Genomic DNA, 69,776 nt, shown 5'->3' with positions numbered 1-69,776 from the left:
GGCAGAGAGCCCAACGGCATTTCACAGCCTGCACCGGGAAGAATGGTTAAGGACCAGCACCCCAGCCCTCTGCCTACGGGGCGCAGAGGCCTCACGCCCCATGAAGAGGCAGTGGGCCCCTCGTGACCTCTGTGTCCCCATCCTGCCCTGAGCTCTTCCTTCCTTTCTGGTCCAGTCCTAGCACTCACCAGTTTTCCAGTGTCTCTCATTCTTTTTCATTTTATCTCATGTTGTTTTTGTTTGGTTTGGGGAGGAGTGTGTGTATTGCTGGAGCTGGAACTGCAGGGCATTTGCATAGACTACCCTTAAACTCTTGATCCTCCTACCTTCTCCTCCCATATAACTGGGATTGTAGGCATGTGCCACCATGCCAGCTTGGGGAAAATAACGGTTAGAAGTCAACATCTGGGTACTGAGCGTATCCTTTGGGATACGCTGTCTGCTCTCTGGCCTTCTGGGTGGACAGACCCAAGTAGACAAAAACAGATAACAGACATGCATACGTGCACGTGACCAGAATTCCCTTCCGTGTGGATGGACAGGTGCATGCAATGGAAAGCTGACAGATGCTGGCTCCCCATCTTCATTGGTCCCTTGCTGGACTTGCCTGGTGTTCTCCGCTTGTAATTTCACATCGAGTGTGGGGAATTGTCCACCAGAGGCCAGCATAAATAAGATGACATTTTCAAGAAGGTCTTTTCCAGCCACGTGCCGGTAGCTCATGCCTGTAATCAATCCTAGCTATTCAGGAGGCTGTGATCTGAGGATCGCAGTTCGAAGCCATCCCAGGCAGGAAAATTCATGACACTCAGAGAAACTACTCAGAGAAAGCCAGAAGTGGTGCTGGGGCTCAAGTGGTAGAACACTAGCCTTGAGAAAAATGAAGCTCGAGGGAGAGTCAGCACCCAGGCCCTGAGTTCAAGCCTCAGGACTAGCAAAAAAAAAAACAAACAAACACAAAAAAACCAATGTTTTTTCCAGGTCTGTGCATCAAACTGTAAACATTGGGTCAGGAAGACCCCCTGACACCTGGCCAGGAAGCAGAAGCACACCTGGCCACTTCCGACATGCACTGTGGGGATGAGGAAGTCCTGCTCCTGTCCTCAGAATCTGTGTTTCCTTGCCCACACCACTCATCCCACAGAGCACCTGGGCCAGGGGCTGCCAGCCTATAGGGTACCTGTCTTGTCTCAGGTGGGCACCCGGAGGAAGGTTGGACTGTGGAAGCTGCTCTAGGACTCCTCTGAAGGAGGGAACGCTTGCAGAGAATATCTTGGAAACAAATAACAAATTGTCTCACCCACCAGAACAGTTAGCGGAGCTATCATAATTAAAATGGAAGCGCGTAGGTGCAGAATGGAAGACACAAAGCAGACCAAGGGAATAGAATGAGGAATAGGAACGAACACATATTTAGGCAACTTGATTTTGCCCAATGGGAAATACCTGGATTCATCAATGCTGTTTAATAACCTGCTCTCCGTGAGAAAGGCACATTTCCCCCTGACTCCAGGTATAAAATAAATTCCATGTGGAATAAAAAGTACACATTAGAAGAAAGAGAGCATAAAGATATTAGGAAAACAAGTACCAGTGGCTCATGCCTGTAATCCTAGCAACTCAGGAGTCAGAGATCTGAGGATCATGGTTCTGAAGTACCAGGCTGAAGACCCCCCAAAGACCACCAGGGAGCCGTCACCGATGTAAATACACAAGAGTCGTTTATTACAGCTCGAGCCCGACTCACAAACCTTTCCTGACGCAGCAGGTCCGAAATGTGAGCCCCGACCCTTCCTCTAGCAGGGTTTTTATAGGGTTTTTAGGGACTTCTATGCGTCATTGAAACACTTAACAAATCATATTACACCGCGGGAAAATCATAAAATAATTCTAAAAGATGATTAGTGTAACCAGTGGCGGGAACCGACCAGGTACTGGGAATCGGCTGGCTCATGGGGTTGATGCTTTTCAAAATGATTAGCTAAAGCAGAGGATCTGAGCTGCGACCAAGTGGTCTTTATCTTGCAGGAACATTTGGAACTTAGCTGTAGTTAGTGGAATTTACCATAGAGGGTTGTTCCTGGAATTTGGGCCCAAGGGGATCAAGGGGAGTTGCTGACACATTTCCCGGACAAAATGGAATCCAAACCTAAAATTGCTATGTTTTGTTCAGGCTTCACAGTTCAAAACCATCCTGGGCAGAAAAGTCTGTGAGACTTTTATCTCCAATAAAGAAAACCGGAAGTGGCTCTGTGGCTCTCAAGTGGTAGAGTGCTAGCCTTGAGTGAAACCACTAAGGGGCAGCACCCTGGCCCTGAGTTTAAGCCCTAGTATTGGGAGGGGGGGGGGGGATGGGGGATGGATGGATAATGGACAGACAGGTAATTTACATATGTTCATATGCTCATATAAAAGATAGATAGATGATAGATGAATGGATAGATGATGGATTGATAGGTAATTTATATATGTTCATATAAATTAAGTGGTCAAGTTTTAGCATTTACTTTTCTATCTTAGAAAACTAGTCATATGCAGGCCTAAAGAACTAACTGTATGTGAGACCCTCATCACAGCAAGTTTGAGCATTCTGACTCTGAAAATCCAAAATCCAGAGCTGGGAATATGGCTTAGTGGTAGAGTGTTTGCCCAGCATGCACAAAGCCCTGGGTTCGATTCCTCAGTACCACATAAACAGATAAAAGCCAGAAGTGGTGCTGTGGCTCAAGTGGTCGAATGCTAGCTTTGAGTAAAAGAAACTCAGGGACAGTGCCCAGGCCCTGAGTTCAAGCCTCAGGGCTGGCAAAAAAAAAAATAATCCAAAATAAGGCAAAATCAGAAATGTGCTGGATAGCAGCGTGGGAAGTTCTGCATCATGCCATCTTGTTCAGTTCCACAGTGATGAACCTACTATATAAAGTGTCCTTTGTCCTGGGTAGAGGTATATACAGAATGTAAGAAACTTCGCATCCACAGGCCGCACCCCCATGAGCTCTCACTAAGTGTGTGAGAGTTAAATCCAAATCACAAACACTCTGCTTCCCCGTCAGAAATGAGCAGTGACAATCCAGTTCATATTATGGCATGTGATTGTGTGTGCATGTGTAAGTGTGTGTACTCTGTTCGTGGTATGAATGCCTGTGCACATATCTGCATGCACCATGCACGTGAACACCCCCCATGTGTGCACACATGTATACCTGTGCACACATGAGCACACCTGTGTTATACGTCTGCGCACATGGATGCAGTGCATCGGTGTTCTTACATGTGTAAAAGTGTGCACACACGTGTGTCTGTATGTCTGCATAGGGGTTGGTTACAGGAGTGGCATCTTTCTATCTTTGCTATAAACCTGGTCTGAAGGGTGGTAGTTCATCACCTTTTCCAAATTCTATTGGCCAAGGCAATTCACAGGTGCTACCAGGCCAATGGGATGGATGTACACAGGGTGTTGACACAGGAATGGTGTCTCTCCACAGCTCTGCTCAGCACAACACTCTCTAAGTTGCACTAATTAAAAGCCAAGCCTGGCTGTGGGTGGGGTGTGGCTCAAGTGGGAGATACAAGGCTCTGGGTTCAAAACTTGTCAGGCCACACCTTTGTGTGTTTCTCCTGATGAAAATGATACTGGCCAGGAGGTGTCAGGAAAAGAGGACTTCTCCAGGAAGCTGGAATTGCACTTCCAAAGTAGAGTTTTACAGCAAAGGCATGACAGACTTAACCATCAGAGTTTCTGTTTTATGATTTATTCAGAACTTACTATATACATTAATTTAAAATCATCCCTTGAAGCCACAGTGCATTGAAAAAATACATATTTAAAGAGTACGTGAAATTGAATCACCTCTAGACAGTTATTGGGGGAAATTAATTCCTACCTGATGATTATTTTTTAAAAGCCCATTGTTTAGATTCCATTTTTCCCCATAAATTTTGTGCAATTATATTAAATTAAAAGTCAAGAAGGCTCTGAGTGACTCTGGCATGGTTGGAGGGCAAAGTTAAGATTGCAGGATCAATTTTTTTTTTAAAGGTCCCCTTTGAAATGTGTGTGTAGGCAGCCCTCATTTGCATGAAATCACACGTAGCAAAGACAGAAATTAACCTGATATTATCTCAGAATCCTGTTAACCTCAACTACGCAGCTGGCATGGGTTCCAGGGATGGAGGCAAAAAAGAAGATGGATGGGAAGAAAACCGGCAGTTGTGAGTTAGAAAGGAGTGGCCTTCCAATCCACAGATCAAGGACTCCCCACAAAGACTGGCAGTGTAGATGTTAAACCTGGACCCCAACTGCAGGGACCAACAGTGCCCCAACATCCACTCATTACAGGGAGAAACCAGAAAATGTGCAGGGCTACAGCAAAGATTTCTGAGACACTTATGGGCCCATGCATACCTCAGCAGGTGTGGACCCAAGGTGTGGGGAACATGCAAAGGAATCCCTTCACCACAGTCCAGTCCTGCACTTGATGTGGGATTGCCTCAGTTTCCCCCTTGTGGGATCAGAGGGTTTGCCAGCCCACCTCTTCTTACCAGTGAGGCTGAGCCATGCCAACAGGTACAGGTAGATGACCACAAAGCTGCTGCAAAATGGATTTTGTTTGTCCAGACCAATGTTTCAAAAATATTTCGAAGCTAGAGATTGGTGGCTCACTCCTGTAATCTTAGCTACTTAGGAAGATGGATCTGAAGATGGCAGTTCAAAGTCAACCCGGACAGAAGTCTGTAAGATTCTTTTTTTTTTTTTTCCTGTCGGTCGTGAGGCTTGAGCTCTGGGCCTGGGCATCCCTGAGCTCTTCAGCTCAAAGTGAGCGTCTACCTCTTGAGCCACAGCCCACTTCCAGTTTTCTGGTGGTTAATTGGATACGAGTCTCATGGACTTTCCTTCCCCGGGCTGGCTTTGAACCCTGATCCTTAGATTTCAGCCTCCTGAGTAGGTAGATGACAGATGTGAGCCACCAGTGCCTGGCTTGTGAGATTCTTATTTCTAATAAACTACAAAAAAAAAAATCAGAAATGGATCTGTGGCTTAAGTTGTAGAGTACTAGCCTTGAGCAAGAAGGCTTAGAGACAGCAACCCCGCACTGAGTTCAAGCCCTATGGCAGGAAGGAAGGAAGGAAGGAAGGAAGGAAGGAAGGAAGGAAGGAAGGGAAGGGAGGAAGGAAGGAAGGGAAGGGAAGGAAGGAAGGAAGGGAAGGGAGGATGCCCAAGAACTATTCAGGTGTCTGTTCAGGTGTCCAGACTCTTCCCAGTACCAGAGAACTGGGGGCTTCAACCACCTGCTGCCCCCTGCTGCCCACGTTCCACCCACACTGCTGGCAGCCTCCACACCACCTTCTTAACTCCTTTGACTTGACACTTCTTAGTATTTCAGGGAGCTAGGCATGTCTATAATCCTAGCCTTGGGGAGCTGCCAAAGGAGGATAGTGAATCAAGACCTGCTTGAGCTACAAAGTAACACCCTGTTTGAGAGAGCGGGAGGGAGATAGAGAGATAGAGGAGGGAGAGAGAGAGAGAGAGAGAGAGAGAGAGAGAGAGAGAGAGAGAGAGAGAGAGAGAGAGAGACTCTGTAAATGCCCAAGGACAGGGTGCTGTGACACAGTCTTCCTAAACCCTTCAAGTGTCCCCAGACCAAAACTACTTTTGTTCTGAGACCCTGCCTGTCCCCTCCTCCCATCACTCCAGGGGCTGGTGGGCACGATGACATCACTGATGACATCACCCAACCCTAACACAGCACGGACGGGGCTGTGCATGTCATTTTCACATCACTGGATAAATAATAGTTTTTCAATTTCTCACTTCAGCTTCCTTATAGGGCCAAAAGATGGCCAAATGGAAAGCCTTGGATGGAGGTTGCTATGAATTTTGGGTGTTGTGGGTAACAAAGCCGGAGCGCTGCTGAGCATGCTCACCACGCAGGTGCTGACCTCCTGAATGAAGAACTTGGAGACCAGCAGCAGGCTCTCATGGTGAGAGGTGGGCTCCACCTGCATCCTGACAGTGCAGGTGGGTTGGCTCAGCCCTGGGAGGGAGGGCGGTCCAAGGTCAAGGTAGCTCAGCTGGTGTGGAGGCCCCGTGGTGGGAAGGGCCCTGGGTGGGTGGAGTGGATGGAGGAGGAGAGCAGTCTGCTTTGGTTGGGAACGGACAGGGGACACCCTGGGATCAGCGCTGATTGCCCTCCCACCTTTTGGTGGTCTCCAAGAGGCCAACTCCAAGGCCTCTGTGGCCTGAGAGTGCACAGTGGGGTCTGTGCTCTCCCACTGTCTCCCCCTCCCCGCCAGGAGCAAGACCTCACCCAGGGCTCCCCCCGTGGGGCTCGGGTCTAGCGTCGACCACAGAGCTGAGCAAACCCCAAACGGTTTCTTTTCTTTGGAAAGCCTCTGGAAACAGGAAGAGGGGCTGTTTGCTCGGCTTTGCCAAGAGTTAAGTCATTCCTCCCTGATACAAACAATTTCTCGGGTTACTCTTTGGGGCTCAGGAACATTTGTGAACTGAGCAAGGTTTGAACTCTTCACCCCTGAACTTCAGTCCCTGGGGTTGTCTGCTGGGGCTGGGGCTCAGCTCCCTAGCCCTGCCTGGCCTTCCAGAGATAGGGCCCAGCTACCTCCGGGTGAGAAAAATGCTCTGCAGAGCCATGAAAGGCCAGGCTGGCCTCAATCTTCCTCCCTGGCTACGTGAGAGGTGCGGGGTCTCCAGACCCAAGAAGCAGGGGCTGCATGGTGAAGCAAGGCGCCTGGGTAGAGCATTCTGAGCCCCGAGCACCATGCCTGCTGCACTTCTGCGAGGAGCCATGCTCATCCTGAGGACCTCGTGAGGTCACCTTAGAGAGCCACAGCCCCAGAGCCATCGACCCGCCTGTGTGTGCATCCTGGCCCTGCCTCCTCAGAGCCTGCATCTCCACCCTGGCTGCAGCAGTAGGCTTTGCCCATGGGGTGCTGCACAGAGTACCTCTTCTCACACTGTTTCCTAGAGCAGAGCCCCAGAGACATCTGTCATTTGTAAAGAAGAGAAGGTCATTCCTCAACTTCTGCAAGCTAGGGAGTAGAAAGTCAAAGGGCAGCTGGGCTGGATGGTGACCCATGCATGCTGTGACAGAGCCCACGGGGTGGGACAGGACAAGGAGGCCGTGGTGAGCTCCACAGGCCCTCTCCACAATGACCACCTTAATCCATTCCAGAAGATAGTCCTCAGGACCAGGCCTCCTGCGAGCCCCCCACGCCGTCACTGCAGCCGTGGGACTCAGCTCCCAGTACCAACACTTTAGGGATCATGTAGAACTGGGGCAGTTCTCTGCGTTGGAATGTGAGGGATTAGAACTTCTCTGTGAGGAAACCCCACACTGTGAGGAGACCTTCATGCTGTGAGGAGACCTCCACGCTGTGAGGAGACCTCCACGCTGTGAGGAGACCTCCACCCCGTGAGGAGACTTCCATGCTGTGAGGAGACCTCCACGCTGTGAGGAGACCTCCACGCTGTGAGGAGACCTCCACCCTGTGAGGAGACCTCCACCCTGTGAGGAGACCTCCACCCTGTGAGGAGACCTCCACCCCGTGAGGAGACCTCCACGCTGTGAGGAGACCTCCACCCTGTGAGGAGACCTCCACACTGCGAGGAGACCTCCACCCTGTGAGGAGACCTCCACCCCGTGAGGAGACCTCCACGCCGTGAGGAGACCTCCACCCCGTGAGGAGACCTCCACGCCGTCAGGAGACCTCCACCCTGTGAGGAGACCTCCATGCTGTGAGGAGACCTCCACGCTGTGAGGAGACCTCCACGCCGTGAGGAGACCTCCACGCCGTGAGGAGACCTCCACGCCGTGAGGAGACCTCCACCCTGTGAGGAGACCTCCATGCTGTGAGGAGACCTCTACGCTGTGAGGAGACCTCCACCCTGTGAGGAGACCTCCACGCCGTGAGGAGACCTCCACCCTGTGAGGAGACCTCCACCCTGTGAGGAGACCTCCACCCTGTGAGGAGACCTCCACGCCGTGAGGAGACCTCCACGCCGTGAGGAGACCTCCACCCTGTGAGGAGACCTCCATGCTGTGAGGAGACCTCTACGCTGTGAGGAGACCTCCACCCTGTGAGGAGACCTCCACCCAGTGAGGAGACCTCCACGCTGTGAGGAGACCTCCACGCTGTGAGGAGACCTCCACGCTGTGAGGAGACCTCCACGCCGTGAGGAGACCTCCACCCTGTGAGGAGACCTCCACGCTGTGAGGAAACCTCCACGCCGTGAGGAGACCTCCATGCTGTGAGGAGACCTCCACCCTGTGAGGAGACCTCCACGCCGTGAGGAGACCTCCACCCCGTGAGGAGACCTCCACGCTGTGAGGAGACCTCCACGCTGTGAGGAGACCTCCACGCCGTCAGGAGACCTCCATGCTGTGAGGAGACCTCCACCCTGTGAGGAGACCTCCACGCTGTGAGGAGACCTCCACGCCGTGAGGAGACCTCCACGCTGTGAGGAGACCTCCACCCTGTGAGGAGACCTCCACCCTGTGAGGAGACCTCCACGCCGTCAGGAGACCTCCATGCTGTGAGGAGACCTCCACGCTGTGAGGAGACCTCCACGCTGTGAGGAGACCTCCACCCCGTGAGGAGACCTCCACGCCGTGAGGAGACCTCCACCCTGTGAGGAGACCTCCACGCTGTGAGGAGACCTCCACGCCGTGAGGAGACCTCCACGCTGTGAGGAGACCTCCACCCTGTGAGGAGACCTCCACCCTGTGAGGAGACCTCCACCCCGTGAGGAGACCTCCACGCTGTGAGGAGACCTCCACGCTGTGAGGAGACCTCCACCCTGTGAGGAGACCTCCACACTGCGAGGAGACCTCCACCCTGTGAGGAGACCTCCACGCCGTGAGGAGACCTCCACGCTGTGAGGAGACCTCCACCCTGTGAGGAGACCTCCACGCCGTGAGGAGACCTCCACCCAGTGAGGAGACCTCCACGCTGTGAGGAGACCTCCACGCCGTGAGGAGACCTCCACGCTGTGAGGAGACCTCCACCCAGTGAGGAGACCTCCACGCTGTGAGGAGACCTCCACGCTGTGAGGAGACCTCCACCCCGTGAGGAGACCTCCACCCCGTGAGGAGACCTCCACGCTGTGAGGAGACCTCCACCCTGTGAGGAGACCTCCACGCCGTGAGGAGACCTCCACGCCGTGAGGAGACCTCCACCCTGTGAGGAGACCTCCACGCTGTGAGGAGACCTCCACCCTGTGAGGAGACCTCCACGCTGTGAGGAGACTTCCATGCTGTGAGGAGACCTCCACCCTGTGAGGAGACCTCCACGCCGTGAGGAGACCTCCACGCCGTGAGGAGACCTCCATGCTGTGAGGAGACCTCCACGCTGTGAGGAGACCTCCACGCTGTGAGGAGACCTCCATGCTGTGAGGAGACCTCCACGCCGTGAGGAGACCTCCACGCCGTCAGGAGACCTCCACGCTGTGAGGAGACCTCCATGCTGTGAGGAGACCTCCACGCCGTGAGGAGACCTCCACGCCGTGAGGAGACCTCCATGCTGTGAGGAGACCTCCACGCCGTGAGGAGACCTCCACGCCGTGAGGAGACCTCCACGCTGTGAGGAGACCTCCACGCTGTGAGGAGACCTCCACGCTGTGAGGAGACCTCCACGCTGTGAGGAGACCTCCACGCCGTGAGGAGACCTCCATGCTGTGAGGAGACCTCCACCCTGCGAGGAGACCTCCACGCCGTGAGGAGACCTCCGTGCTGTGAGGAGACCTCCACCCTGTGAGGAGACCTCCACGCCGTGAGGAGACCTCCGTGCTGTGAAGAGACCTCCACCCCGTGAGGAGACCTCCACGCTGTGAGGAGACCTCCACCCCGTGAGGAGACCTCCACGCTGTGAGACCTCCACGCTGTGAGGAGACCTCCGTGCTGTGACTCTCTGAAGAGACCCCACGTTGTGAGGTGGGCTCCTTGCTGTGAAGAGACCCTCACATGCTGTGAGGAGGGTTTCACACTGTGAAGAAGCCTCCACGCTGTGTGGAGACCTCCATGCTGTGAAGAGGCCTCCTCGCTAATGCACTCTGAAGAGACACCCCCCCCCCCCCATGCTATGCAGAGGCTTCCACACTGTGAGGAGACCGCCATAAGAAGAGGAACTCCTGAAGTTTGATGGAGGCCTTCCCCTCCCTTAGCTTTGCTTTGGCTCTACCCAACCACCACAAATCCCAAGTTTCCAGTTAAATACTTTGAGGTGATCTTTGTGTGAGTGTGTGCGTACATGCATGCGTGAATGTGTGTGTGTGTGTGTGTGTGTGTGTGTGTGTGTGTGTGTGTGTGTGTGTGTGTGTGTGTGTGTGTGTGACAGTACTGGGGCTTGAACTCAGGGCCTTGTGCTCTTACATGGTTTTTTTTGCTCAAGGTTGGTGCTCTACCACTCAAGCCACAACTGCACTTCTGGCTTTTTGTAAATAGTTTATTATAGATAAGAGTCTTCTGGGCATCACTGCCTAGGCTGGTTTAGACGGTGATCCTCAGATCTCAACCTCCTGAGTACCTAGGATTACAGGTATTAGTCACCAATTCCCAGCTTTGTTTCGAAGCAGTATTTTATACTGAAAAGATCATTGAGATCCAAGTTCTCAACCCAGGCCTTCAATTAATTAGCTTGGGCAAGTCACTTAATTCTGCTTCAATAGCTCCATCCACAAACCCACAGGGTTAACCAGATGGCCCAGCATCCCTCAGCGCTGGTGAGCGTGGCTGTCCATATCTGCAATGACCTAGTGACTGGCTCCAAGATGCTTCACAGCAACTGCAAACAGTTCCTTCATTTTCTTTCCTTCCCTCCTTCCTTCCTTTATATTTTTGAAAAAATGAGGGAATTATTCCTACTAAAATTTAAAAAACAGAAACAATGAAAACAGCTATGAGATTGATCCTCTTTAAAAATACATTAGAAATCAAGCCAAGCACTGGTTGGTAGCACCTGTAATTCTAGCTTATTCAGGAAGGTGGGATCTGAGGATCACAGTTCAAAGCCAGTTTGGGCAGGAGAGTCTGTGAGATTCTTAGCTTCAATAACCTACCAAAAAGTTGGAAGTGGAATTATGGCTCAAGTCGCAGAGGGCTAGCCTGTGTGAAAAAGCTAAGGAACAACAACTCAGGCCCTGCATTCAAGCTCCAGGACTGGCACACAATCATATTATATATTATTATTATATGTATAATATATAATATATTAGCAATCACAAATTTAAAAGAACTACAGAGTTGGGAATGTGGCTCCCTGGTAGAGTGCTTGGCTTGCACGCATGAGCCCTGGGTTTGATTCCTCAGCACCACATAAACAGAAAAAGCCAGAAGTGGCGCTGTGGCTCAAGTAATAGAGCGTTAGCCTTGAGCTGAAGAGCTGAGGGACAGCGCCCAGGCCCTGAGTTCAAGCCCCACAATTGACAAAAATAACAAAATAAAACAACAACAAAAAAAGAAAACCCCAAAACTACATACAGATTTTTTTTTAATGTGGCGGAACCTAGCTTTTTTGTTCACTGGTGGGAATGGAAAATGGTTTACTGTTTCTGGAGGGTGATTTTCAGCCTGGTCAAGGAGCGAAGCCACTCATCTAGAAACTTCACTCAGAGGAATTTATCCTAAGGAAATAACCAAGAAAATGTGCTTAGGGCATGAGAAAATATAAAGTTAAGGGGAAGGAGAAAAGAAAATACTGTATAAAATATATACATTATCTCATCCTAAATTATTTATAGGTTTAAAATAGTAACTTCAAAGAAGATAACTGCCAAGAACACCCCCAAAATGCTACACAGAGGTGTCTGCGGTTGGTAGGGCAGGGGCCCAAACCACCTCCCTCACGCATGTACCCTGCCGTGTGCCTGAAGATCTCCTCTAGTTCCCGCTCAACCTCCACAGGGAACTGCTATATGCCCCACACCCAGGGACACGAGCCTCCCATCTTTCCGCCTTGATGTTCTGTACTGTGCTTTATTTATTGTTTCTTTGTTTTGTTTTTGTGTTATGGTCATCTGCTAGTTTTACTGACTGGGTCTCACTCTGTAGCCATGCTGGCCTCAAATTTAATTTTCCCACTTCTGCATCCTGAGTGCTTGTGCCACCATACCCTTGTATGACGGTATCACTTGTAATTGTCCCCTTATGGACATAAGGACAAGATACTGTCCCACAGATGCAGGTGCTGGTGCCTCACACCTGTAATCACAGTTTGAAGCCAGCCTGGGCAGAAAAGCCCCCCGGAAAACTCATACCTCTAATTAATCACTCAAAAACTGCAAGTGGAGCTATGGCTCAAAATGGTAAGAGTGCTAGCCTTGAGCAAAAGAGCTCAGAGTCTTCTCCCACAGCCTGAGTTCAAACCCCACAACCACAAAAACAAACAAACAAAGATCCTGTCTCATGGGTTCCCAGACCTATCTCCCCTGCCTAACCTAGGCCCAATGGCACATTCCAGAAATGCCAGCTCACAGGCTGAATGAGTGAATTAGACAACCATGTTCTGCTCAGCAATGCAGGATTCTAATGGTGAATGATCAGCCCTCCCTAGTGACCCCCTTCACCCCGCCCAGTCCAGCCCGGCTCCCACCAGCCCAGCCAGGCTCCCACCAGCCCAGCCAGCTTCCTCCTTCTCTCCTCTCTGAGCCAGATTTGCAATCTCTGCAGGAATCCCTACGTGACTGCTGTCCTACCTTCTGAGAAATCTCATCCCCACTGTGTCTGTGGAAGCATCAGAGACCACGAAAACGAAGATGGTAACACGCGATTGCTGCCCGCCAAGCTCGGTGCTGCTTAGCAAATTCCAGCACGTTTCATCTCCCCATGAACCCGGTAGGGTGAGAGTACCATGCCATGTCCACAGAAACAGAGGCCCAGAGAAGTTTAGTCAGCTATTCAAGGGCACACAGCTGGTAAGGGATGGAGCCAGACAGTCGGACCCTAGCAAAGGCTCCCATAACCACTTACTTGCATAATCATAACTTTCCACCCCTTGTTCCCATGAGTCATTGTACAGAATACTTTGAATGTCACGATACAGCTCACATATATGCCCTCACCCACCACAGAGAAATTTTCTCTATGCAGCATATACATGTATGTGCTACCTATCTGATTTCCACAAAAATAAATGCTGGTCCCAGTCCCAGGCAATAGTAGGTGGTGCATTGTGAGTTAAAATCAGGAGCACACTACACTTGTAGCAGGTTTTCAACTGGAATAAATATTCACTTAAGTATGCACAGATGGATTCCCTCTGTACAGATTTGTTTTTTGTTTTGCCAGTCCTGGGCCTTGAACTTTGGGCTTGGGCACTGTCCTTGAGCTTCTTTTGTTCAAGGCTAGCACTCTACCATTTGAGCCACAGCACCACTTCTGGCTTTTTCTGTGTATGTCGTACTGAAGAATTGAACCCAAGGCTTCATACATACTAGACAAGCACTGTACCACTAAGGCAATTCACAGCCCTCTCTGTACATTTTGGATGGGTGTATTTGTAAAAGAACAGGGTACAGGGATCCAACTGCACCTGCCTCACAGATTTCCACTGACCCACAGAGTCCCTTTCATGGCTTAAGTCATTTTATTTACTCTCTTGGCAGATTCAAATAGACAACAACTGACACTTCATTTAGAAAACTGAGAAACAAAGACTCAGAGAAGGTGTATAACTTGGACACAAAGAGAGGAGAAGAGAGAGGAGAGAGAGGTAGCCTTCAAGTAAACTACAGGCAACCCAGAGCCACTGTAGTTCACCAGTTTTTGGGTCACACTGCACATGCATTGACTTGCTGAGCCTGAATCTTCCAATCCTATTGGGCTTGTGGAACCCTGTGGAACAGGTAGGTAACAGGTCTGGGGGACTCCCAGGTGGTCACCGTGGGTTCCTGGGTGGGGGGTGGCTTCCTGGGGGTGGCGGGGGGAAGGACTCTTCCTACACAGCTACAGCCATGGCCATGAATGCTGGGGATACAAGAGGCTTGCCTGCAGAAGATGAATTAACAGGGCTATGGTCCCATCCTTTGGGCACTGAAGAATCAGAAGAGATGCAGACTGTGAACAAACCAATCAGAACAGGCAGAATCTAAACCTTTTCTAAGAATTTTCACTCATTGCTACGATTTAAGAATCGAGAAATTTTCATATCAAATATGAATCTGTGGCTCTTTTGAAAACCTAAAGACTTGGCACTGGAACATAATTCTACCTAGTAACCATTGGTTATGGTTTGGTTAGTGACTGTCCCATTTAGAAATGCAAAATGACCTGAGGCTCCCTACTGTTCTGCAATGCTAACATCCAGTGTCAGCTCCATCTCCATCTGTATGTTCAAAATCTTGTGTGTGTGTGTGTGTGTGTGTGTGTGTGTGTGTGTGTGTGTGTGTGTGTGTGTGTAATCCACTTATTTGCAATAAGTGGCCCATGTCACTTATTTACAATCTTTGTGTAATCCCAGCACTTTAGTAGAGCAATGCTCCAGCAATTAGTAAGTGATTAATAAAGGGAAGCTTTTGCCAGATTTTATCTTATGTGCCAAGCTTCCTGGTCTAATGTAATTGTGCCAATATCTCCATGGAGATATAACTATAATTTGATCATCTTCATTTTCCCTACTGGTCAACTGGGCCAAGTTAGTAAGTGGCACGTCCTAGTCAAAGTCCCTGTACAAAAACAACACCAGGCTGGGAATGTGGTGGCTTAGTGGTAGAGTGCTTGCCTGGCATGTGTGAATCCCTGGGTTCGATTCCTCAGTACCACACAAACAGAAGAAGCCGGAAGTGGCTCTGTGGCTCAAGTGCTAGAGCGCTAGCCTTGAGCACAGAGAGGCTCAGGAACAGTGCCCAAGCCTTGAGTTCAAATCCTAGGACTGGCAAAACAAAACAACAACAAAAAACACCAATTCAGTGACACAGGTAACACCATTCTGTACAGTCTATGTCTATCATGGGTGGGAATTCAAAAGCAGCCCAGACAAAATGGCTGCACAATGTCTGACCCCTTACCCGGGAACACCTGAGGACTGGAGGTGAGGCCACAGTTCTGTCACATAGGCAGCACTTGGGTAAGGATGGTTTGAACCCTGCTCTCAGCTAGGATGTCTGAACAGTGACCAGCTGGAGCACCTATACACAGCCTCCAGCCTGGCCAGGAGTCCTCCCCCCTCCCCCCCCAAGGCACAAGGGCCTCCTCACTGTGTGTGGTTTTGTGGTGCAGAGAACAAGGCCTCCCGAAGTGACATTTTGCAGTTGGTCCCCAAAGTTCTAGGGAGATATAAATACCAGGAAATTAGCTCTAGAGGGTTTTGTCATTCTGAACCCCTCACTCTGCTCCATTCCCCTCACCCCCCAAAGAAAAACCCTGGTCCATGTTTTCCCCCTCTGACCTGGAAGTTTCCCTCAGCATCATAAAACCTAGGGTTGTAAAATTCTTATTGTAACTTTAAGAGTCACATCTGTTTTAATCATTTCCCCCCCTGTTTTAAGAACACAACAGGATTTTAATGACTGCAATAAAATGGGAAAGTTGAAGGAAATTATCACAGATTTGTAAAGCTATAAGGCAGGTTCCTGGGCTCCTGTGAGCAGTCAAATTACAAAGAACTAACTCAATTGCCTTTATGACAGGCAGATCTCTGGTTTAAGCATTTCTTAGTTTAATCTTTTGAAGAGGATTACCATTTTATCCACTTCGGAACTTAGAAGAGGTTTGGCATGTATTACTCCAAAGGTCCAGACGGTGGGAATGTGGGTCTGGAGAGAGGCAGAGAAAGAGCCTGAGGAGAAACACATTGGCTCTGGCAAATCGGTCAGACCTGGGTTTAATCTGGGTTCTCACAGAAGCCCTAAGCTGTGCCTTCCTTACTGAAACATGAAGGAGTTTTGCAATGAAATTGTACAAGGCAATCACTCAGGATGGTGCCAGGAAAACAGTAGGTTCTCACTCAATGTTGGCCATCACACTGGCTCTTTCACCAAAAATGTTCTCTGCAAACACCAGAAATATCTTCCCCTATGATACTTCCTCCTCCCCCAGAAGGAGGAACTAGAGTGTGATTTAACATCCTGGAAGCAGCTCTCAACCAATCAGAGGAGCTGGTGGATCGATGTCTCCACCCCCATCTTCACTGAACAGGAATTGTCTTCTATACAGTTTGTCAGGAGCCTGTGGGATTCAATTCCATTTGTCCACAATGGGTCCCCTGCTGGGTAACTCACTCTGTTTTTCCTTCGTTTCTTGTCTTCTCTTATATCTAAGGAGAGGAGGATGGAAGGATTTCCCCTTATCTGTCTTTAAAAAAAAAAAAAGACAAAAACAAAAACAAAACCCTTAGGGCCTCATGCCCCAGCTTAGCTATTCCTCTCAAGGCTGGCGCTCTACCACTTGAGCCACAGCTCTATTTCTGGCTTTTTGCTGGTTAATTGGAGACCAGAGTTTCGTGGATTTGTCTACATGGGCTTACTTTGAACCACAATCCACAAGTCTCAGCTTCCATGAATCATCTGCTTCTTTACCCACAGTTCTTTTCCCTGAAGCTGTGGAGGCTTGCTGCCGGCTGGCAGGAGAGCCCAAGATGCAAGCCCCCTTCCCCCACACACGTGGACATGTGGACATGTTCCGCTCCTTCCCCTTTGGCTGGGATAGACCAGAGCTCCGCTTCTCCTCCTGCCCCCACCTCCCAGTGCTCAGAACTTCATGCCCTGAGTCTTGGGGAGACTTGAATGTCAGGGGTTCTGGTATTTCAGAGATGGAAAGTCAGGAATATGAAAAGAACGAGGAAGCAGTGAGTCGAATAAAAATCGTGCCTGGGTTGTTAAGTTTTATTGAATTTAACTTTTAGGTGGGCCATATTCTGAGAAGTGGACCACTGAGGGAAAAAGGAAGGGGCAGAAGATCGCAATATGAATTGGGGTGGTCAGTGGTCATTGTTAACATGCCTGGTTTGCACACGGTGAGACAGATGTCCAATTATGTCTGGCCCAAGCTCAGTCAGGTCGGTGGGGATCACAAGGGACATGAACAACTTGTGGAAACTATTTATCCTTTCTCCCTCTTCCTCCTCCCTCCCACCCTCTCCCTCTCTCTTGTCCTCCCCCCCCCCTCTTTCCTGCCCCTCAGAGAGGGCTGGGAACCCACAGGGTGTGGAGAGAACAAAGAAATGAGGAGGCAGCAGTGCCATGCCAGCCACTGGTAAAACCCATGAGTGAGATGATGTCAGCCGCGTGTGGCATCTCTCCCCCAGGCCAGGAGCTGGCTTTCCTTGGAATCAAGGCAGCTCTGTGGACTGCAGAGTTTGTCTGCCCAGAGTTAAAGGCTTTCCTGAAGTGCTGGGCTTTGCAGATCTGAGATAAGGCCGCTCCTGGAGCCCCTGGTAACCTGAGCAGCTGGTGGTATGCAGAGCAAATGATGGTGGAAGCCAGCCCAGGTAGGGGCCAGCTCAGGTAGAGCCAGCTCAGTGTGGGGCCAGCCCAGGTAGAGAGACCATCCAGGTAGATAGTGAGCCTAGATGGACAGCCATTCTCTGGCTCATACCCACCAAGGGCAAGGGGGTGGGGGGGTGCGCTGACCACGTGCTAAGAGCAGTTAGATCCCAAGGCTGGCAGGCTGTGGAGCAGGCAGCCTGCCATGCGTGGAAGGGCAAAGCGGCCCTTGTTCAACCATTCAGCACTCTGGGGCGGGATGAAAGAAATACACCCTCGATATATATATATATATATATATATAGTTGTATTTTCTAATTTTTCCCCAGCTTATTTCTTTCCCAAAGGGGATTTTGAAAATATGAGCAATGAGTTTGCTTCCATGAAAGCCAGCATTAGTGACAGAGAGAGAGACAGACAGAGCAGACAGAGAGAGAGAGAGAGAGAGACAGACAGACAGAGAGAGAGATCCTAAGTAAAAAATGTAAGATAAAGTGAAGGTACTGTGAGTTTTAAGACATCTACTCACGTTTGGGTGCTATTGGAGTTTGAACTCAGGAAGCAGACTTTTTTCCCAGCAAACCCCTGCCCCCCCAAGCCCCCATGCCCCCCTTCTCCCTGTACTGACATCTTCTTGCCCAGGGCTTGGCAGGCAGGCATGGCAGAGGGGAGGGTGGGCAGGTCCCACGGGCCAGGTGGCACCCTCTGGGGACGGGGGACCTGCTCCCCACCGGCCGGGGCGCTCGCCATCTGCGCCGCACAGGTGTGTGGGGGGGGCTGCCCAACCTGGGGGCCATGAGCCCGGGCAGCTGCGCCCCCCTCCGGCCCCCCACAGCTGCCATCTGGGAGCCTGGGGCGCGGGGCGGGGCTGCGCCCTCCCGGGCCCCATTCAGGCTCTGCCAGGCCCTAATTGATGAGAAATGGCCCCGAGCAGGTGCGAACCTGTCTCCCCAGGCAGGGCTCGGGTAGGGGCGCAGCTGTCAAGGGTCATTATCGGGGCGGGGTCCCCCAGGCATTCCTGGAAGCCCAGTCGCAGGAGAGGGGCGTGGGGAGGGGGAGATGGGGGAGCCCCTCCTCCAGGATGGGGTGGGGGAGGGCGTAGCTACTGCCTGGTGGAGAAAACTGTGGCCAGGTGGGACCCGAGGGGCCCAAACACCTGCTTGTGCTGGAGCCTTTGGGGACTCCAGGCCTGGCTGACCCCAAGGGCCCCTCGGGGCACAGAGCCAGCCCTGCCCTCCCCTCTGGTTTTCTGAGCCTCAGGTATCTGTATGAAATTGCTGTACCCACTTTTATTTTGGTGGAGAGACAGAACTGGGACTTGCACTCAGGGCCTCAGTCTCACACACAGCTTGCTTGCTCACAACTGGTGCTCTACCACTCGAACCGTCAACACCTCCAGCCCTGCTTTTTGCTGGTTATTTTGGAGATGGAGTTTCGTGGACTTTTCAAGCCTGACTGGCTTCAAACCGCAATCCTCTGGATCTCGGCCTCCTGAGTAGCTAGGATTCCAGGGTGGAGCCACCATGACTCAGCTGCACAAACCCTTTGGAGCTCACCCCTAAAATGCTGGCTGGCGGTTTGCACCATTCTGGTCTCGAAGGCCTCCCGGCCGATGGGTGACCAATGGGTCCACCCAGGGTCCACCCTCTGTGCCGGCAGCCAGCCCTCCTTCCTTCCCTCCCCACTGGGTGCAAGTTCTGAAGGTACACCAGGAGCCTCCTTTTTATTCTCAACAGCAAAATTTCAGGCCAAGGGTCATCCGGTCCCTGTCACCCTTCCAATCCCAGGAGGTGGACCCTCAGCCACCAGACCAGGCACAATTCAAGTTTGTCCTTCCATGCTGAAGTTCTCGGGCCATAAAAATGAGCTTTCGCCAGAGAGGGTGAGGCACACCTATAATCCCAGCACGGGGGAGGTTGAGGCAGGCCAGCCTGGGCTATATAATGAAGACCAAGCTCTACTGGGCTTCGCCTCCAGAGTAGCTGGGATTACAGGTATCGCTCACCATGCCCAGATGCCTTATTTTCTACACAGAATCTTGCTCTACAGTCCAAGATGACCTATTAATTTACTACACAACTCAGGCTCAGACTCTCCAAACTCTTGCCTCTGCCTTCAAAAGGCTAGTACTACAGGTTTATACCACCAAGCTCCACCTGTACTTATAACTCTTGAGTCTCTGTGGTTGACCGCAGTCCTGGGATGTGTTCTGTGACTGAAAGGAACCCAATTGGGCAAACTCACTTTTTCTGGCAAGTGAGTGCAGCTCACCCCTTCCTCCCTAGTTGGGGCTTATTTCACCCTTGGACACCCCCTCCTCTTCCCCTTCTCCCTCTTTTGCACAAGAGCCAGTCTGCTGCTTTGATTTTTTCCCCTTCTTCTGTACCATGCCCTTCAGAGAGGAGACCAAGTTCGGGCTTTTCTCCAGAGAGGAAAAAAAAATGGCCAAGAATGTGTGACCCCCAAAAAGTCAGTGGCTGTCAGACTTCTTTCCCATCTGACGGAAGCTTTTCTGGGCATTCAAGTCTTCGGGAGAAGGATGGTCTCAACACGCACAGGATTGAAAATTCTTGAAGTCTGGCAAGCGGTGAATTAATTAAAAGGTGGTGCTATTCCCCCCCCCCCACCCCTAGATTTTGTGGTTTCTCTCAAGTTGGCTGCTATTTCCTTCTTCTAAACAAATATTTGCCTTCCTGCCTAACTTTAAGGTGGCAATTTTGTATTTTTCTTAAAGGGGACATTGCTGAATCTGCCCATTGCCTCCTCCCATGCCCCTCCCCCCCCCAGCAGGCCCCTAATTTGGGGGGGACCCCCTCACCTCAAGAGGGGCCCCATGTTCTGGAGAAGTGAGTATTGAGGGCAGATGGGAGAGATGTATAATTGATGGGCTGATGAGGATGATTAATTATTAAATATCGACTCGGGAGAAATTTCCTTGTGGGGTCATTTAATTAAGCTCGGGCCGGGGGGACATTTGAGATGGGTCTTTGGGGGCCCTTGTCTCTTTGCTTTGCTTCTAGACCCTGCTAAGGGTGAGGACAGGCAACGGTCCTGGCCCTGGTAGGTCGGCCGTGGAGAGGGCCGGGCGGCAGCCCTGTGAAGGCCCTGCCAAGGTGTCCAGGAGGCAGGGACGCTCTGAGATCCCAAGGGGAGGGCCTCGGTGATGCCTCCTGACCGAACAGAAGGAGGGGACAGGGCCAGAGAGACACACAGGAACCACTGCCCCCTAGAAGGACCTGTGACCCCCATGGCTCAGGGCAGGAGGAAGGATTTGGCCCTCGTGGCTTCTGCCCCACTCCTCCTGCTGAGAACACCCATGGGAGGCCTGGGGCAAGGAGGGCCAGGCCTTCTGCTTCCTGCACCAGCAGCCTCCAGGTGGAGAGACCTGAATGAGGATCACATGCTCTCAGCAAGACCCCTGCCTCTCCCCAGCATGCACACATGCACGATGCCCGGCTTAGTCTGCCTAGGGCCGCCCAAGGACTGATGTCACTTGCTTTGTGACCCCCTTATATCAGCTGCCCTAGCAACACCCAGTCAGTTCTTTACCCAGGAGCCCCCGCTGCCAGTCCCACTCCTTTCATGCCGCCATTTGCCATATTATAGCTGACTTGGCTTCTGTCTTCCTCCCTTCGAGCAGATGCTTGTCCTCTGCTCCCTGGTAGATCTCAAGTAGTTAAAATCGAGTTACTCAGGAGGCTGAGATCCGAGGATCATGTGAAGCCAGCTCAGGAAGACAGTTCCAAGAAACTCATATCTTCAATTAACCAGCAAAAAGCCAGAAGTGGAGGTGGGGCTCAAGAGCACCATCCTTGAGTGGAAAAAAACACAAGAACACAAGACCCCCGAATTCAAGTCCCAGTAGTGGCATCAAAAAAGGAATTAAGCAAGCAAGCAAGCAAGCAGTTCTATTTGTTTCTTCCCCAAATTACACACTATCGTGGCTTTGTGGACTTTTTCCTGCATAGACATCTTCCCCCAGACTTGTCCTGCTGAGGATACTTTGCTTCTCTTCTCCGGGTGGAACTGACAAGGTCAGGTGCATGAGTGCCATAAATCGTGGAAGATACACTCAGGGTGACAGGCATAACTGAGCTAGAGTAGCCTCATCTCTAACCAGATACATTCAGTATCCGTTTTTCGGCCCCGCCCGGAGGAGGTGCACAGCTGTCTGGCATCTGCCCACCTGGCGTCTGGGGTCAGGCAGGCTGCGAGTGAACCTGGGTGTTTTTGCTGCTGTGGTGCTGAGCTCTGCCCAGACAGCAAGAGGTTTCTGGTTGGACAGAAGCCAGTCCTGGAAGGGACGGTGGAAGGGGAGGAAGAAGAGGATGGGCTCAGAGGCTCCCAAGGCTCCAATGCCAGCCAGAGCGCAAGGTCCCCTCCTCTCTCCGGTGAGCTGAAGGACTAAGGTCAGGCCAGCCCTTTGGAATTCTGGGTGGGAAGCTTTTTTTTTTAAAAGCTATTTATCTTTTTTTTTTTTTAATTTAGCCTGTGGGAGGAGTCAACTCTTCTAAGCCAATCACAGCCACACAGCCCTCCTTGGACAATGATAGAACTAGCAGGGAGTGTGGACAAAGTCATGCGATTCCCTGGACCAATCAGAGTGCCTGAAGGCCTGGACATTTGTTTTGTTTTTTTGGTTTTGGTCGGTCATGGGGTTTGAACTCTGGGCCTGGGCGCTGTCCCTGGGCTCCTCAGCTCAAGGTGAACGTTCTACCACTTGAGCCACAGTGCCACTTATGGTTTTCTGGTGGTTCATTGGACAGATAAGAGTCTCATGGACTTTCCTGCCCAGGCTGGCTTTGAACCACAATCCTCATATCTCAGCCTCCTGAGTAGCTTGGATGATAGGCGTGAACCACCAGAGCCTGGCGGGCCTCAACCTTTGATTGGCTGCAGACTTGGCCTGTGGGTGTGGCCAAATCATATGATCCCTGGACCAATCACGGTGGCTGAGGGCTCTGTTCGAGTGTCTGTGGCCTGTCACTGGATGAGAAGGCCATGTTATGTTAGCACCTGGTAAGAACAGGTTTGGACCATACCCACTCAGAGTCCTGGTACATCTTTCCAGCACACACAGGTGACTCAGGCCAGGCTACCATGCAAGACAGTGTGAATGGCTTCAAAGCCAGAGCTGAGGAAAACGTGTGAGAGAGAGAGGCCTGGGACGAGGCAGAAGGCACTGGGTTCTGGATCTTTCCCTTATGTGAGCCACTGAATGAGCCTTTTGGCCAAAACCATTTGAGGTTGATTATGTTTGTCACTTGTCCAGGGAGCATCAAGGACATTGGCAAACCAGTAAAGAGGCAGGAAACCTGATAACTGTCTAAATTCCCTGCAGTCAGTGTGAAAGAGCATTCCCTCCCAGCCCCGACAGCAGAGCACAGCATGGGAGCTCAGGTGCCTGTCAGCTCAGCAAAGTTTTTCTAGTTCCCAACTCTGTCCACCTGGGGTCCTCTCATCTAGCCCCTCTTCCTCACTTCCTGTCCTGCTACCACCCCCAGGGAAGGAGAAGGACTGGAATTCTGGAGGACAGTAATGGGACAGCAGGAAAACGCTGAGGGGAATATTTGAGAAGGAGCCCTGAGGGTTTCTATAGCAGCAGCAAGTGTAAAGGTCCTGAGGCGGCTGTCAGTTTGCTCTGTTGCCAGAGCATCACCGAGTCCTGGTGTGGTTGGAGGAGGACAGAGAATGAAGAGGAAGCCAGAATAAGATGAGGAAAGGAGAGGGGAAAGGAGAGGCAGGCTGTATGGGGGCCTATGGACCATGGGAAAGGGTTGGGGTATTGTTAATGTTAGCAGCTGCTCCAAGTTACACCTCCCTGATCACACACTTGTATGCCCACCCTCCATAGCTCTCCCCACCATGTTTCCACCACTCACAATGGCTGTGTATCTGCAAACACTCATGCAGACAGACACAACATCCGTGTCTTTCTCCACACTTATACCTGTACATCCAAACCCTTACCTGGGCACACAGCTCTAGTGAACTCAACTTCCCAGCAAGCATGCACACACATCTGTGCACACACATACAGGCTAGCTGTGCATGCCTTCATGCACACATGTCTGCAGGGGTTGGACACAACCGGCCACATCCACTTCATCCACCTCCATTGTCATCTTTCTCCTATTGGGGAGTGGGGGGGGGAAGTGGGGGGGGGCGGTCTCTGCAGACATCTGACAACTTGCCAACCAGATGAGTTCAGGAAAGTGGGGTAGGGGCTTGTTCATTCTAGAAGAAACTTTCTGAAGGAGAAACAGGGAAAAGAAGAGCCCAGCCCACTGCTGGTGCTGGCTCAGAGCAGGGATTGCAGAATCGGCCGCATTCATTAACCCCACAGTTTATTTTTCCCTCTTCTTCCTGACTGACAGCAGCAGCTGGCCAGCCTCTGCCGCTGGCCCCTCACACACACAGCCCCTGGGGAGCATGCATTCTTGCTAGCTCTGTCTCTGGGGGGGGGCGGGGGCGGTCACTGATGTCCTCTCCACATCTGCGTCCACCTGGAGCCCGCTCTTCCCTTCTCTCTCTCTGTTCCACTCTGGTTGCTGTTCCTTGCATTTTCAGCCAGCACACCCTCCACCTGCCCTGCACAGCGGGGCCCTCAGCCCAGCGCCCAAAGCCCCCTGCGTGTCTTGGTTCAGATGTGTCCTTCTGAGCTTGGCCTTCCTTCACCTGACGTCTGATATGCCAAGTGCTGTCCCTTCTTTCACTTTTTTTAAGGGGGGGGGTGGGGAAATCCTGGGGCTTGAACTCTGGGCCTGTGCACGGTCCCTGAGTTCCTTTATCTCAAGGCTAGCACTCTACCACTCGAGCCCTAGTGGTATTTCCAGCTTTTTGGGGGTGTGTGATTTAATTGGAGAAAAGAGTCTCACGGACTTTCCTGCCCTGGCTGGCTTTGAGCTACGATCCTCCGCTCTCAGCCTCCTGAGTAGCTAGGCCGACAGGTGTGAGCCACCGGCACCTGGCCCTTCTTTCCCATTTTTTTTAAACCTCCCTGCAGCTTCTGGCTCGTCGGCTTTGCGAGACAGCTTGGCTGTGGCCAGTGCTGGCACGGAGGAGATGCCCCCGTCCATGTTCACGGGCATCTTCCTGGGCATGGTCCTACCGATGGGCTAAGCGAAGGCCAGCAGGGCCAGGGACTTGCACAGTGCCACACCACTGGCATCTGATTCTGTCCCCTGGGGCTGCTTTGACCCACCACCAGAGTGGGTGACATGAAACGACTGGAATGTGTTGGCTCACAGCTGTGACAGCTGGAAATCCCACCTCACGTGGGCCTATTCCCACTGGAAAGGCTGGAGAGAGGTTCACGGCCCTGGCCTGCCAGCCCTGGCTCGTGTCTGTGGCCCTGGGTCGCTCCTCTGGATGGAGTAACGCTGCCCAACAACCAGCTCCAGTGCAGTTTTTGGGTTTCTGTCATCATCATTGTCAGGGGACCCTCTCTGGTGGCCATTCCCGGTACTGCAGCCAAGCAGGTATGGGGAGACGTGGGGAAAAGGGCCTGGGCCGGGCTCCGGGCTGGGAACCAATGGTGGAGACAGAGCCTGGAGCAGGGCTGCTCTTACCTAGTGGGGATTTAAATATGCGTGGGTATTTAAATATGAGGTTGCAGAGGTGAGCAGCAAACCACGCCCCCCCCCAAAAAGGACTTTTAAAGTTTTATTCCATTTTATTTTTTAAAGTATATGTAACTTCTATTTATCTTATACTTTTATTTATTATTTTGTGTATGTGGGACTGAGGAACCAAACCCAGAGCCTTACCCATGCTAGGCAAACACTCTACCACTAAGCCACATTCCCAGCCCCTATTCTATCTTACTTTGAAACCAGATCTCACCACGTAGCCCAGGCTGCCCTTGAACCCATGCTCTTCCCGCCTTGGCCCATATTGGAGGGCTGGGATTACGGGCTGTGCATGCACACTCTCTTCCCACAAAGTCGGGTCTCTCCAAGCCCAGCCTGCTCTTCCTGGTACTTGGCCGAAGGTTCTTCTGTCCTGAGATCCTCCTCCACCTCCCAGGATCCCCGCAGCCCCCCATGAAATGCGGATTGCTTTGCCAGACATGTGGACATGCAGCCTGGTGAGACACCCCAACACTAGCACAGGCTTTGATCGGATAACAGCTCAGAGGCCAGCAAGGGTGGGGATGGGGTTGGTTGGGTGGGGGTCTGTTGAGCCTGCGCAGGGTAGAGTGAGGCCCCCAGACTCTCACATGGAGAAGTCAAGGCAGCTGCACACCGCCCCGCGCCCCTCCCCAGTCTGCTCCCGGTCACTGGGCACAGAGATGCGCATCTGGAGGCCGTTAGCGAGTCATCAGCCCGCACGGACGCCACGCTTGGACCCCGGGATGCGTTCCTCCCACATTAACCGTGTTTATTTTCCAATAAAGGCTCTTAAGTGGAGATCACTGCCCTCAGGGCCAGAGACCTGCCACAGAGCTCACTCCCTGACCCAGGGGTCTGTGGGGACGGCAGAAGCTTCTAGACATGGCACACCACCAGATGAATGATTTGCACATGTGTCAGCTCCAAGTCTCTGTCCCCACTCCACTCTGCTTGATTGGTGGCCGTGGAAGGCACAGTGGCACACGAGTGTACACACACGCACATGGGGTCAGGTGTCTCCCCCCCAGCTGGCTGGGGGCAGGAGTAGGTGGAGCCAGCCCCCCCCTCCCGCAGGATGAGTGGGAAGACCTTGGACACAACTGTGGCCGCAGCCACGGAGGGCGGGAGAGCGAGGACTGACGTTGCTGGCCTGCGGTTTTAGAAGGTTGTCCTGGCTGTCGAGGGGGAGAGATTGGGGCCAGAACGAGCAGGCAGGATGAGGATGGCCCGGGTGGGGACACAGCCCCAGGACAGAGTAAGCAGACTGGTTCTTGCTGATCCTGAGACTCGGGAACAGAGGCCTGGAGTCTGGATCACAGAGGAGTCAGGCAGAAGCAGGTGGATGCGGAGGATGGGCGGCTGTGTGCAGGTGTGCGGCACGCAGCTGAGCGGCGGCACCTCACTGAGAGGCCCTGGCCCTCCCAGCACAGAGACAGGCATAGTGGAAATTGTCTACAAGCCAGGACAGAGGCCCTGGGTCTGCAGCTGCCCTGAGGACAGGAGCCGGGGTGATCATCCCAAACCAGCCTCAGCAAGAACAGTGGCCAAGGACCCAAGTCTGGCAGCCCGCCCTCCACCATGCCACACCCAAGTCCGGCAGCCTGGCCTCCACCATCCCACACCCAAGTCCAGCAGCCTGCCCTCCACCATCCCACCAGCACTCCCAGACCTTCACACCACACCAGCCTCCACGCTTAGAATCGCTTGTGGAAAGTGGGGAGCTGCCATCTGGTGAAATTAAGGTTTCAAGCCAGGTGTTGGTGGCTCACGCCTGTCATGCTAGCCACTCAGGAGGCTGAGATCTGAGGATCATGGTTCAAAGCCAGCCTGGGCAGGAATGTCCGTGAGACTCTTATCTTCAATGAACCACCAGAAAACCAGAAGTGGCGCTGTGGCTCAAGTGGTAGAACGCTCACCTTGAGCTGAAGAGCTGAGGGACAGCGCCCAGGCCCAGAGTTCAAGCCCCATGATGGACAATAAATACACAAATAGATAAATAATTAATAAAAAATTAAGATTTCTTTACTCCCCCCAAATGGGGACTCAGATGAAATTGCCCTGAAGAATGCTGAGTTATCCTGAGTCATAGTCTCTGCCCACCTCTGCCGTTCTGAGCTTGGGTCCCATCTCTGACTCTCGATGGGAAGCGCAATGCTGCGTGCTGGCCAGCTTGTGCTGCAAAGCTGCAAAGAGCAGGTATCTTTTGCAGGTTGTTGGGTCTCAGCTGCATCCACTCTAACAGCCACTGCTTCACAAAAGCAAGAAACAAGCCATAAACAAATGAACACTGTTGTGTTTCAATAAAGTTTTGTTGTTGTTTGCAGGTCCTGGGGCTTGGCCTGGGGCCTGTCCCTGAGCCTGTCTGTGCTCAAGGCTAGCGCTCTACCACTTGAGCCATAGTGCTCCTTCTGGCTTTTTCTGAGTGGTTAATTGGAAATGAGAGTCTCAGAGTCTTTCCTGCCCAGGCTGGCTTTGAACTGCAATCTTCAGATCTCAGCCTCTTGAGTGGCTAGGATGACCAGCATGAGCCACCAGTGCCAAGTTTCAACAAAGTTGTATTCACAAAAACAAATGTGAGGACCAGACATGGTGGCACACCAATAAAACTTTATTTGCTAGAGCAAACAAGGAGGGCCAGGAGTGGCAGTACAACTCTGTAATCTAGCTACCTCCAAAGGCAGAGATAAGAGGATCGCTGTTCAAGGCCAACCTGGGTCATAAACTTGAGACCCTATCTGAAAAACAAGCAAAAGGACTGGGATGTGGCTCAAGTAGTAGAGCATTTGCCTAGCAAGTGCAAGATCCTGAGTTCAAACTCCAGTGCTGCTAAAAACTAAACAAAAGAAGCAAAAAGAAAGCCGGGCGCTGGTGGCTCATGCCTGTAATCCTAGCTGCTCAGGAGGCTGAAATCTGAGGATTGCGGTTCAAAGCCAGCTGGGCAGGAACGTCTGTGAGGCTCTTATCACTAATAAACTACTCAGAAAAAGGCCGGAAGAGGCGCTGTGGCTCAAGTGGTAGCATAAAGAGGCTCAGGGAAGGCACCTAGGCCGTGAGTTCAAGCCCAGGAGCAGAAAAAACAAACAAACAGAAATGCACGCATTATTTGATTTATGAAGTGGTAACTCCTCTGTATGTTACCTTTGATAGTAACAATAAAAAAGACCCCCACGCTCAGTGGAGAGCCAGCGATAGGCCGAGAGCCCATTTCTCAGATGGTGTGGTGTGGGCACCCCGTGCGGGACAGGCTGGGCTTTCTTCGAGTGGACTTTGTCTCGTATCCCTTCATCTAAGCCTCGGGGCCCTGGGTCACTGCGGGTCCCCAGTGGACCCGGTTCACAGGGAGATGCTGACCCTGCTCCCCCCGGCCTGGGCGCTGCCTTCCTGAACTCTTCCGGTCACAAGCCACAGAAACCGAAGCCAACCGGCAGAGAAGGATTTATTGGCTCATGAAGCTGCAAGGGCCATGCGTGGTACAGCTTCCAGCACATTCCGGCAGGAAATGCCATGGAATCCAAGACCTCTAAATCTGAGCCTGGCCTTCCAGGTGTGCGGGTAAGGTGGGAGGGGAGAAGCCACGCTTCCTTTCGTCTCCTGCTCTTTCACGTTACACACGGGGAGGTGGGGCTCTGTTCACATCCTTGTCCTGGGCCCCCCCACAGTGAGCTGGAGGGGGGTTGGCCGGCCTGGAGGCTTGGAGGGGGCCCCCACAGGCTGGCTTGCCGGTCCTGGAGCAGGGGGATTGGAACTTCTCTCTGGAATGGGCCCCCAAAATCTAAGTGGAGCTGTCTGTGAGATACGGCGTGTGTGCATGTGCGTGAAGGTGCTTTGAGAATCCCTACACAACGCCATTGGCGTGACCAGGAGTGACTGGTAGCATACAAGATCTTATCACTTGTGTTAGATGCAGGGCCTGAAGCCCAGAGGATCCTGGGAAGTGCCTGACAAAAGCTAAACAGAGAAGGGCGGTATGCAGAGGGAAGAAAATGCTCTGGCTAAGGCGGCTGGATAGAAACCTTAGATCCTCTGTAAATATTTAGCTTGTGGAGCAGACAGCAGCCGAGACAGTTGTCCTGGCTTCATGGCAGGGGGAAAAGCATGCTCTAAACAGGAGCTGTGTACACAGGGCCGTGGCAGGTACAGACAGGAGGAGGGAAGGACAAAGGACCAGAGTGGAGATTCCTAGCATTTCAGAGCTGGATAGGAGACGGCAGATCCTGTACAATCTGTCAGGAAGAAGAGGCTCCGAGAGGTCCAGCCAGCTGCCAAAGGTCACACAGCAAGGCACTGGCCACAGGGGTGATGGGAAGCTGAGCTCCTAATGGGAAAGTGTATGGCAGGTGGGGGTCGGAGACACTTGGAGGACAGCACAAGGAGTTCCCCACAGGCTCCTGGCCCACGGGGGAGGGCCCAGAGGAGGAAGGGAAGGAGAACACGTTTTCCGAGCGCCCACTTTGTGCCAGCTCTGGCTGCCAAGGATCGGCTGCATTCTTGGGCCACACACACAGGTAGTTCTGGCTTTGGTTTGTTTTTATTCTGTGTTTTCTCAAGTCTCTGAGCCACATGTCATGCTGGTAACTGCTCAGAAGCCAAACCCAATCCATCTTGGGGCTCCCGTACAAGGCCTGTGCAAATATCCTGGGGTCCTCTCTGGGCCAAGTCCTGGAATGTGGGAACTCTCACCAGCACTGTCCCTCACTGAACGAGATGCATAGATGGTCTCTTCAGGACAACTCACTCCTGCCAGCTTTGGGGCACAAGACCTGCGGTGAGGTGAAGAGACCCCCAGGCCAGGGCCTGGGTTCCCCTGGGGACCATCGGCCCTTAGGGCTGAGTGACAGCTCACCAGGACACAGGCTCTGGAGTCAGGCTGTCCAGGTATGAACCACAGCTCAATTCACAAACGTGCTGTGCAGCCTGGGCGGGTAGCTTAACCTCTCTGTCTGTGAAATGCAGACAAGAGGTTAGGGTGGACACTAAGTCGAACCCCATGGGGGGCTGAGGCTAGTGCCTGGCATAGATCACAGCTCACCTGTTGGAAGGTGCTCCTCACCCAGTCTTTCTGCTTCCCCATCCTTCTTCTCTGACACCTAGCAGGTAAGAACACCAGATCCAGAGAGGGTGGCAGGAAGAACCATGGAGGGCTTGGCCAGAGCAGGTCTATTTCTTACCCCTCCTCTCCCTCCCCTCCTTCCCCTCCCCTCCCTTCTCCTTCCCTCCTGATCTCCTTCCCCAACGTTTCCTTCCTTCCCTCCTTCCCTCTTTCCTTCCTTCCTTCCTTCCCTCCTTCCTTCCTTCCTTCCCTCCCTCCTTCCTTCCCTCCCTCCTTCCCTCCTTCCTTCCTTCCTTCCTTTCCTCCTTCCTTCCTTCCCTCCTTCCTTCCCTCGTTCCTTCCTTCCCTCCTTCCTTCCCTCGTTCCTTCCTTCCCTCCTTCCTTCCCTCCTTCCCTCCCTCCTTCCTTCCCCCTTCCTTCCTTCCCTCCTTCCTTCCTTCCCTCTTCCCTCCACCTCTTCTTTTTTCAGTGAGGGTCTCACTACATAACCCAGGCTGGCCTCAAACTCTCCCTCTTCTGTCTCCATTTCCCAAGTAGTAAGATTACAGGCAGGTGCTACCAAACCTAGTCCATTTCCATCGTTCTCACATTAACTGTGAGCATTAGCACATATTGTAAGCATCGGACAAAGCTGGGAAAGTGCAGTGTAGCAGGAATGTGGGAAGAGAGGCTGCGGCTGAGGCTGGGGCTGGAGGAGAGGGAGGGGAGGCACATCCGGCTGGCCTGGCTCCCACTGTCTGCACCTGGCCTCCCTGCCCGCCCCACCCCGCCCGTGCCCCCTCCTGCTGCCACCGGCCTGAATCTCTCTGCCCTTCCTGCCTGGCCCACTGCTCAGCCTGGCCAAGGTCTTCCACCGCTCAGCCAAGCTGGATTCCGGTTCATTCCAGCCATTGGCAAGATCAGGACGCCCAGTCCAATGGAGGGGGCTGGGTCACGCAAGGAGGAGGGGATGGAAGGGGGACCGTGGGGTTTCATGCCCCCCCAGCCCAGGCAGCTCAAATTCCTCGTCTAGAGCGGCCATCCAGGAACTCGATGACAGCAACCCCTCTCTCCCCCACCCTCCGGAGGGCATCAGGCAAAGATGTGGGGAGACAATGCAGCTGTGAGCCCTGAGGGGGGGGTGGAGACAGACCAGCCCTCCCTGCACAGCGGCCCCCATGCAGGCCCGCACACTGAACACAGCGGAGGGTCCGAGGCTGGAGTGACGGGCCCACGCTGCTGGCCTGGCTCTCTAGGACAGGGCAGCGGTGGTGGCCTTGACACCAGTGACAGGAGGAGCTCTGGGCAACCCGGTGAGTGTCATGTCCAGAACCTGGTTGGTCAGGACTCAGATGTGGCTGACAATCAGAACAGAGGTGCCGGGCATGGTGTCCACAGCCAAACCTCGGGGTGTACCAGGCACTTACCACCTCCGAGGTGTCTGGAAGAATCTGGAGTTGCTGACAGGCTGGGGGGGGGGGTCAGAGCACTTGTTTCTGAGCCCCACTCTGCGTCCCAACTTCCATTTTAATTTTCCTTCATTATCTCTCTCCCTTATTAAGAACGGTAAATCTGTTTTGTGTTTGCCTGATTCCATTAGCTGGGGCAGGCTCATCAGTAATGGGGAGAGACGCGGGCGTAAAGAGCCCCATTTCCAGAGGAGCGAGGCGGTAATTCACTTAAAGGCTGCTCGGCGGAGGCCCAGGCCCACAATTAGAGCGCGCGGCGTGATTGGAAAACGAGTTACAATTGATTGGATTTCAGGGGAAAGCAGGTCTGGAATGTGTTAATTACATTCCGCCTAAACACCAGGCCTAAATGAGGCAGCCTGAGATCTGGGTAGGAAGAAAACCTTCCCTAGGAGCGGCCCCAAATTACTTAATGGGATGGGGGGGCCTGATTAAGTGGGGGGGGGCAGCCTGGTGAGTCCTGGTGACAAGATGAATTTGCATCTCCAAACTCCTGGGGAGAAGGCGCCCCAACTCCGAGCTGAGCTTAGGGGAGGGGGAGAGGGAGGGACGGGGAGAGGGCTAATGGCCCTCATTCCAGAACTTTCTTTCCCCTCACATCTACACAGGATCCACTGACAAGGTTGCACAGCGTCCAGGCCAGCTCCCAGAATCCCCTGCGCCCGAGGGCGCCACCTGGCCGGACGGCGGCCCTGCGTCACCCCGCCAGCCTCTCGGAGACGCACGCCGCCCTGGTTAGAGATGGGTGGCTTTCTCCAGGGCTCCTAAGCCGGGCAGCGCTACTCAGGAGGCTGAGATCTGAGGCTGGGATAGAAGCCAGCCTGGGCAGGAACGTCTGGGAGACTCATCCCCAAAAAGCGGGACGTGGAGGTGCAGGCAGCGCCTGCTCCTCCCTAACCCCTGCCCACACCCGACATCCTGGACATAGGGGACCACCGGCAAACCACGCCCACCACCGGCAAACCACGCCCACCACCGGCAGGCCACGCCCAGCGCCGGAAAACCACACCTAGCACCGGAAAAAACTCGCCCAGCACCAGCAACCACGCCCAGTACCGGAAACCACGCCCCGGAAAAAACTCGCCCAGCACCAGCAACCACGCCCAGTACCGGAAACCACGCCCAGCACCAGCAACCACGCCCACCGCCGGAAAACCACGCCCGCCACCGGAAACCACGCCTGCCACAGGAAACCACGCCCACCACCGCCAAACCACACCCAGCACCAGCAACCACGCCCACCACCGGCAAACCACGCCCACCACCGGCAGGCCACGCCTAGCATCAGCAACCACGCCCAGCACCGGAAAACCACGCCTGCCACCGGGAAACCACGCCCATCACAAAAAAACCACACCCATCACAAAACCACGCCCATCACAGGAAAGTTACACCGACCACCGGCAGACCACACCCACCATCACCAAACCACGCCCACCACAGGCAAGCCACGCCCACCATCGGCCTTTGGGGGGGGGGCACCTGGGCGGCAGCAGGCAGTCCTGTGGGAGGTGCAGAGGGGAGCCGTCTGTCCATCCACCTCACCTTCAGTGAGAAAGAGGAGCAGGAACAGAAGTGATGAACAGCCCAGCCCTCCTGCTCTGCCCTTGTCCATGGCCCCAGCAGGGAGACGCATGCGCTCTGGAGCCCTTAATAGCAAACAAAAGGATTTTGGATAAGATTTCCTCCTGTGGATCAGTTGGCGTCACCGGCATCCTGGCCTCTGTCTGATGGAAATGATTCTCTTTTCTTTTTTTTTGGTCGGTCGTGGGCTTGAACTCTGGGCCTGGGCGCTGTCCCTCAGTTCTTCAGCTCAAGGCGAGCGCTCTACCGCTTGAGCCACAGCACCATTCCGGTTTTCTGGTGGTTTATTGGAGATAAAGAGTCTCACAAACTGCCGGGCGCTGGTGGCTCACGCCTGTAATCCTAGCTACTCAGGAGGCTGAGATCTGAGGATCGCGGTTCAAAGCCAGCCCGGACAGGAGAGACCGTGAGACTCCTATCTCCAACAAACCACCAGAAAACCGGAAGTGGCGCTGTAGCTCAAGTGGTAGAGCGCTCGCCTTGAGCTGAAGAGCTGAGGGACAGCGCCCAGGCCCAGAGTTCAAGCCCCATGACCGACAAAAAAAAAAAAAAAAGAGTCTCACAAACTTTCCTGCCCAGGCTGGCTTTAAACCTCCATCCTCAGATCTCAGCCTTCTGAGTATCTGGGATGACAGGCGTGAGCCACTGGTGCCTGGCAAGAAATGATTATTTTTAAAGGAGATTGCTAATACTGAATTGGATCCTAACATACAACAAAAGGTTTCTACCTGCACCAGCTCCTCAATCCTTCTAAACTTGGCTAGACTCGAGCCAGGGATGGGGAGACGGGTGGGAGAGCCAGCAACCAGATCCCTCATTCTGTACCTCACTGGGTCCACGCAGTCACTTGCCCCAGGACCTTTGTACTGGCAGCTCCATCTTGCCTAAGGTGCTCCCTCCCATAGCCCTCCCAGACTGCACCTGTCTGGTGAAGTCAAATCCCTTGCTTAAAGGTGGGATTGTGTCTCAATGGTGTTTATGCAGCACCTGTGAGTTCCAGGCCCTGGGTTCTGTTTCCCAGCCTGTGCACACATGCACACACACAGACAGGCACACACACACACTCAGCCTCTGGGAAGCTGGGCTCACTCCCGTTGTTGCTTGCTGCTCTGCATTCTCCACAGCTGGTGCAGCTGCGACCCAGAATGTACTATGTATGCGGTGTCTCTGCTCATTTGCATAGACCCAGGACCACAATGCACCTGTTCGCCCCAGCCTCCCCAAGGCAGTTGGCAGGGGGACCGACACAGGAAAACAGGAATTGGATTTCGTCCCCAGGACCCATTAGAAGTGGATCATGGGTCCAAGTCCAAGGTTGTGTGTGTTGGGGTCATTTGTGGTGGCCACTAGGCACGGGGCCTCCAGTTCTACCACGCAAGCCCCAACCCTGGTCCTTTTGCTTTTAGTGTGATTTCCAGGTAGGGTCTCATTAACTTTTCCTGGGCTGGCTTTGAACCACAATCCTCCTTGCCTCAGCCTCCTCGAGTAGCTGGGATGACAGGTATGTACTACCATGCCTGGCCTGGCTTGTGACCAGCAGTTTAAAACCAAACAAAGAGTCCAATGGTTGAATTCAAACTCCAATCCCACCAAAGTAACTGAGAAGAAAAAAAGAAATGGAAGGGGAGGAAAATATCAGGGTAGAGCGCCCGGGAGAGTCAACACGGGTCCAGGTAACGCAGGTGTTCAATGCGGGCCCACTCAGGCTCTGTTTCCTCTGAGAGGCTGCAGCGTGGGAAAGCCCACACCAGCTCGCTTGTGAGAACCAGGTGATCCTCCCACACCCAGCCTCCGCCGAGTGATCCTCCCATGCCTGGCCTCCACCTGGCGATCCTCACACACTCCCAGCCTCCCTCTGCCTGGTGACTCTCACATGTGGAGGAACTTCTGAGCACGCACCACCTTCAGCTTCATATTCCCGATATGCAAATATCACATGACAGCCACAGTGCAAGCTGGTGATAGAGCGCCGAGCCTGGCAGTTCCCGGGGATCTGTTTCCACAACCCCATCTGACCCGCAGGCCTCACTTAGCCCAGGCTCCCCTGCTTCCAGTCACCCCAGGCCCGATCTCCAGGCCTGCTCTGGCCCCAGCTCCCCAGGGCCGCTCAGGGTTTGGATGGGGACACAACAGAATGAGCCACCCACGGCCGCCGTCAGTGACGCCTTCCCTGAGCCCAGCTCCGGGCCCTCACGTGACAAAGTCCTGAGCCCACCTCTGGACCCTCACGTGACAATGTCCTACCATGCGTGGCTGTGCTGGCATCTCTGCCACATTCCCAGCACCTAGGAGGTGCTCGCAGCACACAGCAAGTATGCGCTGGCGCGTAGTAGGCGCTCACCGGCACACAGTAGGTGTTCATCTGCACATATTGAGATGGTGGGATCCAGGGTGGGGGACGGGGGTGGGGGGGTTGCTGGTCCGCTCTCTGCCTGGTCTGGGATGAACAGGGCTCTCCACAATGACTGTGATTACCTCTGCAGTCTGAGGGAGAGAATGGAGGATCATAACCGGTTGTAACCAGAAATGCTGGGGTTCCCACCCGCCACAAGGCAGCTGAGCTCCCCATCCTCCCCGGCTCCTCCCCTGCTCCTCCTCCCCGGCTGCTGGGCGCTGGGCTCCAGGCTGGGCGCAGCCCTGGTGTCACCTTCTGCCATCTAGGAGGCCCTGGGACCCCGCCTTTCCCCACAGCCCCGTTCCGTCCTCACCCGCCCTCGGGGGTCTCCCCCAAACGCCTCGCCTTGCCCCCTTCCTGCGGTGCTGTCCATGCTCCTGCCTCACCAGACCCTCACCCTTCTGCACCCACTTCCTGTGTGTGGCCCCATCGGCGCTGCTGCGTGATGACACCCCAGCCCGACCTTGACTGACCTCCTGGTCTTGGTCTGGGGGGGGGGAGGCAGACAGCAGACAGCAGCATGATGTTCAGGGTGTGAGCCCCCAGAGCCCAGAGTCCCCAGTTCCTTCTGGGGCAAGGCAGGAAGACGGCCACCCCACCGACGCCCCACTGATGCCCCAGAGATGCCCGGCTGTCCTGGGTGGCCACCGGGGATAGTCGCCTGGCAGGTGAAAAAGTTCTAAATGGGTGCAGTGGCTCACGCCTGTAATCCCAGACACGCCGGAGGCTGAGATCTGAGGATCACTGTTCAAAACCAGTCTGGGTGGGAAAGACTATGAGACTCTCAGCCCCAATTAAGCACCACAAAGCCAGAAGTGTTGTGGCTCAAGTGGTAGAGCACCAGCCTCAAGTGAAAAAGCCTAAGGAACAGCACCCAGCCCTAACTTCAAGTCCTAATACCAGTGCACACACATGCGCGTACGCACACACACATACACACACAGAGGCAGACACACTGCACACGCATGCGTGCACAGAGGCAGACACATGCACATGGACACGTGTGTGCACACACAGAGGCAGGCGCACACATACACATGCACGCATATATACATACGTGTGCATGCACAGCCTCCCTGGGCTACAAAGCAGCTACAAAGGAGCTCTTGTGCCCTCTGCTGCTCACTTCTTGAAACTGCAGTTCATCTGCCAGGCTCTGGAGGGCCCTGGGGGGCGGGAGGCAGGGTGTGAGGAATGAGAAGGTGGGCGGTGCTGGGTGGGGACCTCCTCATCAGAAAGTGGGTGACTAGGGAATATAATGGACATCCCTGCCCTTCCAGCCCCCAGTCCTCAAATGCTTTGTGGAAAGCGTCCCCCCCCCATAAAACTGTACCCTCTACCTGCTGTCCTTCCTCCCCAAGCCAACACCCATCTCCCAGGCACCTCCTTTTGGACCCTTCATGAGTCTGCTCAGCCCTCAGGGGGGGTCGGCTCCCCCATGAAAGTCACCCTGGCGGGCTTTGGCCCCAGGGCCTCCCTCCCCAGGGCCTCCCTCCCCAGGCCTCCCTCCCCCCGCTGGTCTTGTGCTGGCCGTGGTTTCTGGGACCAAGCAAGGCAAAGGACGCACCCCCAACCAACTAGAAAAACAGTGGCTCATAGAGCTAGTGCCACTGTGGACAAGGAAAAGTGGTGAAAAGATCCTGGTAAAGAGGCCCCCATATGGGGGGTCACCGATGACCCCCAAGAAAACAGGGCCAGCTAGGAAAAGCAGAGGCTTCCACACTGAGTGAGCGGCAGGTAGAGATACTGCAGGGGGGGCCAAGGAGTCCTGGCCGATTCGGGGTTCTCCCTAGAGGGGTGGGGTCCTACTAGAGGAATGGAGTCTGCTGGAGGAGGGAGGTTCTTACTGCCTCCCTCTGGGAAGAAAAGGTCCCAAACTAGAGGTCAGGAGGCCAGATAGCAGAAGAGAGGACGGTTCATGGACTTTCCTAGGCTGGCTTCAAACCACGATCCTCAGATCTCAGCTAGGATGACAGGTGTGAGCCACTGGTGACAGGTAGGAGCAAGTCTTCTTGCCTGGGGATGGGAGGGGTGACCTGGGTGGCCTGAGCTCTCGGGGATTAGTAGGTGTAGCAGATTGAAACTGTCCCTCCAACTGAACTCCCAACGGAGGCAGAAAAGCTGGGATGAGAGCAAGCTTCGTGTCTGCTCACGGCTGGACACCGGTGAAGTCCAGTCCTGTCCTGCGAGGCCTTCCTGGTGAGAACTCCCGCTGGGCCACAGGGGGCAGAGGGGATTCAGCAGAAGGCCATGGTCTCAGGGTCCAGCGCCAAATCCTCCCACGCCAGGCATGACAGCTGATAACAGACAGCCCCAGAGGAACAATCGGGCTCCTAGCTCAGTAGCCACGGCGCCCGGATACCACAGCGGGGACGCAGGATGGCATCCTACCCACACCTGGAAGAACTTAGCCACATCACGGTGCCAGGGCCAGAAAGAGACAGCAATCAAGGAAAAACGCTCAGCTTCCACGGGCGGGATCCATCTTCGCCAGGAAAAGTGGGACGTGGTCCTGGGACACAGGTAATTCAATTTTCTGCACGCTCAGAAGGCACGAGAGAGCCAGACACTGGGAGAAACTGCAGACACTGTTCATGGCCAAGAGCAAGGGAATGCATTCCCCAGCTTGGCTTCATGTGCAACGCCTGGGAAATTAAAAGGGAAAAACTGCACAATTTATCCTGATACCTACGTGTATGTGTGTGTGTGTGTGAGAGAGAGAGAGAGAGAGAGAGTGAGAAAAAAGAGAGAGAGAGAGAGAGAAAATATTGGAGCTTGAGCTCAGGGCCTTGTGCTCTAATTTGGCCTTTTTGCCCAAAGCTAATTGGTGCTCTACCACTTCTGGCTTTTTGCTTGTTCGTGGGAGATAAGAATCTCACAGACTTAGCCGGGCGCGCTGGTGGCTCACGCCTGTAATCCTAGCTACTCAGGAGGCTGAGATCTGAGGATTGCGGTTCAAAGCCAGCCCGGGCAGGAGAGACTGTGAGACTCCTATCTCCAATAAACCACCAGAAAACCGGAAGTGGCACTGTAGCTCAAGTGGTAGAGCGCTCGCCTTGAGCTGAAGAGCTGAGGGACAGCGCCCAGGCCCAGAGTTCAAGCCCCACGGCCGACCAAAAAAAAAAACCAAAAAACAAAAAAGAATCTCACAGACTTGCCTTCCTGGACTGGCTTCAAACTGGGATCTTCAGATCTCCTGAGTAAGCTGGGATTAAAGGCCCTGGCTTCATTGTTTTTTTTTAATTGGCTTCATTTCTCATGGCAGACAAAGGAATAAAATGAACATACCCAAATAGAGTTAGTTCTACTAAGTAGGATGTAGGCGGTTCTTACCTTAATGTTTTAGAATTTTCAGTGTTTCCTAAAGTAAAAAATAAGACGTAGTTTAAAGATTTTGTTTTCCTGAGTTCATCTCTTTATTACAAAAATAAGAGAATTCCCAAGGATGTCAGAGAATTCACAGGAACGTGTGACAGTACAGAGATCTAAATGAGGGTGGGGGGTAATGTCCTTTCCCATCCCTTTTTGGGGACCTCTTTATCTTCTCTGCCAGTCACTGAACGCTGCAATGAGAATTTGGGAGTCTGCAGCCAACAGGCAAAACGTTGTTGAGACAACTCTGCCCCCTGGTGGCCAGATGGCAACGTGCAGGTCCGAGCTAGCCAAGCTCTTGAGATACAAATAACACTAAACACGTGGAATTGGGGCGTGAAATGTCCCGAAGTTGCCCCCGATGATTGTCGTAGCACCATTCACCGCGTGGTCAAGACCTGGGTTGCGTTGTTTAACTTCATGTCAGGCGTTGACCTGTCAGTTGGGCCAATCATCCATTCGGGAATCTGCTCTGTGCGAGGATCCAAGAGCGGCACAAAGCCAGCAGTTCCACTGCAGAATCCCACAGGGGGCGCAGGTGTGACACCGCACACGCGTGTGAGCTCTCTGTCCCGGAGGCCCTGGCGCCCCAACACCGGGGCTAAATGCTGGCCAAAGGACGGCTCTGGTGCTCACACCAAAACCCCACCTCCCCCGGGCCACGCACCAGAAGGTATTTGAGCTGGGAAGGAAAATGAACAAATATGGAAACTGAGTCTGTCGTGGGTCAGGGCAGGTGCTGGGCGGCCTGGGGGTGGGGAGGATGGGAAATCCTATTCGTTTCTGGGGAGAAAGGTGCGGTGGACCCCTTATTCTTTATTTTTGGCAGTACTGGAGTTTGTCACAAGCACTCTACCACTTGAGGCACACCCCCCCAGACCTTGTGTCCCCCCCCCCCCTGCATAGAGTCCTGTGTTTTTGCCCAGGTAAGCCTCAAATCTTACCTCCACCTCCTATGCAGCTGAGCTTACAGGTATGACCGCCATGCTCAGCTTGTTGGAGATAAGGTCTCCCTAACTTTTTCTTTTCTTTCATTCCTTCATTACTTCCTCCCTTTCTTTTCTTTTTTGTGACTATCCTCAACTGGAAGGCTCTATCTCTGCCCCCTGAGTAACTGGAATTACAGGCATGCACTGACACACTCAGCCCTGGACCCTCTCATTCAATGGCTGCACAGCCCTCCAGGTGTTGAAATTGGTTTCCCGTCCAGTCCAGTATCTCAATGAATCTCGCCAGCAGCCCTCTGAGGGTTCTGTTGTTCGCGTTCTGTGGATGACGAAACCGAGGCTTGGCCGGGCAGAGTTGCTTGCAGAGTAGCTGAGTCAGGCCTGGGCAGGGCCTCCAGGCCAGGTCTCGGCCCTGCTCTTTGCCTCCTGCTGCCCCTCCTGGCTCAGCTGGGCCCCGGGAGCCTCTCCTCCTCTGTCAACGACCCAGATGACAGTGGGTCTGAGGCTGGAGGTGCCAGTTCCCAGCCCCGGTTCTGGGTCTCGGTCTCAAGCTCAGGTCGGTGCCTGTACTGCCCCGCCTCCTCCTCCAGGAAGCACATCCACCCTGCACCTCCCGCCCCGCCCCTGCCGGAGGCCTGCAGGTTTGCCTCTGACCTAGAACAATCAGGCACAAAGTTAGGGGTGACTCCAGGAACCCCTTCCTCCCAGGCTCAGTGCTCTAGAGACAATCCACGGTGCCGTGAAGACACAATGTACGCACTGTGGGGGAAACTGAGGCACAGGGAGAGATCCTCGGGCTCTCCCCAGAAAATTAAAAGCCCTCCTGTGGGGCCAGGGAGCTTCCAACCCACCACCTGCACCTTGGGCTCTGGGCGTCACAAGCAGGAAGTGGGAGATCTGAAGACATCAACCTTCCAGAACCTTCCAGGCAGGGCAGACTCACTCAGGAGCCTCGGAGAACTCCACACGGCGGTACCGGATGCTGGCAGAGCTCTGCCCGTGGCCAGAGCCCAGGGGGAACCTGCCGGAGAGGAGAGGGATGGGAGGGCGGTGAGTCTGGGGCTTCCCCGGGGAGGGGTCACGGATGTCCACTCTTCAAAACACCTGCCTGGTTTCTACCCCAGGGCCTTTGCACATGCTGTTCCTCCGCCCAGAACTCTCTCCCAGTTCTGAAATGGGAAGCTTTCTTGCCCTCACTCAGTTGCTCAGGGAGGATATTCCACAGTCAGCCATGTTTACTGCTGACAGTGCTGGGGCTTGGTGCTGGTCAAGGTCCCAGAAATAGACCCATGAAGGCAACAGACAGCCCCAAATGTCACCCCACTCAGGGAGAATTTCTGACACACCTGGACATGAACACACATGTCCCAAATCCACCTGCACCCCAGTAAATGTGACCATACCCCCAACTCCACTGTTCTCTCTGGAGGTCCACCACCCTGAAATGTCTGCTCTGAATCAACCTTATACTCGCCTGCCCTAGGTATGAGCTATGGCCTGCCTCAGGGCCTTTGCATTTGCTGTCCCTCCTCCCTCGCCGCCTCTCCCCTCATCCTCGGGCAGCCTCCTTCTCACTAATTGAACGTCTGCCTCCTCAGGTTCTTCCTCTCCGCCCACCCCTGCCTCTTCTGTCCCCAAATTCTGTCCCCAGCAAGATACACCAGGGCCCACTGTCTTCTAATTACTTATCGCCAGCTGAACCATGCTGAAGTGTTGATTTGGGGCGTTCTCCCCTACTTAAATACAAGCTCCTCAAGGAGGATCGGGCAGAGAGGGCGAAGAGGCCAGGGAGCTGGCCGGCCCCCGACCCCAGGTCAGGTGACCCCCCCCCCTCCCCGTTCTCTTCCTACCGAAGGTTCTGGAGCTGTTGCTCTATCTCTGCCAGCGACTGGCCTTTTGTTTCAGGAACGAAGAAGTAGATGAAGGCCAGGCCGAGGGCAGCGGTCAGCCCGTAGAGCAGGAAGGTCCAGGACACGCCAAGGGCACCTGGGAAAGGCACAAGTAGGGGCCAGGGGCTGGGTCAGCTGGCGTGGCCTGGGTGGAGCGTGGGTTCCGTCACCAGAGCCGGGCAGCACAGCACGCAGCCCCCACACAGCCCGGCCCAGAGCCAGGGCTGAGGCTGCGGAGACCCCCAGCACCGAACTGTTGCTGGGGAAAGCCAGCTCCAGCCAGCTTGGCCTGGGTGTGAGCTGTGGCCCAAGAAGACACAGTCTGTGGCTCAGTCCTGGGCTGGGTGTGTGTGGTGGGGGGGGGTTAGGGGAGGCCCAGGAGAGGAGGACGGGAGGAAGCCGGGAAGAAAGGGGCTCCGTGGAGGAGGAAAGTTACGTCTGGACGCCTTTCTCTCTTCTACCGGCCAGGGTCGCATCTCCAAGCAGTTTCTTGGCCCTGCAGTAGGCCCAACACTGGGCAGAGAGGCGGAAGGACTGGCTCCCATCTCTTGCCCCCCTGGCTGGACTGGGGAAGGCCGCGTTTGCCCTTCTGTGACAATGTGGAGGTGGTAAGGACAGGGCAGGATTCTAAGGTAGAAGGAGCCCTGGGAGTTAGAACAGCCAGTGATTGGCTGGAGGATGGGCGTGTCATCTTGTTGAGCCAATCAGGGTTGGTCCCAGGAAGTGGGCTGGAGCCAATGGGAAAGGTGCTACCGAGGCCAGCTGGCAGCCGGCTCTGCACACTGCAGGGCAGGTCGGTGGAGACTGAAACCCAGGAGATGAAGGGAGGCGGAGCAGGGAGGGCACGCGAGATGGCTGACAGTTGTGTTGGGGCCTTGGGACCAACGCTGATTGAAGCCACCCATCTCCTCTCTACCCTGATTTAACACCAAACATTGCCTTCCGGTCACAAGTTGGGCTGTATCCGATTTCCTGCCCTTAGGATCTAGAAGAGAGCTGAGTGGAGGACTTACCCAGCAGGTGGAGGAAGGAGAGGCTGACAAAGAGGTTGGTGGCCCAGTTGATGCTGTTGCAGAAGGCAAAGGCCCTTCCTCGGATCTCCGCGGGGTAGATCTCGCTGAGAAGCAGCCAGGTCACTAGAGCGGGAGGTCGGAGGGCTCCTGGGCTGGAGCTGGGGCCAGGCACCCTGGGCCAGGCAGGCCGCTCCCTCACCTTCCCCCGCCCCCCCAGCCAAGCAGCTGTCAGTTCAGGGCAAGAATGTCTCTGTTTTTGCCAGTATTAAGTGCTGACAACTAGGATAGTCTTGGACAATATGAGGTGTTGGATTTTCACTCCATTCATTGAATTCCTTTCAAGTAAACTCATGGTTGACTTATGAAGCCTGAAACTTAAAGTCTGGAGCAAAACCTTTTTAAAAAAAAAAAATTACATATAGGCCGGGCACCAGTGGCTCATGCCTGTCATCCTAGCTATTCAGGAGGCTGAGATCTGAGGATCGCAGTTCAAAGCCAGCCGGGGCAGGAAAGTCCATGAGACTCTTATCTCCAATAAACCACCAGAAAACTGGAAGTGGCTCTGTAGCTCAAGTGGTAGAGCGCTCGCCTTGAGCTAAAGAGCTGAGGGACAGCGACCAGGGCCAGAGTTCAAGACCCACAACCGACCAAAAAAAAAAAAGTACTTATGTAGACCAGATAGGGTGGCTTACACCTGTAATCCCAGTACTCGGAGAGCAGAGATCAGAAGGATCACAGTTCAAGGTTAACCCTAACAAAAGGTATCCAGATCTCATTCCAGCCAGTAGCTCTGGAAGTGACGTCACACAAGTCTTATCCCAGCTCTTCCTGGGCAGTAAACAGGAGGACAATGGTCCAGATCATCTTGGGCAAAAATAAGGGTGCTCCAGTCTGAAAAAAATAACCAAAGCCAAAAGGAATGGATCCACTGGGAAAGTGCCTGCCTGGCGAGTACAAGGCTCTGAGTTCGACTCCCAGGGCTGCCAGAACAAAATCCTTAAATGACAACTACAGTTAGGACGTGGCTCTGGAACCAGCCTGGAAGTCACCCGGGGGTGCACCGACAGGGCCTCAGACTGCCCACAAAGTGAAGGAGAAGGTTCCAGATCTACCTGCTGGGAAAACCTCCTTACCTGGCCCAAACCCCAAGGAGAAGGCGCTCACAAAGGCCAGCATGCAGCCCAGCGCGGCCCAGCGCAGCAGGCGGTGCTCCCCAGCAGGACTGGGGGGCTCAGGGGAGGCGGTGGCACCTCTGGCTCCCGGATGGGGCGTGGCCGTCTCCGTGGGTGACCCGATCAGCTGCCCTGGGTCCCCGCTGGCTCCATGATTGGGAGGGAGGGAGGCGCCTCCGGGGAGGGCTGCCTGCTGAGTGGCACTTGGCACGGCCTGGCAGCTGGGGCCCAGGCCCACGGGCACCGCGAAGCTGACCAGGCCTATGCCACTGACCGCCAGGGCCATGAGCGCGCAGCCAGCCAGCAGCAGGACCCGGCGGCCCGCGCGTTCCACCAGGCCCATGGCGGCCAGGGTGGCGGCCACCTTGGCCACGCCGAGCCCCACGGAGGCCAGCACGGCGGAAGAGCCCCCCTGGAAGCCCACAGCTCGGAAGACGGTGGCGGCGTAGCTCAGCACGTTGGGCTGGCCCGTGAGCTGCTGGAAAAGCACCAGCCCCAAGCCCAGCGCTGTCCGGCCACGCAGATTATCCCTGGCTCTGAAGAGATCCGCGAAGGAATACCGGGGCCGTGGCAGGCCCGGCGTGGTGAGCTCAGCGTCACGCAGCAGGACCAGGTCCCCCAGGGCAGTGGAGTCCCCCGTGCCCGCGGGGAGGAAGAGGAGGCTGATGGATTGCAGGCCGGCTGGCGCCAGGGCCCAGCCAAACATGTGTCTCCAGCCCCCGGGAGCCCCCGCCAGGGCGTAGCTGAGGGCGTAGGACAACAAGATGCCCCCGGTGATGCCAGCTTCATACAGGGCCACCAGCACGCCCCGCTGCCGCGGCCCCACCAGCTCCGACATGTAGATGCAGCAGGCCATGGACGACACGGAGATGGCAAAGCCCACCGCCAGTCGGCCCAGGATGAGCCAGGCCAGGGAGCCAGCCAGGCCCAGGCCCAGGCTGCCCGCCAGCAGCACCACGTTGCTCCCGAGGATAGCCCGCTTCCTGCCGCAGCCGTCGATGAGGAAGCCCCCGGCCAGGGAGGCCAGGAAGGCCCCCAGGAGCAGGCTGCCCACCACCACTTCCCGTCCCCAGCAGCTCAGCCCCCACTCCAGCGTGAGGGGCAGCAGGGCGCCCGAGATGACCGCCAGCTCGTACCCGAACGTCAGGCCGCCCAGCAAAGACACGCACACGCACAGCGGCACCACCCGCGTGGGACAGCCTGCAAAACAAACAGGACGCGAGCTCAGCTCAGGAGGGTCTCTGCTGGGGAGCTGTGCACCCCAGCACACTCATCTGCTGCCCAGCCACGTGAGCATGCTGTAGACGGAAGCCGGGCGGCACAAGAGCTGGCTGCTCCCACGTTCCGGGTGAGAAATCATGTCCTCATGAGCAGCTCACGCCGGTCACCTGCTAAAGCTACTCCAGGAGGCGGAGATCTGAGGATCATGGTTCAAGAAAGTCCATGCGACTCTTCTTTCCAATGCATCACCCAAAAGCCACCAGAAGTAGAGTTGTGGTTCAAGTGGTAAAGTGCCAGTCTTGAGCAAAAAAGCTGAGAGCCTGGGGCCCTGAGTTCACAAGTCTCAGTACTGGCACCAAAAGGAGAAAACAAAAAGAAATAAGGTATCTCTTTTTCTCCGCATTTCTGTTTTAGTGAATCCATTAAGGTTTTTGGTGCTTGAACCATTTTCCCTGATCTGAGTGCTGCACATCTAGCTCCTGTCTTCCTCAAGTAGCACCGAGGAACAGTGCCAATGTTCTGCAGTGACACAAACGTGTGCAGCTGTGTTGGTGGCTGGGGCAGGGCCCAGCCCCACAGGGACCCTGAGTACCACAGAGACCACAGAAGGGATGGAGGGTCTCAAGTTCTAGCTTCATTAATCTACTTATGAAGTCAGTCGGCCCCCTGGCCTGGTGGATACCATATTTATTAGCTATGAAATTGTACAGGTGACTTCATTTTAAACTCATGCTTTAAAAAAAAATGTGCCTCACACCTGTAATCCTAGCTACTCAGGAGGCTGAGAGCTGAGGATCGCAGTTGAAAGCCAGCCTGGGCAGAAAAGTCCATGAGACTCTTATCTCCATTGAACCACTAAAAACCCAGAAGTGGTGCTGTGGCTCAAGTGATAGAGTGCTTGCCTTGAGCTGAAGAACTCAGGGACAGCACGCAAGCTGAGAGTTCAAGCCCCACGATGGACAAAAAAAAAAAGAAATTGTGTCACTCCTGGGTCTTGAACTCAAGGCCTGGGTGCTGTTCCTGAGCTTTTTAGCTTAAGACTGGCACTCTACCACTTGAGCCACAAGTCCACCTCTGGCTTTTTTTTTTTGGTGGTTCAATGGAGATAAAGAGCCTGCCCAGGCTGGCTTTGAACCACAATTCTCAGATCTCAGCCTCCTGAGGAGCTAGGATTATGAACTCACACTGAGGAGACACCTCTGTTTCTCATCTAGAGTTGTCCTGCTGTCCTCACTGCCCCTGACTCTTGGAAGGAAGGTTGGTTCTTCCAGGCCACATAGAAACGGTAATGGCTTAGATATATGTCTCCCCCTTCCTCCTCCTCCTGTGCAGTTGGCATGATTTGGGAAGCTTCTGTAAAGTTGAGGGGGTGGGACTCAGCCAGAGGAAGCAGGTAGCAAAGCATGAGCATTTGAAGATGACAGCCTTTTCTACACTGTTTTCTGTCCATCATAAAGATGGCAATTCTGACAGAAGCTCCAAAGACCAACAACCACCAACAGAAACGCGGGCAGGGGAGTCTGGGCACATGACATCTCACAATGAAACACCTGTCCTGCTTGTGTAATGATCACGCAAAGGACTCATCTACACTTTGTCCATGCCCTGAGACTTTGTAGGAGCCTGAGTTGAAGGGTGACAGAGGAATGAATCTGCAGAGGAAATCACAGGGAGCCTGGAGTTCCAGCTGCAGCACGCTTATAGCTGGCTGCACGCAGAGCCAGGGTGACAGGAAGAACCTTTTGCTTTGAAAAGCACGCATGCAGTTTGGTCAGAAAAGCCCTCATGAAGCTGGAGTGAAGGTAGGTCAGGGTTCTTAAAAGATTAAGACCACGAGGGCTGGGAATGTGGCTAAGTGATAGAGTGCTTGCCTAGCATGCGTGAAGCCGTGGGTTCAATTCCTCAGTACCACATACACAGAACAAGCCAGAAGTGGCGCTGTGGCTCAAGTGGTAGAGTGCTAGCCTTGAGCAAAAGCAGCTCAGGGACAGTGCCCAGGCCCTGAGTTCAAGTCCCAGGACTGGAAAAAAAAATTAAGACCATGAAAAAGATCCCAAACTCCTTTGCAGTGGGACAAGAGGAAGGATCCTTGAGAGCCTTTCATGAGTTAGGAGGCCCATCACAGACTCAGGGGCTTAAACACACAAAACTCATTTAACAGACTTTCCCTTGAGAGGCATCCGTGGGCCAGGCTGGCCCAGGATTTGTCTCCTGGTTCTCAGCTCTCTGGGCATTCAGAGGCCATTGCAGGGCTGGCTCAAGAGGGCCATGCTGCAGCCCCTGGAAGACATGGGTGACGCTTGTGTGATGCCAGTTCTGCAAACCTGAAACAAGGAAGAGCAACGTCATGGAGGCTTCCGGTGAGATTTCAAAGGCGGGCCTGCAAGCTCAGGGCCAGGATCCTCCCAGGCAGCTCCACGGGGTGAGGCCTGGGTTGCAGTTGGAGGCCCCAGGAAGTTAGAGGTGTCAGGAACATGACCTACCTGCCAAGGAGAGGCCCAGGCAGCCTGAGAGAGGCCACGTGACCACACCCAGCAGGGTCACAGGGCAGGGCTGCCCCAGCCCCTCAGAGCTCACATCCTGACGCCTCATGTCCCGGATGCTGGACAGGCGCTGTAGGATTGCGGTTAGCTCTGCTGGGCTGCAGGCTTGCTTTGGGCTGCTCCTTCCTCCTTATTCTCTTGTGGTTTCTTTTTGGTATCATAATGTTTATTCTGGGCTATTGTATGCTGATGCCATTTGGGTTGTGCTGTGCCAGTCCAGGGGCTTGAACTCAGGGCCTTAAACTCTTGCTTGATTTTTTTTTTTCTTCTTTTGCTCAAGGCTAGGGCTCTACCACTTGAGCCATAGTTTCACTTCTGGCTTTTTGGTGGTTCCTTGGACAGCAGAATCTCATGGACTTTCCGGCCCTGGCTGGCTTCAAACCATCATCCTCAGATCTCAGCCTCCTGAGTAGCTGGGATTACAGGTGTGAGCTACTAGCAGACTGCCGTTGATTGTTCATTTTCCTGGAAGTGGGGGGGGGGCAGCCTCAGGTTTAATAGGGCCTGAGTCTCAGGAAGTTTGAATTCAGGCTTTTGAACAGGGTTGGAGCTGCGCAGTCCGTAGTGATTCCTGGAGACACACTGTGCATGACGAGACACATTTGAAGCATCATGTTGGTTTGAGGTGGGACCAGAGACTCGGTGGTTAGGGTTTGGATGGTTCTTGACATGCAGCGGGCGGCACTATGTCAGGAAGTTCTGGAAACTTTAAGAGCGTGGGACCTCCCTCCTGTGGGACCTCCCTGGAGGGAGTGTTTGCCTTCAAGTAAGCCTGGTGCCTCCTCCTCCTCTTCTCCCTTCCTGTCCTCCATGCAGTGAACTGCCTCTTCCCCCTCCCCCCATGCCGTGCCTGCCGGCCTCACCCCAAGCCCAGAACCAACAGCGCGGAGGAGGATGAGGGATGCAACTCCTGCAACCGGGAGCCAAAATAAACAATTCCTCCCGGTCAATAGCTTCACTCGGACACTCTGTCCCAGTGCAAAGTCTGACAGCCATGGAGGGAAAGCACAGAGTGACCTGCCAGTCCCTGGGCTCCTGCTGAGCTGAAAGGGAGGGAGCCCATGCCGGCTCCCTGGGCTTGGAGGAAGGCCCAAGGTCACTGCCCACCACTCTGCTGGGCCACCTATTCTTTAAAAGCAACGGAGGAATAGTAACAGGTATGGTGGTGCTTTGAGCCTGCGCAGTTCTAAGGCCGCCCGGGTACCGCTACCATCACATCTTTAGAGAGGAGAAGAGCAGACTCAGGACTGGAATAGTCCCTGGTCCGTGTGCATAAAGCCAGGGACCACTCAGAGGCCAGAGGAGTATGAGAGAGAACTAAGACTCGGGGGAAGGAGATGTGGAGGAAGGAAAAGTCCCAGAACCCCAGTAACAGACAGACAGACAGTCTCCTGGTGCTGTGGGCAGGGAGGGGGAGGTCAGGTTCAGGGCCCTGACTGCAGCTCCTCCCCTCCCCCCCCCCTGCAAACATGGTCTCCACCCACTGGTCCTCTACCTCCCCCACACAGACTATCCCTCCTGCGTCCCAGCTCATCTGAGTATGCACACCTGTTGTTGGGGGTCCCCTGTCTCTGTTGGGGAGACCCTCCCATCCCCATGCTTGTCAACAGCACAAGCAGAACCATTTTACACACAGCGGCACAGAGAGGTAAAGGCATTTGACACAGCGTCTTGTCACAGAGCAGGGATTTGAACTTGTGCACTCCACCCTCTTTTCCAGCCCTCTCCTGTGCCCTGGGCTATCCAGCAGCCTTTGCTCATTTCTGCACATGCTATGTCTGCCACCTGGAAGCTTTGCCCTCAGATCTCAGCTCCAAGGGCTCCTGTTCCCCATGCCTCCTCGCCTAGCCAGCCTGGCTGCACAGGGCAACCTCTAGCCCAGGCTCACAGCTTTGCCTTCATATCCTTCTTTCTCCAGCATATCCAGGGAGGAGGGATGACGGCTTTGTTTTAGTGAGCATCTACTTTGCCAGCACAAACTGGTAATCCCAGTCCCCACAGACAGACAAGTGCCCGGCTGACGGCCAGGCCTGGTCCCTGTGCGTCTGTCTGGTCCTCAGTGGTCTCCTGGGCCTCTGGGCCTCCACTTCCTTCTTTCCCAGGCCCGGGACCCTGGGATGTGCTCCCCCCACCCCCCTTGTCCTGGCCCAGCCCAGCCCTAGCCCGGGTCGGAGGCGCCAGAGGAGAGTGGGGCAGGGATCTGGGGCTGCGCCACTGCGCTCCAGGGACTTACCCATGGTGAGGGGCCGCGGGGACGAACTTCCTAGCCGGCCCGGGCCTCCCTCTGCCTGCACTGCCACGTCGCCCAGCTGGAGGCGGGACGCAGGGAACCGGGACCGCCCCGCCCCCCACCTCCGCTGCCACTGCTGCTGCTGCTGCTGCTGCTGCTGCTGCTGCTGCTGCTGCTGGCTGCACTCAGGTCCTCGGCCCTGGGGGTGGGGGGGGGCCCGGCTCCCCTCCCACCGCACCCCAGCTTTTCCTGCAAGCTGGGGCTCCCAGTATGCTGCACACACACATGCACACATGTGCACACTCACCCTAAGCTCGCCTTGGGGTGGGCAGAGTTTCTGGTTCTTGAGAGCTTACCTCCCAGCTACAGAAGAGGAAGCCAGGAGGAAAAAAACTCCTCCTATCTTCACACCAGCGACTCAGGAGGCTGAGATCTGGAGGATCACAGTTTGAAATCAGCCTGGACAAAAAAAAAAAAACAAAAAACCAAACAGTGAGACTCTGTCTCCAATTAACTAGCAAAGAAAAAAAAAAACAAGCTAGACTGATTGTGTGGCTCAAGTGGTACAGCACAAGAAAGCCAGGTGAGCAAGCTGAGCCATCTTCCCCCTCCAAACAAAACAAACCTAGCTAATGGTAAAGGCTGACGTGGAGCCCACGGCCCTCGGGCCAGGAGCAGGTGGAGGGGCTGTGTCATGACTTCGGCTTCAATCGCTGTAGTTGAGTCTTGAGGATGCTGTCGCCATCTATCCAGATTACAGAATCCCTGTTCCCTGGTCACTCTCAATGGAGCAAGGGAATGTTCTAGCTGGACTGTGTCAGAGGTCACTTTGAAAACGGCTCCCAGGAACTGGAGCCTCTAGTTTTCATGCCCAGGGTCAGCCCCTCCTCGTGCATGGATGGGAGATAGGGACTCCCTTCTTCACACAGCCCGAGTGGCAGGTGCTGTAGTCAAGACTGGGTTATAGACCCTGGTGGCTCAGGCCTCGCTCAGGGGCTACTGGTCTCCTACCCATTGTCCATCCGCTCAGCTCACGCCACCGCCCACTTGTGAGCTGTGGGCTCCACACAGATAGAATTTATTGAGTGATTAAGCCAACACGTGCAGGCACTAGCCCTTACATCAACAGCCTGTGAGGAACTAAACCTGCTCCGCCTGACTCACAAGTTGTCCCAGCTGAGGGGAATCGGAGCCTGGGCAGACACTAAGCTCTTGCTCAAGACTAAATTCTGCTAAGTCTCCAATCCCAGACTTGTGAGGTATCTGAGTGTGTGTTGCTTGAAGCCATTAAAGCACTGGGAGGTAACTGGTTATACCGCAATTACTAGCCCATACAGATTCTGTCTCTGTTATCTTGATTAAAAAAAAAAGGGGGGGGTGGGTGGAGGGATGGTGCCAGGTGCTAGTGGCTCACACCTGTAATCCTAGCTGCTCAGGAAGCTGAGATCTGAGGATTGTGGTCGAAAGCTAGATCAGGCAGGAAAGTCTGTGAGACTCTTTTTTTTTTTTTTTATTGTAAAGCTACTATACAGAGGGTTACAGTTACATGAGTGAGGTTATGAGTACACTTCCTCTTGAACATTGTTACCCCCTCCATTGTTTTCCCCCTACCATCCCCTCCCTCCCTCCCTTCTGTGAGACTCTTTTTAAAAAAATTTTTTTTTTTTTTTGCCTGTTCTGGGGCTTGAACTCAAGGCCTGGGTGCTGAGCTAGAGCTGCTTCTGCTCAAGGCTAGTGCTCTACCACTTCAGCCACAGTGCTATTTCTGGACTTTTCTAAGTAGTTTATTAGAGATAAGAATCTCACAGATTTTCTGGTCCCAGCCGGTTTCGAACTGCAATCCTCAGATCTCAGCTTTCTGAATAGCTACAATTACAGAAGTGAGCCACCGGCACCCAGCTTCTGTGTGACTCTTATCTCCAATTAACTACCAAAAAGCTGAAAGTGGAGCTGTGGCTCAAGTCGTAGAGGGCTAGCCTTGAGCTAAAGAGCTTGGGGATAGTGACCAGACTGAGTTCAAGCCCCATGACTGATGCACACGAATGCGCATGGATGCATGGATGTATGGATGCATGCACACATGCATGCGCTTGCGTGTGCGTGTGTACATGCACACACACGCACCCACACACAGATGGTAAGTAGGCATGGTGCTCACATCTGTTATTCTAGCTACTTGGGAGATGGAAACTCAGGAGTCTCAAGGTTCAAGACCAGTTAGAGCAAAACATTTGTGAGACACCTCCTCCAATTGCCAAAGAAAAATCTGAGCCTGCTGGTGTACATCTGCCATCCCAGCTAGGTAGGGATCAAGTGGCCAAGCACCTGCCTAAGAAGCACAAAGCCCTGATCAATCACTGCCAACAAAGGAGACAGGGAGACAAATGGCCTCAGAGAAGGCAGTAGGGACTGGATCTGGTCGGCTGTGTCTTTCTCCACAAGGGGCCTTTGTGCCTTCCCGAGCTCCTGTTTGGCAGGCACGCCCACATTCATGGTCTCTGAAGCTATGTACATTATTTACATTTGTTGGATCTTTTCCCACTAAAGCGTTCTGGGTAAACACAAGTCCCTTTCTTTTCTTCTGAATCCCCGGTGTTCTGGCTCTGGAGACACATCCAGCACAGAGTTGCTCAACAATAATTGTTGAAGGAAGGTTCCCTGGCTCTTACTGGCCCCGACAGCCAGCTTCTAAGAGGCCCCCAAAGTCTGCTCTTAAAATGAATGTACATCAGGTGAGCCAGATGGAAGGGTGCTGGCCTTCCTCGGGTTCTGGGGCAGGGGGTAAGCACAGCTAACTGTGCCGACGGCTCAATGCTGCTGACCATGTTGGTTTTCTTCTGAGCTGTCCTGGAGACTTACTGCAAACACCTTATAAAATTGTTTGGTGGATTTTTTTTCCCCCAGGAGTTTGGGCCTTTGAATAGCAGCTGATGTCCCTTCCCCTCTGTCCAGTGGGAATCAGGAATGAGGATCTGTTGTCCTCTAGCGGACAGTCCAGTCTGACTGGATTGTCCTCCTGAAACTTAACAAACACTCCAGGTGCAAGGACCCCTGTCACTGGAGCCATGACTCCTGCTCCCGGGAGACCTTGCCCCAGTCACAATGGCTCTAGACATCCCTAAGGGTGGAATAGGGGAGCACCCCCTCAATAACTCAGAGAGAAGCCAGTGATTGGTACAATGTGGGACTTGAAATTGGTCTCTATGTAGGGTCTGTGATTGGTGGAACTAGGAGCTGTCCTGTGATTGGTGAAAATACAATCCTTCATTTGCATGCCCCCTCCCCCGGCACTCTAGTGAAGTAAGGAGGCTGAGTCTAAGTGACTTTCTTACAGCCATCCCTGTTCCACTTGCTGGGTGGAGGGAATTCTCCATTTTAGTGCTAAAAAGCTTAGAGGTGAGAGAGGCCATTCATGGAATGCAGATGTGCAGCTCAAGGTGAGCTAGGAGGGTTCTGCTTCAGAGAAATGCCTTGGGAAAGCTTTGCATTTTGAGAATGGTCTGATCCTGCCTTGATTAACTCCTTAAATGGCTTGAATCACCAGCCTCTAAGTAGCCTCTAAGAATATCCTATATGAGGTGTTATCTTCCCTAGATGGAAAGTTAAATGCCATCATAAAATAGCTACAGAGCAAATGAGCATCACTAGGAGAAGTCCCACAAACCCTCAGCGGCATGGAATGGTCGTTCCTTTCTTCCCAGTGTCTGTGGCACACTGGTACTGGTCGGCAATTGACTGACTCTCCTTTATCTGTAAATTGGCTCTGGCCCAGCTATTGGAAGCTGCATTTCAGAGGTCCATGCTCAATTATCATGAGAGATGAGCTGCTTTAGGACAGAGCATCAGAGAAGAGAGTGGAGTCAAGGTGCAGCCAGATACAGATTCGGATGAGGAGACTTGAGCCCCGGGGTGGGGGTGGGGTGGGGGGGGTCCAGCCATGCCTAACACAAACCAACTCCTGTGTGTGTTTAAGCAGTGGAAAGTTATACCTACTAGGCGGCGCCTTTGCGCAGGCCCAGGTCCTGGCTCTTCCCTTCAGGGCACACTGGCAGACCGTTCTGGGCCTCTTTCTGGTTCAGGGAGCAGCCCTCAACCGTGGCTGCTGGGAAGGGAAGAGGGATTTCAGCACTCAGCTCCCTGCCCCTGGGGGTGTCCATCAGGGCCAAATGCAGCCGGCCCACATGGAAACCAGTTCTCTCTGGCTGCCTGCGTCCCTACCCCACCACTCCCTGGAAATTGCTGGGGATGACTGACCAACCGATGCCCTACTTAGACCTGAATGTGCTTTCTATGGTCCTGGGGTCACCTTCTACCTGTTTACCACTTCCTCCTCCTCTCCTCCTGCTGGTACTGGGTCTTGAACTTAGGGCCTCTCACTCCTGTTTGGCTTTTTTGCTCATGGCTGGTGCTCTATGCCTTGAGCCACACTTCCACTCCTAGCTTTTTCCTGGTTACATGGAGAAAACGCTCATGGACTTTTTTGCCCAGGCTGGCTTTGAATCCAGCCCTACTGACAACTACCTTTCCTGTAAGCAGGTAAACAAAGCTGTCAACTCCCCTCCTGCTCTTTTTGGCAAGTTAAAAAAAAAGCTCCCCTCCCCCACTCCCAGCTGGCCGGTCACTAGGGGGAGGTAGGCATTAATTGAAGTCATCTGTGATAATGCTAGATTTGAAGGGACCTGGGAGCTTGTAAACATTGTGTTTCCTCTCCTTCGAGAAGGCAGGCCAGACTTCCCCGAAGAAGTGCCCGTTGAGCTGAGAATTGAAGGTACTCACATGGGTAGGGTGCTGGTGGCTCACGCCTGTCATCCTAGCTACTCAGGAGGCTGAGATCTGAGGATCCCAGTTCAAAGCCAGCCCAGGCGAGAAAGTCTATGAGTCTCTTATCTCCAATGAACCACCAGAAAACCGGAAGTGGCACTGTGGCTCAAAGTGGTAGAGTACTGGCCTTGAGCTGAAGAGCTGAGGGACAGCACCCAGGCCCAGAGTTCAAGCCCCATAACTGACAAAAAAAAAAGTTCCCACATGGTTCTAGACGACAGAGAAAGAGAGAGAGAGAGAGGGAGAGAGAGGAGCATTTCTGGCAGAGGAAAACATAGGTGCAAAGGCCCTGTGGCAAGAAGGGCCACAGGAATTTGAGAGGAGATGGAAATGTCTGAAGAGCAGAGAAAGGGGAGTCTGGTGGGAGAAGGGTCTGAAAGAGAGGTACGGGGTCCCCGCAGGCCACCAGGGGCTGAATGAAAGGCTCCGTCATTATCTAGACCACAGTGATGGTGGTGCCACGAGGGGCTAGTGAATGTCACATAGGAGACTTCTAAAGCAGTGTTTTGGGTAGATCTGGTAATCATGGTGATGGCTCTGTGGACACACACAATAACAATGAAGCCCCAAGAAGCTGGGTGCTATAAATAGAATGGGCCCAGGCAAGGGTGGAGTTGGCAGAGCTGGAAAGCATGCTCAGCCAACGGGGGCAGATGCTTGCAAAGGACCGCCCCCCTCCCCCCCCCCCCATGCCACCAGGCGGAGGGCACTGGTGTCATAGCAACTCTTGGACCAAAGCGTCTTTCTGCAGCACTCCCATTGGAGCCTCAGGGAGGGGCGGGGAGCAGTGAACGTGGAAGAGAGAGAGATGCCATTCCTATTTTAAATGTGATTTTTGGCTGGACTAGATGATGAATTCAGGGTCTAGATGGGTGCTCAACCACTTGAGCCATGACCTCAGCCCTTTTTACTGCAGCCGTGGTCTAGATAGAGTCTCCCACTTTTGCTTGTGGTCAGCCTTTGATTGCTACCCTCCATGTTTATCTCCCACACTGCTGGGATGGTAAGCATGCTCTACCACACCTGGCTTGCTTGCGGAGCTTGGGGTGTTGCTAACTATCCACCCCCCTCCCTGGGCTGGTTTTGAATCATGATTCACCTGACCTCTGCCTCCTGGGTAGCTGATATTACAGGCAGGCATCATTCTGCCCAGCCTCTTCTTATTCAATTCAATAAGCAAGCAGAACCATAAATCCCCATTCTGACGGTGCAGAAGCTAGGATTCAGAGAAATGAAACTGGCTACTCTGTCCCACTGGGCACCTGCGCTGGACACTTGCACTGGGTACCTGTGGCTGCCTTGCCTCCCGGGAGCTTGTCCAGATCCCTTCCTCCTGGATTGCGAACGCTTCTCCATGCACTGAGGCTGGCTGTGCCAGGCCTTCCCTGTCCAGCTTCCTCTGTCACCAAGGCAAAGCCACAGGGGCAGCTGTGGCCAGTGCTTGCAGGGCTGGTCTGATGAGAAGAGAAGGGGCTCCTGGCAGGAGGCTCAGCTTCTCTTCTCCCACAGACACTTCCTGTGATGTGGGGACTTTGGTAGACATGTTGGGATCATAAGGTGACCAGAGGAAGGACCACAGCAATATAATGAGGGAGGCGGGACAGAAAGATGGAAAGATCCTGTGCCCTTGGCACCATAAAGTACCCAAAGACACTTCTTAAGTTATACGATAAATTGTTCCTGTCAATTAAGCTCATTAGTTGAGAAATCTGTTATTTGCAGCTGAATACACCAACGTTGTGACAGACTACTAATTTGATGCTCTTCCCCCCAAATCTTTCCTCTTCTACATCTTGTAAAGATCTAGATGAACTCATGGCTGACAAAGACTATTTCCCAGCTTCCTTTGCGTGCCACAGGTCACGTGACTAGGTTCTGGCCAACCAAATGGGAGCAGAAGTGCTTATCCTAAGGGGCTATTGTCCAGTTTTCACCATCTTTCTTGCCTAGAGGAGAGAAAAAGAAGTGAAATAGACTCACAGAAGGAAGCCATAGCTCTGGACAAACTTTACTGGTTGTTTCACAAGACAGAAACACACAGCCATCATTTAAGCTGCTAACATTGAATAACTATGTTACAGTTGCCTATCTTGCTCCCTATTACAACAACCAAAACAGAAACAAGCAACTATTGCTATCCATCAGATGATAGAAATAAAAAGGTAGGTCAAAATTAAAAAAAGCTTCTTTTGGTTTTGGCAGATTAGATCTTTAGTGCTCAAGGTTTATGGGCTGGACTTACAGACTTAGATGTATGGCTCAGGATGGAGGCTTATTGCTCTGGGCTTTGATGGCCAATAACTTAATTATGCTCCGCAGCTAGTGTGATCCTCAACTCTTGGCAGGAGCAGTGAGTGTGACTGGTCAGTGCCAGCTAGAGTACAACACCTAAGCTTTGGATGTTGGGACTCTTACTCTACTGTTGGAGCTATTGAGCCTTGGCAACACTTTGGACCACCAGCAACTATAGTTCTACCATCCTTCATGCAAATGAGGCAATCATTACAGCCAATCATCACAGCCCTCATGCAAATGAAAGACTCATGTTTGAGCCAGTCTTGGTACTTTCATTCAAATGAGGGACCCAACATTTTCACCAATCACAGCAGGCCCTCATGCAAATGAATTTACACATTATGGCACTGCCCTTTATGCAAATGAGGCACCATACTTGCACCAATCATCACAAACTTTATGCAAGTGAAGGACTTGTGTTTGCACCAGTCATGGCACTGTCCTTCATGTAAATGAGGGCCCACACTTGCACCAAACATCACAGTCCTCATGCAAATGAAGGACTGTTTTAGCACCAATCACAGGCCTTTTTCTTCCCCACCAGGGAAAGTGCTCCCCTTCTGGCCTGGATAGAAATGGCTGCAGGTGTTTGATGACAAAAAGACTGGCCCAGTTTGAACCAGTCCTGGCTGGGACGGTGTCTTCTGGGACAGGAGCCAGAGTTGTGCTTCACCAGGAGGCAACGGTGGTGGCTGTGCAGCAGCCTTGAGGTGTGTGTGGAATGGTCAAAGCAGCGGCGCTGGCCTGGGGTGGTCTGGCTAGCTGCCAAACAGGGGTTGCTGAGGTGACAGTTTTTTGTTCTGGGCAACCAGGCATAAGAAAAAGGCTTGCTGGAGGTTCTGCTTTTGGCCATTTTAATCTTTCACACACACACAAAAAAACTATTAAAAGCATGTTCACAATGAAGATTATGAAAGCTCAACGTAGACTTAATCATTTTAATAACATCTAAGTTTTTAACAGTACTTATGTTTCAGTGTTTAATTTCTGCCCCACTGCCTCAGAATGATGAGTCCCTTTCAGTGTTTCACTTTTGCTCTCATTTATGTTGGGGAAAAAAACCCCTCACAATTATATGTGTGTATGCTCAATATAAAACAAAAAGCTGCATATGAACTTTATGTAATGGTCAGTGGTACTGTAGGCTTGTCTGTACTGTAGGGACATGGGGCAGACTTTGCTATGTGGTTGGGTACAAAATTCTGTACCCATTGTTAACAATTGTTATGAAGTGGACCCTGAGATGGGGCCCAAGCTGGTATGATTCCATCTTGAGCTTTGCCTTTGTTTTAGGGATTTTAGACTTGATGGGCCTAGTTCCCAGAATGAAAAAAATGCATCTGGTCCCCCTCCCCTTAACAACCTAACTCACTCTTGATCGCTGAGTTAAAGACTGACCCATAAAACAGGTTGTAATCTGGCTCCAACTGGTGACAGCAAGTGCTTATGGTAAACCCTGCCTTTTGCACATGCTTATGGTAAACTCCGCCTATTGGCCACCTGAGTGTGGTCTGGTATGGTATGACTGTACGATCCTTTGTGTGTGTTATAATCCCATTGGTCACCTGCGTGTGACCAGGCTCAACCTCATGGACTTTGCCTTTAAAAACCAAGGAATGAGGGCCGCTCGGGGTGGCAGTATCAGCTCAAGTATCAGCTCCCGAGCCTGTGCTGCGGCCCTGGAACCTTCTCAATAAAGTAGCTTCTTTGTTAACTTCTTTGTTAATAGCTCTGTCACGCAGGAGGACTATGTGGGCTTGCCCCCCTGAGTAGGGGTCTTGCTACTACAGTTAAAGCCCTGTATTAGCTCTGCAGCTTACAGAAAGCCGGTAGCAATTCCCAATTCAGTTCTGGTTTGTCTCTAGAAAACAGTTCCTTGATTTCTCTTCTTTACCCATACAACTTCCCATCCCACCACCCAGAGTCTCGATTTTCTTATTTATTTATGCCAGTCTTGGGGTTTGAACTCAGGGTCTGGGCTGTGTCCCTGAGCTCAAACTTAGTGCTCTATCATTTGGGCCACAGCTCCACTTCTGGCTTTTTTGTGATTAATTAGAGGTAACAATCTCACGGCTATTTCTGCCTGGGCTGTCTTTGAACCGGGATCCTCAGAACTCAGCCTTCTGAGCAGCTAGGATTACAGGCCTGAGCCACCGGCGGCCGGCTCAATTTTCTTTTCTGTAAGAAAAGGTTCCGCCCTTTTCCTTCTCATTTCTGAGCAGTCAATCAGCAATTATGATCTTGGTACCCAAGGCTACGGAGGCGAAATGGCTGGCTGTGCTAGGTAGGCCCCTCTCCGGAGAGAGCTGGGGGGCCGAGGGGCGGGGTCCACCGAAGGGATTCCAGGGCCCAGGCAGAGGACCACGAAGAATTTCTCGTAAAGTCGGGAGATGGACCCCAAAGCCATCGGGGAGCGTCACCGAGGGTTCCGAGAGAACCGAGCATCGCCGAGGGCTTACGGAGCCGCACGGAGCACCGAGGCGCCAAGGGCGGCAACGAGGAGCGAGCGCCCCCCAGAGGCGGAACCACTCGTCCCGGGCGCAAGTTTCCGGGGGGAACGGAAAGTATTGGGTAGCGTGAGAGATCTGCGGACTTCCGGGACGGGCGGAAGCCGGCGTCGCCGTGGTTCCGTCATGGCCGAGGCGGCTGAGGAGCCCTCGCTGGAGGCCACGGCGCTGGCGGCGGCCCGGGAGCGGAGCAGCCGCTTCCTGAGCCGCCTGGAGCTGGTGAAGCAGGGCGCCGAGGCTCGCGTGTTCCGCGGCCGCTTCCAGGGCCGCGCGGCCGTGGTGAAGCACCGCTTCCCCAAGGGCTACCGGCACCCGGCGCTGGAGGCGCGGCTCGGCCGGCGGAGGACGGTGCAGGAGGCCCGCGCGCTGCTGCGCTGCCGCCGCGCGGGTGAGGAGGCCGGGCGGGTGGGGAGGCCGGGCGGGTGGGGAGGCCGGGCGCGTGGGGAGGCCGGGCGCGTGGGGAGGCCGGGCGCGTGGGGAGGCCGGGCGCGTGGGGAGGCCGGGCGGGTGGGGAGGCCGGGCGCGTGGGGAGGCCGGGCGGGTGGGGAGGCCGGGCGGGTGGGGAGGCCGGGCGCGTGGGGAGGCCGGGCGCGTGGGGAGGCCGGGCGCGTGGGGAGGCCGGGCGGGTGGGGAGGCCGGGCGCGTGGGGAGGCCGGGCGCGTGGGGAGGCCGGGCGGGTGGGGAGGCCGGGCGGGTGGGGAGGCCGGGCGCGTGGGGAGGCCGGGCGGGTGGGGAGGCCGGGCGCGTGGGGAGGCCGGGCGCGTGGGGAGGCCGGGCGCGTGGGGAGGCCGGGCGGGTGGGGAGGCCGGGCGCGTGGGGAGGCCGGGCGGGTGGGGAGGCCAGGCGGCCGGGCGGGTGGGGAGGCCGGGCGCGTGGGGAGGCCGGGCGGCCGGGCGCGTGGGGAGGCCGGGCGCGCGGGTGGGCGCAGGGGAGAGCAGGCCCGGCCGGCGCGGCCCCGCGCCGCCTCGCAGGGACGGCCACCCACCCTCTCGCTGCTCCCGGTTCCTGCGCCCCGAACGACATCGCCTGGTCCCGTGCGGGGCCTGTCTGCTCGACGTCCCCGCGCTGCCTCTTGTCGCCCCACGTCGAATATGTCAGTTCGCTTCTCAGCCTCAGTGTCCCTATTCGTGTCACGTTCCATCTTCCCATCCCCCGTCTCATTCGTCTTAAGGAGCACATGTTACTGCTGTAGTACTAGCCACGGGAGGCGGGGGCGTGTGCGTTCGAGTGCTTGTCTCCGTTGTTCTTAATAATGTAGGCTTTGAACACGCGATTTATAACCGTCCCCCGTCCCCGTCCCCCCCCCCCCTCAGTTTCTTCCTCAGTAACGAGAAGTTGAAATATGAGCATCTCTGTCGTAGGTGGACCTGGCATCGAGCACTCAGTAAATGTCAGATTTTGTTGAATCAATTACTTTTTTTTTTTTTTGCATTAAAATTTCATTGGCTAGACACTGTGCTGTAGGCTCATGCCTGAAATCCCAGCTACTCAGGAGGCTGAGATCTGAGGATCACAGCTTAGATAGGAAAGTTCTTGAGACTCTGCGATTGAGCATCAAAAAAAAAGCTAGAAGTGGAGGTGGAGCTCAAGTGATGGAGTCTGATCTTGAGCAAAAAAGCTAAGTGCCCAGGCCCTAAGTTCAAGGCCTAATACCACCACTAGATAAAAATAAAAGCAAAACACCACCAAAACCACCATTGTACACCTCCAACAGCCTTGTTCCCAGATAAGAAACTGAGGTTTGGTGAGGAGAAATAACTTGCCCAAGCTTCTAAAGGCCTGTCCCAGTGACTCAGAAGTATAGACTTTCCCTTACATTTCTTGCCGGGTTTTTAATGCACTTACTGTATGCCAGGACAGTGTGAAGTGCTAGAAGATCTGGGGTGAGTTCAGTGGTAAACAAGCAGGGACACTGCTACCCTGGCAGGGATTCAGTGAAGGTCTAATGGAGTTCTTTGTGTGTTCATATGGTTTTCCTTCCACTATGAAAAAAAATCACTTAAACATGGAGAGTGGCTTGTGTACTGCCCTGTTCCCATTCACGTTTCTGTCTCCAGTTTCTAGCAAGTGTCCCATGCATGGTTGACAGTAGAGGCATTGACTTAGTGGAGTGTTGCTCTCACATTATCATAGCAGAAATGGAGGCCTGGAGATGTTAAGGGAATGCTCAGGAAAGGGATATAGGATTTGAACCTGTCATTTTCTGATATGAAGCAGAATCTCTACCACACACCCCACTTAGCCTCCTGTTTGGGACCTTGTCAGGGGGAGGCTGTCCTTCAGGGCTTAAGCACAGGAAACTTGCAGAGCAGTTGTGCTGTTTTCCTAGATCTTCTGAAATAATTAGATGTACACGGAAAAGCTGACAGACAGTCTTTGAAAATTAGGCCTACTTGTAAGAAGAAGGAGTTGAAGTCACTAACTGCTCATGTGTTGCTTGCAGGGATATCTGCCCCCATTGTCTTTTTTGTGGACTATGCTTCTAATTGCTTATATATGGAGGAGATCGAAGGTTCAGTGACTGTTCGAGATTATATTCAATCCACTATAGAGACTGAAAAAGCTCCCCAAAGCCTGTTTGCCCTAGCCAGGAAAATTGGGCAGGTTTTGGCTCGAATGCACGACGAAGACCTCATCCATGGTGATCTCACCACCTCCAACATGCTCCTGAAGCCGCCCCTGGAAAAGCTGGACCTGGTGCTCATTGACTTTGGGCTGAGTTTCGTCTCAGGCCTTCCCGAGGATAAGGGAGTAGACCTCTATGTCCTCGAGAAAGCCTTCCTCAGCACCCACCCCAACACCGAGCCTGTGTTCCAGGCCTTTCTGAAGAGCTACTCTACCTCATCCAAAAAGTCCAGACCTGTCCTGAAGAAATTAGATGAAGTGCGCCTGAGAGGAAGAAAGAGGTCCATGGTGGGGTAGAGGATTATGTGCGACCTCATCCACCACCTGGCTCTTCAGTCAGTGAGGAAACACTGTGGAGAGACGAATGTGAATAAAGGTGTCGGGACATCTGATGTGCTTTGTGATCATGCTGCTAAGTGTCCTTGTCATCAGCAGGTACCCTGACAACCTAGAATGGCTTTCTTTTTCTCACATTGTCACTTGAGCCACATAGTGAGACAAAGACAATCTGAATTGAGGACAGTTTGTTTTCATCAGCAGAGAGTATATTTGGTAAATCTGGTTTAATTTATTTTTATTTATTTTTTTGTTGGTCATGAGGCTTGAACTCTGGGCCTGGGCACTGTTCCTCAGCTCTTTAGCTCAAGGCTAACGCTCTACCACTTGAGCCACAGCACCACTTCCACCTTTTTCTGTTTATGGGGTGCTGAAGAATTGAACCCCGGGCTTCATGCATGCGAGGCAAGCACTCTACCACTGAGCCACCTTCCCAGCCCTGGTAAAGGCTGGTTTAAAAAACAGATGTAAAGTATTAGTAGCTGACTTTAAACCTTGCCGGCAGCTCCTCACCCTCAAGGAGGTGTGTGGCTGAGACCCTTTCCTCCCCAAGGTGAGGATAAATACATATAGGCCAGCAGCGATTCCTTCCATACCTCAAGGTCTCTTGCAGGGCTGGGGAGGCTGTGTGGTTCCACCTGCCTCAGCCCGCAGTTGGCACAGTGAAAACTCAGCTGCTTCCTGTGAAGCCTCCAGGTGAGAGTCATGGTGGAAACGGTACCGAACGGTTGTGTCACCAGCCTCCATCGGTGTCAGCAGTATTCACACCCAAGGTTCTAGTAAATACTGAGTGGTTACCATGTCCTCTGCATGCATGCATGAACCCAACTAGTGGAGGAAACTGCTGAAGGACAGAAATTGTCCTGCCCAGAGTCACTGTGTGGCAGAGCCAGGAAGTGTGGTGTGACACTGAGACACGTCCAACAGTAAAAAGGACACTGACCAGTATTTCCTGGAATATGAGAGTGCTCTTGTGGCCTGTCCAAGGGGCCAAGAGAAATGGTACTTTTAAGGCCTGGAGCAGTGGGTATGTTGTGAGCTGGCCTGCCTACACATACACAGGATTGGGGTGGGGAGGGTCAGGTGAAGGCATGTGGAGTATAATGATATAACCAGAAAAGTAACCCTAACCCTGATTCTTGTTTCTATAGAACTAGTTAACAAAAACAGCAAGTAGGCTGAAGGTTGTGACGTGCTCCCTTAGATCCACTTCTTAGGCCAGTGCCCCTGCAGGACAGCTGATTGCCAGGCCTGGTAGGGAAGGAAGCCTCTGTTTCCTGACCAGCCTTATGGGAGCTAGGAGTCTTTTCCTTTCTGTGGCTCTCTTGCCACCAGAGGTCGCAAGTTACTGCCATTCCCTACAGACAGTAGAGGTTAAAGAGAGCTTCCTTCTATCCTTTCCCTCTTTCCTCTTCTGTCTACTCTTCCTCCTATCTTCTTCCCTCCTCTACTTCCCCACTCCCTGTTTCCCCTCCTTTCCTCCCTTGAATTTGCTCATTTATTCTCACCCCAACACTTTAGCTGACAATGGGAGAGTTGGGTAGCTATGAGTAACATCAGCCCTCAGGCCTCCTTTCCTTGCCTTCCTATACAGATAAGTACACATCTTTAAATCTGGAAGGCCCAAACTGTTCACAGCACCTGCTGCCTCTCCATCAAGTGAGACCCATGGGTTGGGTCTGTGTGTTTAAGTCTGGATTAGGGCAGTGACTGACAGCTTGACTCCAGACTTCCAGCTCAAGGCCTGAGCAGTCTTCAGCTCCCTCTGTGCGTGGAGAGAAGGCCAAGTTTCCCAGCCTTCAGTTTCCATCTGTAAAGTGAAGCTTTTTTTTTTTTGGTTGGTTGTGGGCCTTGAACTCGGGCCTAGGCACTGTCCCTGAGCTCTTTTGCTCAAGTCTAGCGTTCTACCACTTTGAGCCACAGTGCCACTTCCATTTCCAGTTTTCTGGTGGTTAATTGGAAGTAAGAGTCTCACAGACTTTATTTCTGGGGTTGGCTTTAAACCACAATCAGATCTCAGTCTCCTGAGTAGCTAGAATCACAGGTGTGAGCCACAGGTACTGGGTCAGAAGTGACGCTTTTGATGTGGTTGCTGCTCCTGAAGGTATATCAGAACAACTTGGTCCCTGCGTCCCACCTTAGGGAAGGATGGGTTGGCCTTGAACCAGGGTGCTCCTGCTCCTGTGATTCCATCTCCAACTCCAGCCCTGCCAACCTGGCAGAAGTCAGAAGAGTGCCCACCCTGGGGAGATGCAGGTTCAGTTTCTTGAGCTCAGTGCTGGCTATGTGGGCGGATTGGTTTGTAAAACTTCATCCCGCTGAGTGCACACTTGCTTGAACTTCGCTTTTCTGTATTTATGGTTCTATACAAAGCTTGTAAACGCATGAATAGTTATTTCATGTGTGCCTGGCCTGTCACAGCCGCTTTCTCACCGAGCTCCCCTCTTGTGCCCTCCCTTCCCACAGCAGCCTGGAGAATCCTGGTGCCTGTCTTTCCTCAACTCAGGGCTCTCCAGTGGTCCCCACCTCCCTCAGAGCTGCTGAAGCACCTGGGCCACCCAGCACTCATCCTTCTCACCCTTCTGCATCCTCCTTGGCCTCTCCCTGCGATCAGCCCCCTTGGCTCCTTGTCTTCTTCCAACACACCATCTCAGTCAGGGCCTTGTATTTGCTGTTTCTTTTTCCTGGAACACCATTCCACAGCCTGCACAGGCCCACCTCCCTTGTTTCCTTCAGCACTCCCAGGTGCATGTTGTCTGAAAAATCCCCGACATCCCTCAGCCCACCTGCTCCGAGCTTGCTGGCTGTGTCCCCCTCCAGAACATGGGCCCTGGGCAGGGAGCTTGGTAGCTCCACTGATCTAGCCTGTTTCCACAGTGGTGCCTGCAATGTAGGAGGCCACGCCTGCACCTCCTGCTTGTCGGAGATCGGGGGTCCCTCCTGCTATTCCAAACATGCTCATGCACGTGCGCATACACACGTACAGCAACACACTCCAACCACCCATCCCCCCCCCAATACGCTTCTGCACGTGCACATACAACACGCACATCAACACACTCTACCTACCCACCCACCCACAGTCTTCCAGGCTGGAGGCAAGGCAGAGAGTGATAGCCTGGCCTGTGGTTCGGAACAAAAAACAGTGAGAACCCTGGGGGTCTGATGACGATCAAAGCCTTCTCATGTTTGTGAACCGTCCCCTTCTGCCCAGGGTACAGGTGGGCAAGGGACTGCCCAGAACCCAGAGTTGTCACAGCTCCAGGTCTTTCCCTTAGCAAGGCCAAGCTGCTTAGCCCTGCCCTCTAGGGAACCCAGGGGGATGACTTGTGCCTCCCCCCTTCCCCCTGCCACCTCCCCTGAGGCTCTCCGCTGGGACCCGCCTCAAAGCCAATATTGCTCTTGGATGATCAGAGGCCCCAGTGAGGTATCCCGCTGAAAGATGCTGACAGCGGCATCTTTTGGAGATTCCCTCCTGGGGTGGGAGGGAACCAGGAGCCCCTTCTGAGAGAGAACTGGAAGCTGTGCAGTTGCTGCAGTTACTGTCCCTGTGCTGCCCTCCCGGCTTCTCATCATGGCCTAGAGCGTAAATTTACAGGATCTACCTATATCCTGCTCATGGTAGTGACAGGAAAGCTATGAGAGGGCTTTGCCTGGCCTGGTCTCCACCATCTCCAGCCACAGAACGAGGCCTGGTGTTCAGCAGCAGCTTAGTCCTCCCTGGTGAACAACTGCATGATTGCAGTGATGTTTGTGGTAACTGAGTGCAACCTAAGGCCAGCTTGGCCCCTCCATACCTGTCCATCCTCGCCAGGCAGTTGTAGGCACTGGGAATGTGGCCGGGGAGAGGAGGACTCCATGAGCTCTTGGAGTTTGACCTGATAGGCAATAGTTTCAAATGGTGAGTTGTGCCTCGAGGGGAATGACAGGACAGAGTGAATGCCGTGGAGTTGAGGAAGGCTGTTCTTCCTTGGATTGGGGGCCCCTCTGAGGAAAGGCTCTCGTTTGAGTTGAGATCTGAGAGAGGAGGAAGAACAAGACACTGTGTAGGTGGGGGTTGGGAGGTTGCTGAGTGAGATCCAAGGCAGAGCAGTAAAGCAAAGAGCCTGGTGTGTTGCAGCAGCAGGAGTCAGGGCGAGAACTTCATGGTTTGCGGTTGAGGAAGGAAGCGGGCCTGGGGATGAAAAGCTAGGTGGGTCCCAACTGTCCACTTAAGTTGCCAGCCTATAGCAAGCCCTGAATAACTGACCTGATGACTGGAATGAATCCATCCAACCCAATTATTTTCCAACCTTTGATGCCATTTGATGGGACCTGGGATGGTGGTGGTGTAGGTAGCCGGCCCTGTGCTAAATGAATAAACGGTAAAAAGTACTTATAACAATGAATCGCCTTTTGTTTGTTGACCCGTCTGTTTCAAGTAATTAAAAACACAAACACAGCAGGCTCAGCATCATCACTCCCCTCTAGAAGAGCTGGGTATTTGCCCTGTGTATGGTTCTCGCCAATCTCCCAGCTGCCACCTCTGTTCTGCCTGCCTGAGCTGGCACCTTCCATTCTCAAAGTCACCCCACATCCTACTTCCCAGTTCTGTGTGGCGAACCACCTCGCACCCAGAAACAGCACATGTTGTTCTTCGCACAGTTTTCTGTGGAGTGGGCTCCGAGGGGTGGATCTGTATCATGGGTTGTAGCCAAGGCTACTCAGCTGGCTGCATTTAACTGAGGTCCCAAATGACTTCTCATCTTCCAGAGCCTTCTCTAGAGTCTTCCATCATTTCATAGCCTAGCCCAAGACTTTTATAACATGACACTGGATATGGCTAAGTTTGTTTCTTTCCATTAGAAGGGCAGCCAATAATAAGTGCTATCGGATGTGGGACAACTGGGACCTTCTCACACCATAGGTGGACCCCTTAGAAAACAGTCCAGTGATGCTGAAAGGGGTGGGCATAGAGTGACAATAGGATCCAGAACTATCGCTCCTACAGGGACCTAAAAGAAATGAGAACGTGTGCGTGTCCAAACAAAACTTGCACACGGAGGCTTAGAGCAAGGCAAGTGCAAACAATGCAATGTCTGCCAACTGCAGAATGATGATGTGTGACATCATATAATGAACCATAAGGAATATTATAATACCATGGGAAGGAATGATGTGGTGATGTGTGCTAAGATGTGGATGAATCTTTTATTTTTTTTGTTGGTCATGGGGCTTGAACTCTGGGCTAGGGCGCTGTCCCTGTGCTCTTCAGCTCAAGGCGAGCGCTCTACCGCTTGAGCCACAGCACCACTTCTGGTTTTCTAGCGGGGGGAGGGGGGAGGGTATTGGAGATAAGAGAAAAATCTCATGAACTTTCCTGTCCGGGCTGTCTTTGAACCACGATCCTCAGATCTCAGCCTCCTGAGTAGCTAGGACTACAGGCGTGAGCCACCGCCGCCCGGCTGTGGATGAATCTTCACACCACGTACTAAATGGGAGAAGCCAGGTGCCAAAGGACTACCCATTGTTCAGGATAGGCCAAGCTATAGAGACAGAAAATAGACTGGTAGTTGCCATGGGCTGAAGGAGTTGAAAGGAGATAGAAAGTGACTCCTAAAGTATTATTTACAATGCCTCATATAAATGTCAGTAGTTATCCCGTCTCATTCAGGGATAATAACAAGAAAAACTTCTGCATGCTCAGCACAGAGGCAGTTTTCAAAAGCATTTTTTGTCCATGGTTGAGTCTGCAAATTGGAACCTTGGAGACAGAGGTTCTCGACACTTTTGGGCGGTTTCTGAGTCATGTGGACTCTGGGGCTGGGCCCTGAAGGTGACTCCTCTTACCATGTGTGCATCCTTGGACAAGGAACTCATGTTCTTCGTACCTTAGGATGATGCCTGGCCAAACCAAGCGCTCAGGGAGTACTGGCTGTCATCATTCATGAATTAATAAGACTGAGGGCTAACATTTCTTTATTATTTGACTTAATCACAAACTTGATTAAATTCCTTTTCTTGAGACAAACTATGATCACCAACTTTTGTGAAGATGCTTTTTTTTTTTTTTGCCCTGGCTGGTCTCTGTTTCACAATTCTCCTTCCTCAGCCTCCTAAGCACTGGGATTATAGGTGGTTTAAGCTGATTCTTTCAAATGGTTTAAGCAGTAAACATACACAAGTACATAAGTGAGAAAGCTTAGGAATCTCTTGTGTCCAATCAGTTAGGAAAGGCTGAATCAGAGAGTTTACTTGATTTCTAATTTTATTTGGACAGAGCCTGGGCACTTCCCTGAAGCTTCTTTTGCTCAAGGCTAGCAATCTACCACTTGAGCCACAGGGCCACTTCTGGCTTTTTCTGTTGATGTGATACTGAGGAATCGAACCCAGGGCTTCATGCATGCTAGGCAAGCACTCTACCAGTAAGCCACATTCCCAGCCCTGATTTCTTATTTGCATTCATTATAACTTTTCAAGGCTCTAATTCTTAGAATCAGTATTAAGAAATAGCCTCATGAGCATGTGGAAATCCTACCCCAGCTCCAGAGAAAAGGAGCAGCAGCACAGACAAGCCTGTCTTAAGAGTCTGAGCCAAGTCAGCCTGGGCTGTACACTAAGTTCCTTTTTAAAGCACAGATTTCCTCTTATATTCTGGGAAGAATTTAGTCTGGAAAGATTTGAGTTTTTCCCTAGATGAAATGCAGGAACTGACCAGCTGCTTCTGTTTTTTGATACACTTTAACTATGGTGGCCTTACTAGACACACTTGTTCTTTTTTTTTTTTTGCCAGTTGTGGAGCTTGAACTTGGCCTGGGGACTGGGCACTGTCCCTGTGCTTCTTTTACTCAAGGATAGCACTGTACCACTTGAGCCACAGTGCCACTTCCAGCTTTTCCTGTTTATGTGGTACTGAGGAATCAAATCCAGGGCTCCATGCATGTTAGGCAAGCATCCTATCACTAAGCCACATTCCCAACCCACTTGTGTTGTTCTTTTTCTTTTTTTTTTTTTTTTTTTTGGGGGGGGGGTCCGGTCGTGGGGCCTGAACTCTGGGCCTGGGCACTGTTCCTCAGCTCTTCAGCTCAAGGCTAGTGCTCTACCACTTGAGCTACAGCGCCACTTTCGGCTTTTTTTTTCTTTTTGCTTATGTGGTGCTGAGGAATCGAACCCAGGGCCTCAGGCATGCAAGGCAAGCGCTCTACCACTGAGCCACCTTCCCAGCCCTTGTGTTGTTCTTTTTGATGACATAAAAGTTATAAGATGCTATTGCCCCCACTCTAGCAACATCCTTCAAAAGAGGAATCG

At 53.3% G+C, this 69,776-nt stretch overlaps 2 protein-coding genes across 3 annotated transcripts; one reads left to right on the top strand and one right to left on the bottom strand.

The window, feature by feature from the left end:
* Positions 1-38,925: 38,925 nt before the first annotated feature.
* Positions 38,926-49,963, bottom strand: Slc2a10 (solute carrier family 2 member 10). 2 transcript variants are annotated; one of them, XM_042694829.1, is made up of 6 exons: positions 49,909-49,963; positions 43,873-45,111; positions 42,740-42,862; positions 41,688-41,823; positions 40,781-40,858; positions 38,926-40,309 (listed from the first exon to the last, which is right to left on the bottom strand). In XM_042694829.1, the coding sequence occupies exons 1-6, from the start codon at positions 49,910-49,912 to the stop codon at positions 40,213-40,215; spliced, it is 1,677 nt and encodes a 558-aa protein (XP_042550763.1). In that variant the 5' UTR covers positions 49,913-49,963; the 3' UTR covers positions 38,926-40,212. The 2 variants fall into 2 exon arrangements, 1 of the variants encoding a protein (XP_042550763.1); XR_006149724.1 differs by having other exon boundaries at positions 40,232-40,309; positions 40,698-40,858.
* A 9,668-nt stretch (positions 49,964-59,631) lies between these two features.
* On the top strand, positions 59,632-62,545 carry Tp53rk (TP53 regulating kinase). The gene is made up of 2 exons (XM_042694595.1): positions 59,632-59,916; positions 61,972-62,545. The coding sequence occupies exons 1-2, from the start codon at positions 59,655-59,657 to the stop codon at positions 62,448-62,450; spliced, it is 741 nt and encodes a 246-aa protein (XP_042550529.1). The 5' UTR covers positions 59,632-59,654; the 3' UTR covers positions 62,451-62,545.
* The last annotated feature ends 7,231 nt before the right edge of the window (positions 62,546-69,776 follow it).

This window comes from Dipodomys spectabilis, unplaced genomic scaffold (assembly GCF_019054845.1).
Source record: "Dipodomys spectabilis isolate Male_0828 unplaced genomic scaffold, ASM1905484v1 ptg000175l, whole genome shotgun sequence".
Taxonomy (NCBI): Eukaryota; Metazoa; Chordata; class Mammalia; order Rodentia; family Heteromyidae; genus Dipodomys; species Dipodomys spectabilis.
Note: the sequence above shows the minus strand (reverse complement) of the source record. Positions and strands in the feature narration are given on the sequence as shown.

Excerpts from the sequence above, each read along its gene's own strand:
- Tp53rk (XM_042694595.1), top strand. The coding sequence starts at position 59,655 with ATGGCCGAGGCGGCTGAGGAGCCCTCGCTGGAGGCCACGGCGCTGGCG. Across the intron at positions 59,917-61,971 it reads GCTGCGCTGCCGCCGCGCGG|GGATATCTGCCCCCATTGTC; the intron begins GTGAGGAGGCCG and ends TGTTGCTTGCAG.
- Slc2a10 (XM_042694829.1), bottom strand. Across the intron at positions 41,824-42,739 it reads CTCCTTCCTCCACCTGCTGG|GTGCCCTTGGCGTGTCCTGG; the intron begins GTAAGTCCTCCA and ends TGCCTTTCCCAG. Across the intron at positions 40,859-41,687 it reads CAACAGCTCCAGAACCTTCG|GTTCCCCCTGGGCTCTGGCC; the intron begins GTAGGAAGAGAA and ends CCTCTCCGGCAG.